At 53.3% G+C, this 68,908-nt stretch overlaps 3 protein-coding genes, 1 long non-coding RNA gene and 1 other non-coding gene across 11 annotated transcripts in view; 3 read left to right on the top strand and 2 right to left on the bottom strand.

Annotated features, from left to right (window-relative positions):
• Positions 1–11,899, bottom strand: part of ANKRD11 (ankyrin repeat domain 11) — a 186,799-nt gene extending 174,900 nt beyond the window's left edge. For all 7 annotated transcript variants that reach the window (XR_005835549.1, XM_040633154.1, XM_040633157.1 and 4 more), the window contains exon 1: positions 11,776–11,899. The gene's annotated coding sequence lies outside the window, so the exon portion shown is untranslated. The remainder of the gene's footprint in view (positions 1–11,775) is intronic.
• Positions 11,900–18,723: 6,824 nt separating this feature from the next.
• LOC103673854 lies at positions 18,724–20,960 on the bottom strand. Its single transcript, XR_571511.2, has 3 exons — positions 20,847–20,960; positions 19,597–19,688; positions 18,724–19,031 (listed from the first exon to the last, which is right to left on the bottom strand). It is a non-coding gene; the product is annotated as an uncharacterized LOC103673854 (long non-coding RNA).
• A 3,497-nt stretch (positions 20,961–24,457) lies between these two features.
• SPG7 (SPG7 matrix AAA peptidase subunit, paraplegin) lies at positions 24,458–54,405 on the top strand. The gene is made up of 18 exons (XM_040633076.1): positions 24,458–24,630; positions 24,856–25,150; positions 26,434–26,536; positions 27,684–27,773; positions 34,687–34,928; positions 37,227–37,366; positions 38,295–38,397; positions 40,035–40,160; positions 40,487–40,649; positions 40,991–41,164; positions 46,789–46,913; positions 47,562–47,664; positions 48,403–48,513; positions 50,068–50,183; positions 51,602–51,758; positions 52,112–52,278; positions 52,839–52,916; positions 54,045–54,405. The coding sequence occupies exons 1-18, from the start codon at positions 24,458–24,460 to the stop codon at positions 54,243–54,245; spliced, it is 2,667 nt and encodes an 888-aa protein (XP_040489010.1). The 3' UTR covers positions 54,246–54,405.
• Positions 54,406–59,515: 5,110 nt separating this feature from the next.
• RPL13 (ribosomal protein L13) lies at positions 59,516–61,773 on the top strand. Its single transcript, XM_040633144.1, has 6 exons — positions 59,516–59,630; positions 59,819–59,931; positions 60,011–60,152; positions 60,344–60,517; positions 61,024–61,080; positions 61,592–61,773. The coding sequence occupies exons 2-6, from the start codon at positions 59,828–59,830 to the stop codon at positions 61,748–61,750; spliced, it is 636 nt and encodes a 211-aa protein (XP_040489078.1). The 5' UTR covers positions 59,516–59,630; positions 59,819–59,827; the 3' UTR covers positions 61,751–61,773.
• On the top strand, positions 60,209–60,290 carry LOC121103592. Its single transcript, XR_005835839.1, has one exon. It is a non-coding gene; the product is annotated as a small nucleolar RNA MBII-202 (small nucleolar RNA).
• Positions 61,774–68,908: the final 7,135 nt, after the last annotated feature.

Here is a 68,908-nt window from a genome sequence, read left to right as displayed (position 1 = left end):
TTTTCATTTCCTTTGGATCTGTTCCTAGAAGTGGAATTGCTACATCGTATGGTAATTCTATTTTTATTTTTTGAGGATCCTTCACAGTGTTTTCCATAATGGCTGCACCAATTTACATTCCCACCAGCAGTGCACAAGGGTTCCCTTTTCCCCCATCCACACCAATATGTGTTATCTCTTATGTTTCTCATGAAGGCCATTTTAACAGGTGTGAGGTAGTATCTCACTGTTTTGATTTCCATTTCCCTGTTGTCTAGTGACGCTGAGCTCTTTTCATGTATCTGTGGCCTTTTATAGATCTTCTTTGGAGAAATGTCTATTCAGGTTCTTTGTCCATTTTTAAATTGCATTATTTGGGGTTGTTTTGTTTCCTTTTCTTTCACTATTCAGTTGTATGAGTTTTTTATATTTTTTTGGATATTAACCCCTCATCAAATATATGGTTTGCAAATATTTTCTCCCTTTCCATAAGCTGTCCTTTCGTTTTGCTGATGGTTTCCTTTGCTATGCATGAACTTCTTTATTAAAGAAAGCTCCACGAGACAAGGGAGAACACAAGTGATAACATGATGCTAACAATAAAACATTAACATAAACTCATTAACATCTGGAACAAACTTGACTCTTACATTTTACAATCCAGAGAGTAATTTTTATTGCTTAATTAGACTGTAACATTTGAGAAAGAGGCCCATACAGGAATGAAAACTTAAAACCACTCAGTTACACCATGCGTCCGAAATTATAGCCCTCAAAAGTATCCATGGACAGACAAACAACAACACGCCAGCCTCAGCTAGGGTGAGCAACGGCCATGACTGCTGAGAGACTTCCCATGAGTCCTCCACCCCATCCCCCATCCCTGCTGGGACTGGCACAGTCACCAAACACTGGAGCTCGGGACACCAGTCATTTGTAAATCCAGACTGCACTGTTCTGCAGCTTCTAAATGCAAAGACAGACAGAAGAAAAGAGGGAAGAGAAAGAAGAGAAAAAGAACCAGTGGCTGGATTAGCTCTAAGACAGTGTTAACAACTACAGAAATAATTTCTTTCCATCAAAGACAGCAGCTGTCAAAAGGTAAAGTGCAGTAATGTTATGGAGGGTTGGTAACAAGGGGATTTAGCACAAGTGCGGAGAGTTTAAGTACAAGTAAACAGAAAGAAGTTAGTATACCACACACAGGCAGGCCATCCTTGGCCCTGAGGCAACTCCCTTTAAGAGCACCCCTCCCTGGGCACCTGCAAGGGTCAGACTGTCCAAAACATCGACTTTTGCTCTCCATTTATTTCTGCGTCGGCAACTGAACTACCGTCAATTTAGAGTCCTGACAGAAACAGTGCAGCCAACAGAGACAGCCACCCAACAGAAGGCTGCCTAAACCAGAAGCCCAGAGTCTCACGACTGCCCCAACCACAGACAGACACCAGGACAAAGCCCTTGTAGGCCAGCACATGATAAATCGTGCTGTGCTCCAGCAGGATGAAGGCTATGCTCTGCTGACTTGAAGCAACTCAGGAATACGCTCACGCCAGGAAACATGCTCGGCACAGGCTGAACACAGTACATGCTTCTTACATGGAGTAGATGTCTTCACAAGTATTACTCCTTTTCCCAAGCCATAAGCCTGTTTTTTAAGTCCCTAACTTGAAATACTGATCTGTCACGCAAATATTGATCAGGCAGCTATTGATACGTGCGTTGATATGTGTAAGATACAGAACAAACCCAAGTCCAACCTAAGTGACAAAATACAGGTGCCTGCCTGGCTCGGTTGGTGGAGCATGTGACTCCTGATCTCGGGGTCGTAACCCCGTTAATGCTATGGTACAGGGCTGTTAACCCCTGTACACCATTTTGGGTGTAGAGATTACTTAAAAAATAAAATAAAATCGGGGTGCCTGGGAGGCTCAGTCGGTTAAGCGTCTGACTTCAGCTCAGGTCATAATCTCAGTGTCCTGGGATGGAGGTTGCTTCACCCTCTCCCTTTGCCCCTCCCCCTGCTCCTGCTCTCTTCTCAAATAATAAAACCTTTAAGAAATAATGAAAAATAAAATAAAATCTTAAATTAAAAAAAAAGCCTAACGAAGTATTTGAGCAAGTAACAAGATAGCAAATACCTTCCTTCCATGCTGCCTGCACCAGCAGGCTATTTATTTCTCCAGCCCCCAATGTCTAGCCCCTCCTATATGAACCCAAAACTATTATCCTTGGCCTATACTGTCTTGACCAGACTCTGTCTTGGACATGAGAAGTCCAGGCTCCTGGCCTCTGCCCCTCAGACCATGAGAACAGGAGCACGTGGGGGGTTTGTCACAGGTGCACAGGGCCCACGGCATTCAGGGTGGCATGCTGCAGGCACGAGAGCACGCCCAAGCCCACCCTCCGTCCCTCTTCCACCACCTCTGCTGTCCCTTCACAAGACTGCCCATCACTTGTTTGCCCCATTCCATCCACTCTGGATCAAGTCCTCTCATCTTCCAGCATTTCTATACAAACACCACCACTAAGTCTTCACACGGTGCTTGCACAGTCCACTGGAAGAGCCCCCCCCCCCCATTTCAAGGCTCTCCAGATCCTCTTAGGAGAGTCTTGGACCACACAACCCTCTCCGATGCCAGAGTCTCTTCCTCTTACCTAGGAGGCTGCCCCTCACGGACAAGCCTCCCCCCAGGCTCTGCTCCCTGCACTTCACTCCCCCGTGACTTTTCTGGCACGGGCACTTCTGCTACTCATTTTAATTCAAGCTTTATTCCTACAACAAATCTTAAACCCCATCATCCACTTCTAACTAGCTGTTTTACATTCTTCCCTGGAAAATGGTGTTCCTGCTTTCTACAATAGTGCCTGTGGTGAGAACTCTTTTAAACCTGATCATCTGTCCAGAAGCAGAGGGCGGTGGGGTAAAGGGCAAATGAGAAGACCCAAGAGTGACCTAGCATTCACCTGCCTCCAGAAGCAGCAGCCCACTCCTAGACACCATCCTTCCTTGGGTCATGACTTTCCGAGTCTAGGCACAGGAGCACAGCAAAGGCCTCTCCCGGAGCCACTCTGACCTGCCTTGGGCCCGTCCACCACCTTCACACTCGGACACACCACCTCCTGCCACAGGTCACGGAACACCTCCCCCCTCAGCAGGCCCAGTGTTACACAATTGGAGCCCATCCGTTTTCCCAGCTTTATCTGCTATTTTTTTCAAGGGCCACATGTTCCAACAGGCCTACGGACATTCCCACATTACAGCCTATCTCCTAGTGCTTCCCACAGTCTATGACGGCCTCGCCCTGCTTCCTGCACACTGATGTCTCACCGATTTTTAAATAACACTTCCTCCAGGACATCTCCCAGACTTCAGAGCCAGACACGTTTTCTCTCCCCTGCACTCCTACCTCGTGTCACGGCCCCCCAAGTGCCTCTCTTCCTCCCAACCTCGGGCAGGGCCACGTCTCAGTCCTCCTTATGCATCTCACCACACAACCTGGCAGGGTGAGCAATGAACAACAGTGACTAAATCAATGTAACGTGGGAAAAGCTAGGTTCATCTAGTCTTGGGAGTCCCCTCCAAAAAACCAGGTAATTCAGTCCAGATGCAAAAAGATACAAGACCGTTCTCCTACTATACAGCAGTCCACATTTGGAAAAGTAGTCTGATAAACCAGAAGTCAGAGATACAGTGCTTTGTAACTGTGCCAAATGGGTGAATGGTTACAAAGACATAAAACAAAGACTGTACTTTTCAAAACTGCCATGGTCATGAAAAACAAGGTACCTTTTCCCAAGCCATAAGTGAAAGCACTTATCATTTTTCTAAGCTTCATACTAAAAGACAAAGGACACAATTCAAAGACTACCTGAGAAACTCTTAGACAGGAAGAGACTAAAGAGACATAACTAAATGTAATGTGGGATCCTGGACCTCAGAGGAAAAATGGGTGAAATTCAAATGAAGTCTGGGGTTTAATTAACGGTAATACACAGGGGCGCCTGGACAGCTCAGTTGGTTGGGCATCTGCCTTCGGCTCAGGTCATGGTCTCAGGATCCTGGGATCGAGCCCCGCATGGGGCTCTGGGCTCAGCGGGGAGTCTGCTTCTCCCTTTCCCTCTGCCCCCACCCTTGTGCACGCACGCACGCTCTCTTTCTCTCTCCCAAATAAATCAATCTTCAAAACAAAAATAGTTATGTACCAATGTTGACTGTTAGCTCCGACAACCTCAGCAGTGTCATGTGAGATGTTGCCATTCAAGAGAAAAGGTAGAATGGAACTCCTCCCACTACTACTTCTGTGTGCAGTACTTCTGTAAATATAAAATTATTCCAAAATAAAAATTTACCAAAAAATAGCAAAACCTTGTGCAGGACATGTATTCCCACCACACTTAACTAACTCTCCATCAATGCCAGACTACATTGGCTGGACTGATGGTAGAGTCTTTCTAAAGCCAAGACAGTTCTGGTGAATCGAGGCGAAGCACCGGAGCCATCTGCACGATAACTTGATCCAAGCTCATCTGTTTTAACCACATCCACGGAAAACCTAGTGTGGCTGGCCAAACACTGCTCCCAAAGAGTCCCTATTCTAATCCCTGCAACTTGTGGGTATTTTAGGTCACACGGCAAAGGGGAATTAAGGTTGCAGATGGAATTAAGGTCTAATCAGCAGACAGGGAGTGTATCCTGGATTATCCAGGTGGGCCCAATGTAATCACAAGGGTCCTCAAAAGTGGAAAAGGGAGGCAGAAGGGAGAGCAGAAAGGAGAGGTCGCATTGGAAAGTCAGAGAGGTGCAACACAGCTGGCTTTAAGGATGGAGAAAGGGGTCAGAGGCCAAGGAGTGTGAACAGCCCCTACAAGATAAGAGAGGCAAGGAAACAGAGTCCCCCTGGAGCCCTCAGGAGGCACCGGCCCTGCCGACACCCTGATTTTAGCCCAGGGAGATTCATGTCAGGCTCCTAATCGACAGAACTGTAAAATAATCAAGCTGTATTGTTTGAAACTACTGTTTGTGGTCATTTGTTAAAGCAGCTATAGAAAGGAGCAGTGGCACCACTGAAATACAAATCCATAAGCGTTTCTCCAAATTCTGAGTGCACATGTCTGCCTTCGGCCCTTCACAGCCTCCTGTGTCACCTCTCCGATACGGCACACCCTCTGTCGCTCTGCCCCCACTTGAGCCAACACATTTGGTGGCTTCAGAGAAAACTATCAAGGAAAGGAAAAAGGGAGGTTATAGGTTAAAATCTAGGACAAAAATGTTCTCCCCAACTTTCTAACACTTCATTGTGCTATTGGCCCTTTTTCAAGACATTGAAATTGCTTCAGCCCCGTCATCTTTTACAAGTCAGTCATCTGATGAGAAGCCAAGCTCAGCAGAATCAGATCTAAGCACTTCACCGAAGAGAAACAAAGTTCCCAGGTAAATCCCATTAAGGTTGCATATGCCCAAAATCAAACTACGAGTGAAAGCACTTATCATTTTTCTAAGCTTCATACTAAAAAACAAAGGACACAATTCAAAGACTACCTTTCTCAGGTGCTGTCAGGTGCTGGAGAAAATTTTTCCTACAAGAAAGTTCTGAGTGTTAGCATATTTAATATATTAATCTCTAAACTAAAAAACTTCAAATCTCAGATAAACTATTGTCAAAGTAATGGAAATGCCCATGAAGGTAAGCCAGATCCTCTACCTCTAGCAAAGAAAACAATTCACAAAGTCTAAACACTCCTTGAAACCAGAACGACCTGAGGGGCTGAGGAGCACTTGGGACACTGCAGGTTCTCAGCAGTTTCAGACCCCATAAGGCTGGGCCTCCTTTTCATCATCCAAAAGGTGAGTTGTTGTGTTTGGGTTATTTTTAAGTGTTTTGAACAGCCTTTAAGTAGCCAGGCATTTTTGTAATTTAAAAAAAAATCCTTCAAGAGTGTTGCTTTGGGGGTTTGTGTGTGCATGTGTGTTTACATCCTGTTTTACAGGATGGAAAACCACATTTAGAAATGTGGTACATGCCAGCAAGGCCTCACCTCTCAAGAGTATTAAAGCTCTTCACTGCTGCTCTCACCGTCTCTGTTTTAGGTAAGTCTACACAGTACAGCCATAATGGTTTCAACTTGACATCACCACCCAGAATTAAGTGAAAGTCTTTTTAGTTTGCTAGGTATGAATGCAGTGGAAAATAAAACAATCACAACTCTGGCCAAAACCTTAAGAACCAAGCACCCTACGCAATTTCTAATTACTTAGAAATATTCACTATTCCAAGACACCAGCATTCTGGCTCTGGCGCCTGCCATCAGGAGGAAGGGGCACTTTCTATTAATGCCCTGAGAAAAGAACTCTATTTGCTACATTTTAGATGAAAACTAACCTCTGATATCACAAAGTTATTAAGCATTTACAAGTTAAATTTCAACTCCAGCCATTCTAAAAAGTCCCATTTTACAGAGCTAAACAAGTAACTGGAAGACAGAGGGATTTCATTAATTTTATTTAACCTTGACAGAAAAATTTGATCTAAGTGATCAAAAAATGTTTTATGTTGAGAAAGGGCCAACATTTTTATATAGTGAACCGATGCACACTGGTTTCTTTACAAGTGGAAAAAGAGTGCCTACAGATTTTCAGGATAATAAATAATTCACTGCACAGATGCCAAGGGCAGAGCTGGCAACCTGGGTCTTGCCCTCAGCCAGCCAGTAAGGACACTGGAACTCCCACAACCACCTCAACCTAGGCTGGGGGTGGGGGTGTCCAACAAGCCTCGGCCCAGCGACAGAATTTCCAGTCCTTTCAGTCCTTGAAAACCTCAGCCGTATTAATGGGACAGACTTCTTTTATTTTCACACTGAAAACCCACTTAACTCTTCAGTCACTGAACCAGCTTCAAAACTGTGGGATTTCTTAAGTTTTAGAATGGTGTCTCTAAATATTTTCAACCACAACTAATTCCCCTCACCCCTTATTACCTAAAACATTAAAACCACAAATTCAACAGTTATTCAAACCAAAAACTCAAGTCTCTATCACCCAAATTATACCCAAAGTCTTTTCAAAAGCAATTTTTTTTTTTTTGCCAATTACATAACATTACAAAACATAAGGGGGGGAATAACACACAACTCCATTTTGGTGTATTTCCCTCCAATGAGATTACTTTTTTTCTTCATTAAAATGCTACAACTGGGGGCACCTGGCTGGCTCAGTCGGTTAAGCAGCCGACTCTTGATTTCGGCTCAGGTCATGATCCAGCCGCTCTTTGGGCTCTGTATTCAGCAGGGAGTCCGCTTGAGATTCTTTCCCTCTCCCTCTGTCCCTCCCTGCGCTTGAGGTCCGTGACTCTCTCTCTCAAAACAAAATCTTTTTTTAAAAATGCTAAAACTGGGGTCCGAGGGATATTAAGGGGCCACCTCCATTCTGGAGTATTTATATTTGAACAGAAGCTGTGGTCTCAAAGCTCAGAAACTTTTTTATTACAATAGCTTGGGAGGTTTAAAAAAAAAAGTAAGATCAAATGCTCAAACTTCTTAAGTACCCCACTATCATACTAAACCACTACTTATGTTACAAGAGGCCAGAAGGTGCTCAAAGTTCTAAATGAAATACAGCAGCAGCAAACTACACGCAGTAAGCCTTGGCCTTGGCCCCAAAAGCAGCAGTCCCACTAAAACTGCGTCCAGAAGGCTTTCTTTTCCTTCCCACAAAGACAACTTTCCTGTTATTTATTTTCCTTTATCTCTTGTCTTGTGCCAACTGTAAAAGCCATGTCCCACACCTTACCTCAATTGTAAAGGAAAACGTCTGAGAACAAATGGGAAAGTGACTGAAATCACATAGCATTATTTCTAGTCAATCAAACAAATGAAAGTTCATGATCCCAAGTTTCTCCTTCCAAAATTACTCAAATACTTCTATATACAGTCTTTAAACAATTCAATAACTATTTCTTGAGCCAATTCCATGACTAACGTCATACCCTAGGCTGGGCCCTGAGTGATCAAAGAGGCCATCCCTATTGTCATTAAGCATCTTCTTTCACAGGGACGGACGAAAACCAATTGTTACACATCTGATCAGTTGCTTTAAGTTCTATGTGGTTCTAACAAAATGGGGTGCCACATTCCTTGGGAATGATGATTAAGAAAGCTAAGAGAAAGCATTATTTAAGACCCAAAGGCTGCGCGGGAGTTACCCTATAGATCTGGAGGGGGGAGGATTTGCAGGGAGGCAATGATGGACATGCAGCAGGACCTGGCCCAGACAGAGGATCAGCACGTGTCAAGGCCGTGAGAGAATAAGGCACATGTCCCCATCTAGGAAGTGGAAGGCCAATGTAGCCAGAGCATCAAGAGTTCCAGCAAGAGTGACAAGGAGTCACAGAGGGGGCTGGGGGGGGGGTGTCATACAACCAGGGTTAGGTTGTTAATAAGCACTTGGGACCTTACCATAAAAATAGCATCTGTAGTTCTATTGTGTATACATCAAACACTATTTAAAGAAAGTATTGAATGTGAGGAGGAGCAGAGTTAAGCCCAGAAAAATAAAAACAGACACTGACACATACAGCTCAGTCTGACTTAGCTTAAAAGATACCAAGAATAAGATCCATCAAACAGAAAAAGAGCCACTTCTCAATAGAAACGTCTTCATCAGAATTAACAAAGTAGTTGTTGAGTGGATCATTTCCTAAGCCTTTTAGGCTTTCTATGCTGATTAGCTCTAACTGCCCAAGTTCCAGGAGCTGAGGATTGACACCCTTTCATATATATATAGCTTTAAGATAAAACTGGAAAAGTTGAATTGCACAAAAACTTCATTTGAAATAAAATTAAGAGAACACATAGTGAAAAATTTCAAGATAATAACTTTTAGTTATTTGACTTCAATTTTTTAGGAAGTTCATGGAACGGGCCAAGCTCATCCTCCACAGAGCAATGACTAAACAGCAGTAATAAACTGACATGGCACGCAGTCAGACAAGCAATGCATCCTCATTTTCACCTATTAACTAACAAATATCTTGCTATTAAAGAAAGCTCATCCCTTACACTTACCACGTGAGGGATGAAGGGACTTACGCAGGGTAATGGGACAGATCAAAACACTTCTTTTGGCAACAAATGCAGATTACGCTCTGAACCAGCATTTACTGACACGGTCTAATTATGTTATTTAATTGATAATGGGCTCATTGCCCATATGCAAAATAACTTTCTTGTTATATTGGATAAAACATAACCTTACTACATTAAATATACTTAAAAACCCAAGGCACACAAAGCTTCTTGAAAAATATTCTCAAATACAAATAGCATGGTTTAACTCTCTGTGGAAAGTTCTACTTGTCACTGTATCAACACTGTAATTATAGCTAACATGACAGCCACTAGTCATAAGCAGCCCATCTGGTTTCAAGAGATGAAAGGCGCTGCCAGTGCAATGTGATTAGCATGGCTGGTCCACAGCGGGTCTAGAGAAGAACATCCCACAGGGCGATGCAAGTAAACGAGCAAAGTTAGAACTGCAAATGAGGAACTCAAGACTATGGGACACCTTTAAACACAAACTTCTGATAAATTTTATCTGTGTTTTGCCAAAATTTAAAAAAAATATTTAGAATTTAAAAACTTCTGCAAGTTTCAAATTTGGATCAAACTTAGCAATATTTGGGGGCAGCTTTTCACCTAACTCAAGAGGCATGCACAAAGAACACAGAAAAATGTTATAGTTACTTGGTCTTTGTTTCCTCCCATTCCATTCAAGAGGGCCAGCCTATCAAATAAGATCCTGCTCCTCCGCACAAAACTACAGAGAGAACAACAGCTGAATGGAGGGTGGGGGAGGGAACACCAAGATCGAGATCCAATTCAAGGGTCACAATCAAAGTTGAGCAAGATGTTTTTCCTATTTCTTTTTTTAACTACAGTTTCAAAGTAATATCACAGTACTTGTGCAATCAGTCTCAAAAAACACAAAGCAGAACAAGTCTTCCAGGACAGCAACATTTAGTAAGAGAAATCAAGGTCCCAAAGGCATCAAATAAACAGTCTCAGGGTCTCTGATTTAGAACTATTCAAGTTATGCCATTGACTGGGTTTGCACAAACCAAAAATAGCAACTGTGTCAATGGCACTTTTTCCACCAGCAATATCATGTTACATCGTTTTTGCTGAATGCCTCCCATCAATCCCCTATACGGACAAAAATATTCTAAGTTTTGTGATTCAACAACTGTGCACACTTTCACTCCTCTGTTGAAATGGAATGTTAAGGATACTGCTCAGATCACTTTAAAAACTCTCACCTTACAAGAAAGCCTGAAATCTGATTTTTCTACCGGGAAATCTGCAAAACCATCCTGTTCTTGCAAAGGAATATAAAACTTTCTATAACCTATAGGAATCACGAAACCTAGGCATGCTGCATCTTAACTGCTGGAGAGAAAATGGTTTTCAAAGCATAGGGCCCTCTTAGGCCAGCTTAATCTTCCAAAGCCTCTTCCAAAAATCCTTGGAAGCTGGGATACAAGACTGGCTTTCCAAAAGAACAACAGAAGCAGAAAACCTTGATGGGGCACGAAAAGAGCAGACCTCAAGAAAAACTAAGACTTCTCCACCACCACCCCCAAACACCAAAGACACAAGATTCAACAGCACAATCCCTCTTTGAGAGGGGACTGAATCCATGTGGCAAGGCCAACCCTACACACACTCTCTCTCTCTCTCTCTCTCTCTCTCTCTCACAGCTACCGCCCTGCCAGGGGATGATGAAATGAGGAACGGAAATTAACATTTCAGGCAACGTCTCACATTGTTCCTTGAGGCCAAGGACTGCTGTTGCAGCCGCCACCGCCACCGCTTCCCTCCCACCAGCCCCCCAGTCCCGCCTACCCTCCCCCCGAGACGACACCCCCGCGCCGCTGCCCGGCATTCCTGCCCCTCCGCGGGCCTACGCGCGCCTCCTGCACCCCCGTCGCCCCCACTCTCCCTTCACGACTCGGATTCGCCCGCCCCCTCCGGCTCGGAGCCCGAGAGCCGCCTGCTCCCATTTCAAAACAGTGATAATAATAGGGACGCTGGGAATAACAACTACAACCGACACCGCGAAGGCACCCCTCCCTCGGGTCAGAGGTCGCCGCACCCGCTCCCCAGGTGCCCGGGGCCCCCGCCGGGCCTTCCCGGCTGCCCTGAGCCCCCCAACTCCCCCAAGCCCACCCTCAACCCCTCACGGCTGCCCCGGGCCCCCCAGGCCCACCTGGAGCCCCTGTCGGCCCCTCGCCGCTGCCCTGGGGCCACGCAGGCCCACTCGGAGCCCACAGAACCCCTCACGGCTGTCGGGGCCCCCAAGCCCACCCAGAGTCCCCAGTCAGTCCCTTCACGGCTGTCCCTGGCCCCGCAGGCCCACCCAGAGCCCCACCCGAAGCCCCTCGAGGCTGCCCCTGGCCCCCCAGGCCCACCCGGAGCCCTTCGCGGCGGCCCCGGGCCCCCCAAGCCCGCCGGGAGCCCCCGTAGCCCCCTCACGGCTGCCCGGGCCTTCCAGGCCCACCCGGAGCCCCCCGTCGGGCCCTCACGGCTGCCCCGGAGCCCCCAGGCCCACCAGGAGCCCGCGTCAGCCGCTCACGGCTGCCCGGGCCCCCCGGAGCCCCATGTCGGCCCCTCAGGCCCCTGGGCCCACCGGCGCCCGTCGTGCTGCTCCGCCCGGAGGGGAGGCCTGCAGGCCGCAAGGAGGCCCCCACGCCCCGGTGCCCGCCCCGACCCCCCGCCCCGACCCGCGGCGGCTCTCACCGGCTCCCGGCTGCACGGCTCCACGGGCTCAGCGGCGGCGTGCGGGCGAGGCCATGCAGCCCCGGCCCGTCTCCCGGCCCAAGCGGGAAGGCGGCGGTGGCGGCGGCGGCGGCGGGCTCCGAGCGCCGGCGAAGCGGCGAGGCCGGCGGGAGGCGAGCCCGCCCCTCGGGCGCGGCCAGGCTCGGGCGGCGCCGCGGCGGCGCGGGCGCTCACTGAGGGGACGTCGGGCCGCGCGCTCGGCGGCGGCGCCTCCCCGCCTGGGGCCCTCGCTCCATCGCGCTCCGGCTCGGCGGCCTCTGGCTCCGGGACCCGGCGGCGGCTGCGGCGGGCGCCGGCCGCATGAGACGCCGCCGCCCATTGGCCCGCCGTATCCGCCTCCGCCATTGGCCCGCTGCGGCCGGGCACAGGGCTGCGCACGTCACGGCGTCGGGGAGGAAGTGCGCCGGCGGGGGTGAAGGGGCGGCGGCGAGAGGGACAGCTGCGGTGACAGGCCTGGGGCGGGACCAGAAAGACGTCCCGGGACGGATTGGTCAAGGTCGTGCGTCCGGACGCACGGCACGCTAGGGTAACGAGCAGCTGGATTGGCTACTTGCGGCGCGGAGGGGGCGGGTCTTTTGCTCTCAGACGGGACGATTGGTCTTTCCAAATGCCGGAAGCGCCGAGGGAGATGATCGAAATCCAGGGTCTGGCGTCGGCTGTGTGGGAAGACGAGGTGTCGGCCGTAGGGCCGCCTCGCCGACGCCGGGGTCCCGGAACCCAGTCCCCGGAGCTGGACCGCCGCCCGCGCCCTCCTGGAGCCGGCCTGAGGAGGACGGGCGCCGCGCCCTCGTGCGGGCGCACCGCGGCCGGGGCCCTCCCGCGCTGGGGTTCCGCCGGAGCGCCGCGGGCGGAGCGTTTTCGCGCTGGCGCACTCTCCGTCTCTTGCGGGGAGCGCGGGCAGCGGGGCCCGCACCGCAGCAGGCAGCCTTCCAGACTCCCCCAGGCAGCCAGACTGTGCTCTTCCCACCCACGCCAGTCCCTTCCCTGGGTGAGCGGGCACCTGATGGTGGGGCCAGCCCGTGGAGTGAGGACCCCAGGGTCCCCGTATCCACCTCCGCGTTAAGGATTGCCAGTAAAATGGATAAAACGCAGGCTCCAGACCCCACGCTTACTTACGTGAATCTACTTAGGAGGGGATGAGGAATCAGCACTTCCTGTTTGGGTCACTGACAATATTCATCCTTGGGAAATTTTGCAAAAACACTGACCTTAGCCACTCAAACACTCTTTGCAAGGAATTTGGCTTGGAAACAGTCTGACAAGGTAAAAGCAAAGATGTTTAACAAAAACCTGTAAGTAAAAACTACGGTAGAGAAAAGAAATGCAGAGTAGAGGGGAAGAATTAAGCCATTTAAGACATCCATTCAGAGATGTTTGTTGCTACGGGCCCAACCCTAGCTACGAGCCCCGGGAATTCAGTGGGAACAGAGCCGGTCTGTCTCTGCCAGCATGGGATTTAGCATCAGGCAGGGAACACGCATGTTTATCAAATAGCCACACAAGGACCTAATTACAAGCTGTTGATAAGCACTTTGAAAGAGACGAGTAAGGAGTTAGGAAAGAATATTGAGTAAAAACCAGGTCTGGTCTGGGGAGTGGCTTGCGAGAGATTTCCATAAGGTATTACACTTGAGCTGCTGTCAGAAGATTAAGGAAGAGGTGAGTAAGATGTGGGGAGAATATTCTAGGTCTGCTGCCCAATCAGATAGCTTCTAGTCACCTATGACTGGTAAGCACTGGAAATGTGGCGGGTCCAAAAATGATATGTGCTGTGATTATAAAATACACACCAGATTTCAGAGACTTAACATGAAGAAGAAAACGTAAAATATCTCATAGGTATTTTTCTTGCATTTATTACACATGGATAGTATTTTGGATGGTGGCATTAAATAAAATATAGTGTGGGAACTAGTTTTATCTCATTTTCTAATTATTGCTACTAGGAATTTTTTTTTTTTTTTTTCAGATTTACTTACCAAAGAGGGAGAAGCAGGCTCCCCACCAAGCAGGAAGCCCCATGCAGGACTCAATCCCAAGACCCTGCAATCATGACCTGGGCTGAAGGCAGACGCTTAACCGACAGAGCCACCCAGGCACCCCACTACTAGGAAATTTTAAAGGACACCCTGACTGCTTGCAGTTTCTGTTTGACAGCCCTGGGCAAAGGGGCAACCTAACTGGTGTCCTTAAGGCGGAGAGAGGTATGGTGGCTCAAAGAGCAGCATTCAACACATATTTAAGGCTTTTAAGTGCCCACTGTGTTTTCAGCACTGTCCAAATACCTGTATGAAATACTGGGTGATGGGGGCGCCTGGGTGGTGCAGTCGTTGGGCGTCTGCCTTCGGCTCGGGGCGTGATCCCGGCGTTGTGGGATCGAGCCCCACGTCAGGCTCCTCTGCTGTGAGCCTGCTTCTTCCTCTCCCACTCCCCCTGCTTGTGTTCCCTCTCTCGCTGGCTGTCTCTCTCTGTTAAGTAAATAAATAAAATCTTAAAAATAAATAAATAAATAAATACTGGGTGATGGGGGCAGAGGAGGGGTGCTGTTTTATGTAAGTTAATTGGTGAAGGACTCAGGTAAGATGACCTTTGAGGAGAACGACAGAGTGGAGAAACAAGGCATGATTTGGGGAAGAGCACCCTGGACGGGGAGGGAAGGAGCCCCACAGGCAGAGAGCAAAGTCCAAGCAAACAAGATGAAGGAGGTGGCTGGGCAAGGGTCCTGACTTGGAGTTGGGATTTCACCCTGAGTGCAAAGGTCAGCCACTGTATGGTTGCAGGGAGATGAACCATGCATGACCTGACCTACCGTTCAAGGATCACTCTGGAGATGGCCAGATAGACCTGTGAGACCGTTGGATCTGGGATGTGTTTTGAAGATAGAATTGGCAAGATTTTGTGAGCTGTAAGAGAGATAGTTCCAGGATGAAGTCAACACTGGCTGGACGGACTCCAGGAGAGGTAGAGGTTTGGGCTGAAAGACTGGGAGTTTAGTTTTGTACAGTTAAGTCCAAGATACTTGGGCCTCCCTGTGGGTAACAGGCGAATGGGGGTGAGGTGTCAACAACAGAGAGCAGGAGGTAGCTGGGGCAGGTGAGGCCTGTCAGGAACACAGTAAATCATCTTTAGCCTGCAAGCAGCACCTGCCAGTGAAGGGCTTTAATCGGGAGGCACAGGAGCATAGTCCTGTTCTGTTTTGTTTTGAAGATTTTATGTATTTGTATGGGGCTCCTTGCTCAGCAGGGAGCCTCTTCCCCCTCTGCCTGCCACTCCAGCTCCCCCTGGTTGTGCTCCCTCCCTCTCTCTGACAAATATTTTATTTTAAAAAATCTATGTGTTTATTTGAGAGCGAGTGAGAGAGAGCACACGAGCAGGGCAGAGGGCGAGGGAGAAGCAGGCTCCCTGCTAAGCAGGGAGCTGGACTCGGACTCGGGACTCAATCCCAGGACCCTGGGACCATGACCTAAGCCCAAGGCAGACGCTTCACCAACAGAGCCACCCAGGTGCCCCCAGAGTCCTGCCATGAGGGTGAGCCCGTGATGAGAGTGCAGGTGGGAAGCAGTTGCAATAGTTGCAGAGAAAAGAGAAACAGAAGGGGGCTGGGGAGGTGGTGAAGACAGCCAAATAGGAGAGCAGGGGCGGGTGGCAAACAGCATCTATGAGCCTGGGGGGCCTGAAGGAGGGGGCTGGCAAACAGCCAGCCGTGCCACACCTTCCAGTGTTTCCATGGAGACTGGAATTTAAATTTTTATGAGACGTTTCAGTAAAAACAATTTGTCAAACATGTGGCCAAAGACAACACATCAGGTCTACAAATTCTTCATCTTGATCCCCACAGGGTTCTCCAGTGCTTTCCAGGGAAGCCTGTTTTCTTTAATGCAGTTACCTGGACCCACCGGGAGATTCTGATTCAGGAAACCAAGTTCCTGCCAAAAGCAGTTACGTTGCAGTATGTCTGTGTTCCCCTAGAACCAAAAGCAGCTAATTGTTGATTAAACATAAGCCATACGCGGCTTCAGAAAACTCTAGGGCCCAGGTGATGCTGGATGCCCTCCCAGAGAATCAATGTGCCCTACTTTGTTTTGCTCCTAAGCCAAAGTCCTCGAAGGGACTCTCCACACTTGCCTGGACACCACCCCTCTGTTGTGGCCTGGGAGAGTGATGGGGCACGGGTGGAGCTCTCCCTTGCAGAATTGCCAGAGGTCACTGCTGAAAGGCAGACGGCCCAGCCACCTTGCTTTCTTTCTACTTCCTTTTCTATACAAGTGGCCCAACTGGCCAGAGCAGGCACACGTTCTGACACCTTCCCTTCTGTCTCTTTCCCCATGTTCATGGGGTAAGAACTGTCATCCGGGTTTGGGCCAATGCAGCCCACCCTCAGCCTTGTGGTCAACCCCAGCTCACCAGCATTCTTAGCATTAGAATTTGGAACCCAAGCTGGCTTCACAATCAATTATTACATGCTTTGCTGTGCAGTTACCATAGCTTTGTGATGCATTGCCCTCCCAAACCTCAAGGGAAGGAGGAACTGTGGTGTAAAGCAAGATTCAGATGTTCCTGGGACCCCTCACCCCAGGACCACCAAAACCACCCCATAATTTTTAAAACTGCCCCCAGTACTTTTTCTGTAGCCTACCAGGTTGTTTTGTTTTGTTTCCTAAAGATTTTATTTATTTCTTTTATAAAGCATGCACACACTCATGTGGGTGGGGAGAGGGGCAGAGGGAGAGACTCCCCAGGCGGACTCCCCACTGAGCGCAGAGCCCACCTGGGCTGATCCCACCACCTGTGAAGTCATGACCTGAGTGGAAACCAAGAGTCCGTCGCTCACCCGACTGAGCCACCCAGGTACCGCTAGCCTATCAGTTTTTATGTAATTTAAAAATCTAAATATATGAACTATTCTTCAATCAATTTCTCATAAATCCAACTAGAAAGATTGAGAGTAAAAAATAAGTCTTCCTAGGACTTTTTTTTTTTCCTACTGAGAGTGTCATAATATTGCATAATGTGTTTTATGTAATGAATGTCAGCTTGCAGAGAGCAAGGAGCTTACTCAGCTGGGAGACGGATTGTGTTCTCGCTCAACAGATGCTGGGGTCCCTGCTGGGTGCCGGACAGTGTCCCAGCAGGGACAGAACACAAATCTCCCAAACTCTTTCATGGCCCGGACAGGGCTTAGAAGGCCGTCCTGTGGCTCTGCAGCTGGCAGAGGACATTCCAGAAGCTTTGGTGGGTGGCCATGGTCCATCAGGGACCGATACCCATCTGCAGTCCCTCTCTTGGGTTTGTGAAGGAGTCACCTATTCACCGCCACATTCACTGCCCTTTGCGGTCCCTGCAGAGGAGCTCCTGGGAATACAGTTGAGCTCTTCCGGGATGGCAGGGCTCTGGCCTGTGCCTGCCCCGGGAGTAACCACAATGCTTACCATCCAGGATGCTCCATTCAGAGTCTTTCACGAATGCTGGATCCAGTGAAAATTTAATAACGAATTCCCCAAATTGTCCTCAGAGACTTCAAGATATCTTTAGCCAATGAGAGGTTCACAAAGGATAATCGTGAATCTAATCTGAATTCCTTTTTTTAGGTTTGGGTTTTTTTTTTAGTAATTTCTATACCCAAGGTGGGGTTCGAACTCACGACCCTGATATCAAGAGTCACACGTTCTTTCGACTGAGCCAGCCAGGTGCCCCTATATTCCCTTTTTAAATTAATAAAACTCACATAGCTTTTTTTTTTTAAGATTTATTTATTTATTTATTTATTTCAGAGAGGGAGAGAGAGAGTACACCAGCAGGGGGAGGGAAGGAGGGAAAGAGAGAATCCTCAGGCCGACTCCCCACTGAGCTGGGAGCCCTACGCCCTTAGGGCTCCATCCCAGGACCCAAGATCAGGACCTGAGCTGAAATCAAAAGTCGGACGCTGAACTGACTGAGCCACCCCATTGCCCCAAACTCACATATCTTTGATACAAATAATTCTAATGACATTAGAATTGGCATGATTGAGACCATGGTTTCACCAAGTGTGGTCCAGGAACCCCGGGGGTCCCCCAAGACCCTTTGTGGGGGTCAGCAAAGGTCTGGCAGTTTGGAGGGCATGGCTGCAGGCTACTGACGAAAGTTAACTGTTCTCAAGAAGGCGATACAGGGCCCTGGAGTCTGGGAGATTGAGCTAGAAATCCCTAGAGTGGTTGGAAGGTGTACAACAAGTTAAGAGAGAGAGAAGTGGTCCCATTTAGTAGGAGTGCACAGAGTATTAGGGAAATGGTGAAAGGCAGTGTGCCAAGACAGAGAGGCACCTGGCCTTAGCAGCTTGGGAGCTCATGGACGGCCCCTGGAGCTGTCCTGCGTGTCATTTACGCACCTGCCTGGTGGTGAAAAGCAGAGAGGTTTGGGATGGGTTTGCTGTAGGGGATGCCCTGGCCCAGGCCCAGGCTGCAGAAACCCGGAGGTCAGTCCCTCAGCACTTTCCTGGAGCAGGCGGCCTAGGAATGCACACTCACGCTCCCTGCTTCACACGTCTGGGCAGAGACCCCTGCTATGTGGGTACACATACCTTTCAAAAACACGATTTCACAGCACTGGGGACAGCAGAGATGTTCAGTATTGTAGGAATTAGTAAATTGTGCCACTGAAACTCAGCTTTGCAACTTAAAAAGTATTCAGAAAATAAAAGGGTAGATGTCATCTGAGTTAAATGAAGGAATGCTACCAGGCTGCTCTTCTGTTTCAGTGTTGAATATCGTGGATCAGCTTCCAGTGACCCTGACCCAGACTCCCAGACAAACTCTTTAGTCCCTCCCTTCTGCCCAGAGATGGATTGTAAACATAGTCTATGGGCTCTGTTTCATTTTGTTTATTCTGTTTATGAAACTGTAACCCTCACGTAGGATTGCCTTAGGGCCCAAGTCACAAATAAACATAAACATAAAACATTATTTTGCCTCTGTCAGGCAAAATAAACATAAAACAGCAGCGACAGAGACGTGGCCAAGTTGCATGCTTCGGTTTGAGGCTAGTATAAAGCCAAAGGACCCTCCTCCCTCCAGATAGTCTCCCAACTGAACCTGATCAGCTCCGATGCCTCCTCCCACCAGGGCTGGCCGTGAATTCCAGAAACACAGGATCCTCTGGGGAAGACTGTTAAGTGTACCATGGGGAGGTCCTGGCACCTCGCCTCCATCTGCTGGTGTGTGTCTCCATGCCAGTGATCTCTGTGGGGAGGGGGCTTCCGTGAGCCCCGGCTCAAATTCTTTATAGAAGCGGCCACTTTGTCCTCTGTCAAATCAACATGTACTTTACAGTGGAAAGTACCAGTGCCTGAAACGTTCCTTTCACACCCGCACCTGGTGTCTGTGGCCCCAGCTGGCCTGTCACCCCACGGGGCCTGTCGGGGAGCTCAGCCCTCATCTGAGCGAGGGCACTCGTGTGCTGCTGACCCCGCCATCAGCCAGCCACCAAGACAGACACAAAGCCACCCCTGGCTCCCACAGCGCGTCCGAGGCACCCAAGCACACCTTCCTGCTTGGGCTGTCGCGAGCCCTGCCCTCCCCCGCCCCTCCTCTGGCCAAAAGGATGCTTGTAACACAGAGGAATCCGTCTTTAGCTCAAAATCCTCCCTCCAAAGGCTCCTCCACCTTGAGCGCAAAGGCAGCGTCCTCACAGTGGCGGTGGAGCCCAGCCCCAGGGGGTGCTTCAGCCCCGCCCGCACACTGGCTTCCCTCCACCCCAGCTCAGGCCTTCCTTGCCTCTGCAGCCACTTAGAATCTTCTCACATACCATGTGCGTGGCTGCTTTGGTGGACTCCAGTTTCTCACTGGAAAGGAAGCTCATTGAGGACAAGTGTCTGTTCACTGCTGTGCCCCCAGCACCTAGGACATGGCCACAGAGAAAGTGTCTGTTAAGGGAAATGCCATTTTATCCCATAAAAATCTACTTTTTTCTCCAGTGCTTTCATTTCCTGCAGCTGTTTGAGGGCCTCTCACCAATCCCCCCAAAAACTCACCCTCAGAAACTATGCCCACCTGCCCCTTTCGCCCCTCCTCCTGTCTTTCCATCATCTTTACTTTGGGACCAGTAACAGCTCTGGGGGTCTTTCCCCATCCTTCTGCATCTCTCTTCCTTTCTTTTGACCTCTTTTTGTCCTTTCTCTTTTTGTTCTGCATTACAAAACATCCGGGAATGAGCTAGCAATCTCTGAGAACACGGAGTTGGAAGTTCCAGTGAACAAAAGCAAGGTTTTCTTTAGCAAGCTGGCAGAGAAGGCAGGGATGTCTGGGAACACTTGCTTCTCTCCGTGTCTCATTCCTATTATGCTGTGGCTGTCCAAATTCAGTGTAGCTCATGGAATTTCTACAGAAGTACGTCCACCATCGATTTGCTGAAAAGCCATAATAGCCATTGACCCCTAGGATCTAGGACCAGCCAGCTGGTGAATACTCTGTGCCTTCATTGAAGGACACGGGGACCTTTGGGGGGACAGCGTGCCCTGTCCGACCCTGAGAAATGGAGCCACTCTGCTGATGACTGCTGGCTGTGGATATGGAGTGGAGATATAGCTGATCTGATCACTGCCTACATCCCAGAAACAAGCAAGCAAATGTCCTGTTGGCTACCTGGCACATTCAGTTGAAAGTAGACAAAAAGTGAACACCTTCTTCCTTCAAATATCTTATCGTTCACCGAACAAGTAACCCCTGGGGCCAGGGAGATAGCAAGCTAGTAACTTCCAGGAATAGGCTGTAAACTGGACATCCAGATACGGTCCCTCTTTTCCAGTAGCTGAACCCAGACAATGCTTCTGAACCCACACTGAGGGGTTCAGGAGGGAGCCCAGGGCTCTGGCCAGGGACCACTCGCCAGTACCTACCAATCCTGGACAGGCGAACCCCAGCTCGGACCAACAAAAACCCAAAAACCCGATGTAAACTTGCATCTAAAGAAAGGGGCTGGCTCATGATGAGGAATGAAGTGGGGGATTCCACCTGCCGTGACGGGATCTAGGGACACCAGGTTGTCCCAAGCCTCACCTGCAGCCTTTGCTTCTCTATGTGTGGGCCAACTTCTCTGCAGCCATGGTTGGCTTTCTCCACGCAGTGGGAAAGGGCCTAAGAGCATACTCAGTCCATCCTTCTACTCCATGACCCCAAGGGCGAAGTCCCTTCTTCACCTTCAAATAGAAGCTCTAAGGAGGGACCTCATAGGCTGACTTTCTGTTCCTGGACCAATCATTGTTGGGATGAATGCAGCACCCGGAAAGTCTGGGGTCATGCGACCAGGGGGTCAGGATCCAAGGGTTGGGTTTTGCTGAGCAGATGTGAACAACAGACATCTTCCGTAATCATCACTGTGGTCAGCAGCCTCCAAGGAGATACTCGATGACCCCTGGCCGGTGGAATTCACACTCTTGGGCCGTCCCTGCCAAATGGGACCATGTCATGTGAGCAGCCCCACGGAGATGCCATGTGGTGAGAAGCTGAGCTCCTGCCAACAGCCAGGCAAAGGCATCACCTTGGAAACCCAGCCTCTAGCACCAGGAAAGCTTCAAATGACCGCTGCCCTGGCCATCAACTGGACTGCACCCTTGTGGCACACTGAGCCTGAGCCACCTGGTCAACCACACCCAGCTTCCCGACCCTCAGAAACCTGTGTGACACAATGAATACCGTTTTAACTTGCCAAGTTGTTCCACATCAATGGACCGCTGGTACGATCCACAGAACAGATTAGATGAATGAACTTGCTGTGTGCTCTCCAGAGCTCTGGGAGTTAATGGTAGATGGACAGGAAGCACCCCTGCACTTTCGGAGTGCCCCCTGGACATCAGTCCAAAATCTCACGCCCAGCTGTCTTGAGAAACACTGCGGACACAGACAGTCACACACACATTTCTGTACAGCTTTTTTTTCTAGTAGAAATGGACTTTTTATCCTTTCAAGAACAAAATCTGTGACTACAAAATCTCATACATATGATGACTAAAGCCCAGCTAATAAGCAATATGAGAAGAAATCATTTCCTAAGAAAGGTCTCTAGTTCAGAAACAAAATTTACCAAAACTCAAAGAAACGAATGAGTTTATTCAGACATTCTACAAGGGAGTGTATCTTATGGAAGACATCCTAATATTAGCCAAATACATCATTGTGGAACAGGCCATTCCAAGCTGTGTGACTTAGCCTGCAAGGATGAGCTCACCGGTATGATTATGGGGGCAGCAATTACGGTGATCAACTGCCCAAGGGCTTCAAAGGCCAGGGTAAGTGTGGAAGCAACTGCTTAAAAAGAGAAAAAAAGTTTAAAAGTTTAGTTGCTGCCAACCTGCCCAACTTGGGAAGAAGCAAATAATTATTTGCTCTGAGATTAATAAGGAAACCTAAATATTAAAACCAAAAGTGACCCAAAAGATGAACTCCTGTCTCAAATGCTAACGTGTCATTCCTATTTACAGACAAGGAGGACTTATCAGGAGCATGCCTGAAGCAGGAACTTGAGCATCCAGGACCCCACCACCCAAGGAACAAGGGAGGAGTTCCGGTGGGCAGATGTCCTCTCTGCTCCCCTCCTTCCTGCAGGCAGGCTCCTGAGGATATCTTAGTTCACACACACACACCTGCTATCAGGGTGTGAATGCAGAGACCTAGGGTGTGCCCGGACTCAGCTGGAATTCACCGGGAGATTGCCTCACATGGTTAAAGGAAGCCATCCCGAACCGTCCTGCTGTACGCAGAGTTCAGAGAGCTGAGGAAGGACAAATGAGTACACAGAAGTTAAGAAGTACAGAAAGATTAAAGCTGGCCGCTGATGGAAGGCCTGAGGGCCAAGGAAGGTCCAGTGAGCCAGCTTTCCTAGGCCTCATCTTTCTAGGGTCCAGGTCATGGGCACCTGAATGCTTAAACTAGAGCCCTATTGTCCAGGGAGGACTGAAGCCCGGCGGGGTTCAGAGTCACCTGAGGCCCTGGACACAGCCAACCTCCAGAGCAGCTGTTAAATGCATTTGAATAAATGCGTCAGTAATCTGTGCTCCCCCAATCTCATTTGCCTTGACATCCCAGGAATAAACTCCTGGGTATAAATGACTTCCGGCTTCATGGGCTGTTCTCACGTACTTTTATTGTATTTTATCGTCACAACAACCCCATGGGAAACCCTGCTATTAGCCTCACTTTGCAGATAATTATTATCCCCATTTTAATGATGAGAAAATTAAGGCTTGGAGAAGGCAGTAACTTGCTCAAGGTCTTATGCTGAGGACAGAAGCCAGTGTTCTCCCGCCAGAGGCTGGCCCTTTGCCATCACCCTGCACTGCTTCCAACTGAATCCCCAAAGAAGCCAGACCACAGTAACGATCTTACTTCAAGCATAGTAGGAGCGTATCTAACACTCTTCCAAACACATTCAAATTTCTTAGAGGCTTTGAGTCACAGATCCTCTGGACTGGATGATGAGGGAACAGGGATGGGTGGGGAGCTCGGTCACTTCCCATCAGGGCACATTGCACAAGCCTCGATCAGGTGCAAGAAACGGCTCCGTCGGAAGTTACAGTCACGGGACGGGTCTGGGCAGAGTGCGGGCACGATAGAGCAAGCTGGGAGGCAGTAAGTGGGTGGGACGATTTAACCAGCAAAAGAAGGAACAGTGGCGGGTGGGGAGGAAGGACTGATGAAGGAAGGTGGTGAGAGGACAGGAGAAGCAAAGGAAGGGCAGTGAGCCCAGCTGTGTGAACCTCGGGCAGCCCTGGGCCTAGGGGCTGCTCGCTCCCAAAACCAACCACGAATCAGAGGCCCTGCAGAAGTGCCAGGTGCCAGAGACCTGAGCACCCGTCATCAGGACAGCAAACTTAAAATGTCCCACACTTTCCCTGTTTCAGCAGTGAGGAAGGGGAAGGACACACAAATCAGGTTACTTTGTAATACCGAAGGCGTAATGGTGAAGAGTGCAGGCCCAGAAACCAGTCCGACCAGCTCTGAGACTGCACCGTCCCTTCCTGGCTGCGACCTTAGACGGTTACTTTTAATTTTGAGTCCGCCTCCTCACCTGTGAAATAGGTATTAAGTGCTTCACAGTTGTGAATATAAGGGTATCTGATACACGGGGCACCTGGGTGGCTTAGTGCCTTACTTGTCTGTCTTCCGCTTGGGGCCTCATCTCAGGGTCTGCGATGGAGCCTGTCAGGCTTCCTGCTCCGCAGGGAGTCCGCTTCTCCCTCTCTGCCCCCCACCCCCTGCTCATGCTCTCTCTCAAATACATAAAATCTTTAAAAATAATAATCAAAAAGAGTGTCTGACATGGACCGGCACCAGTTAGCGCTAAGACCGCTTGCAAGAATTTGTGGAAGACAGAAAGACACGTGTTATCATAATAGACCCACCTAGTCTGATTTTTCTACAAAGCTGGAGGATTCAGCAGTCTCAAAGCTGAGCACTCAGGCGCTGGCAGAGAGGTGAACGGGTGGGAGCAGAGGCGGCCAGGGGCGGGGTCTGCCTGGGCCCAGGGACAAACCGTTGCCTGGGCCATGATCCCCACGGCTGGCCCTGGGGACGACTTCGGACATCTGCACCCAGCAGAAAATAACCAGGTAAGAGAATTATCTATTCGAAATGAAACACCCGCAGGACAAGGATTCGGCCTCCGCTGACCCATGAACCAAGTGCGAGGCCCTGCGGCCAGGAGATGGGCAGACGGGCCAGCGTCCCTGGTGGGGGTCGAGGGGTCCGGGTCCCGGGTGGAGATTGAAGCCGTGGGGTCGGGGTTCAAGCCCAGGTCCGGGTTCGGGGTGGAGGGTGAGGCCGTGGGGTCGGGGTTCGAGTCCAGGTCAGGGTCCTGGGTGGGGGTCGGGGTCCGAGCGCCCGCTCTCTGGGCACGGTTCCCTCGGGCTCCCTCGCTCCGCCCCGTGACCCCGGGACCGGACGACCCTCTCAAGCAGCGACGCCCCCGAACGGCGTGGCCGCAGCACGCAGCCCGGCGCGGGGTCACGATACCCTCCGTCCCGGGTGTACTCGGGCCCTCCGCACCGACTGGCACCTAATAAACCGCTAGGGAACGGCAGCACGGTCGAGGGTGCAGCCGGGCGCGGGGCAACTGGCACCGGCAGCCCTCACCCAGCCGTGGCCCCAGGCGCGACCCGAAGCCGCGCTGCCTTTCCAGGCCTGTGGCGGCCGTGTTGCTGCTGCTGCGCGCCCTCCGCCCGGGCCCGGCCGCGGGGTCCGGGCGACTGCGGGGCTCCTGCTCGGGCTGGAGCCCAGGCCTCTCCACCGGGGCCGGAAGGAGGTGCCGCCACTTCGTCCACAGGCCTCCGACCCGACTCGTAGGGGCCGGAGGCCACACCAAGCAGGTACCCGCGAACCCCGGGCCGGGCCCCGCCCATTCCTCCCCGACCCCACCCCCCGGCCGGCACCACCCCCGCCCCATCCCAGGGTACCCCCATTCCTCCCCTGACCCCCTGCCCGACCGACCCCGAGCGAGAGTGACGCCTTCGGGTGCAGGGGCCCCCGGTCGTGCGGAGAGGCCCCCCGGGCCTCCCTGGAAGAAACTCCGCACAGGCCCCAGCCTGCATTTTTCCAGCCCTTTTTCCGTGTATTGGTATTTTCTGCCTGTTTGCTTGTCTTCCTGGCGTCTTAAAATTGAATCCACGGGTGTCTGGCCAGTCGGTGTAACTAACATGCGACTAGATCCTCGGTTGTGAGTTCGAGCCCCACCTCCGTGGGCTGTAGAGATTACTTAAAAATAAAATCCTAAAAAAATATATTTTGAGTGGCACCTGGGTGGCTCAGTCGGTGAAGCGTCTGCCTTCGGCTCCGTTCATGATCTCAGGGCCCTGGGATTGAGTCCCGCATCGGGCTCCCTGTTCGGTGGGGAGCCTGCTTCTTTCTCTGCCTGCTGCCCCCCTCCTCCCGTTCGTGCGTGCTCTCTCCATCTCTCTCAAAGAAGTAAATAAAAATCTTAAAAGGTTTTGGTTGGTTTTTTGTGTGTGTGTTTTTTTTTAGATTTTGTTATTTTTTTATTTGTTTGAGAGAGAGCATGAGAAATCACAGAGGCAGAGGCAGAAAGAGAAGCAGATCCATAGCCGAGCAGGGAGCCCAGGGCGGGGCTCAAGCCCAGGACCCTGAGATCATGACCCCAGCCGAAGGCTTCACCGACTGAGCCATCCAGGTGCTCCCCCCAAAATGTTTTAAAAATTGAACTCAGTAAGAGTTTCACTGAGAAGTGTTTTCACAGTTGGCCCGTGTGGATCAGCCCTCATGAGGGTGAATTCCACGTGGGACTTGGCGGTTGCTCCAAGGGGGCTGATGGTTTTGTGTGAGCAAAGCACCACGTAGCTATATCTTACATGTGTCTTGTAGCTGCAGGTGTTTCGGACCTGAATTAATTGAGCACTCTGGTGAAGGTGTGCTCCTGGCTCTGCTCAGGGTAACTCTCGATCCAGGAAACAGAGACCCCAAGTCCTGCTGCCATTTTGGCTGGTGTTTCCCTCCAGTCCTCTCTTAGGAGCTCAACACTTACGTTTTAGATCATAATTTGTTATTGTTGTTCTATTTTACCATAAAGTGAGGACCAGTTTGAAAAGTGACTGTTATGGATCACTGGCCGTCGTCTGTATTTTCTGTTTCTTTTCAGCATTTGCAGCTGTGCCTGCTAACCCCAACCTTTGAAGGGTTCGGTGGATTGTTGTTGAAACAGCATCTAGTCCAGAATCCAGTCAGACTCTGGAAACTCTTAGGTGTGTATCTTCTGAAACACAGGTGATAGGCACATCCTGTGACATGTGTAAGTAACTCAGGATAAAGCTGCTGGTTTGATACCGACAGAGAAAGGAAATCACTCAGGGGACTTTGACTTCTGTTTATTGTGAACCCTTAGATGCTCTAAAGTGCAGTTTACAGACTGACTAAGGTCTGAACAGGCCGCATGTACTTATCTGAGTCGTTCCCCTCTTTTTGAAAAGTTCTGGTGTATGGCAACAATTGTGCTGCTTACAATGTTTTCCATATTCTCTAGCCAGCTGCAAGAACATCTAGTAAGGATCTTCAGAGGGGCTCTGTGCGTTTTACATCCAGAAGATAACTACAAATAGCCCACAAGTAATTTGTTTTTAACAATAGTTTTATCATTTAGTGAGACGGCATGACATCCTCAAGAGAGATCTTAGGTCAGAGGACTTAGAACCTTCAGGATGACAGTGTGGTCTTACGTCCCCCTTCTATCCAGTTGGAACGGGGAAGAGTGAAATCTCCTAACTCCTAAAGGACGTTACGTGGCTTTGTGCCCACATGTGGTCAGCCTCGTGCTCACCTCCTGTGTGTGTTTCACCCCTAAGTGCACACATGCGCCCGGTGGCACACACCTCACTCTCCAGACAGCCTGATCCCGTGTCCAGGGCCCATCCAGGTAGTCTCATTTGTGGTTCCATTAACCTCGTGAAGAAAGGTACAGCTGTCATGGTTGGTGAGACTCTCTTTCCTCTCAGTTAGACGGTGGACAAGATGGAGCCTTTCATGGGAGGAGTGTTGTGTCTTGGTGGTGGTGGCCACCGTGTTGCTCATTTGTCTAAATCCGTTTAGAGTGACTGTGATTATTGAAGGGGTTGTTCTCCAACAAACTCATGAGACTTCCTCTGTATTCATTCATAAGGAAGTTTTATCCCCTTTCATTGCTAATTTGAATTACCAGGATACTCCGTAAGTTAAAGTAGTTTATTATTCTAGAATTAGCAGCTACTGTACTAAGAACGATCACCCCAAACTTGTAAATCTTACGCATGTAGGTTTCAGATGGCTTCTGTTTTGGGCTGGTTACTGAAGAACATACTCTTCTGAGCACTTCCCTGTGGGGCAGATCTTGTCAAACACGCTCCCTACTCCTTGCAGGTGGTACCCACTATTTTAACACCTCCGAGATGAAGCAGAAGACTAAGGACAATGATAAATCTAAGGGGAGGACCCCTGAAGATGATGAAGGTATATCTATTTGACTTTTTAAAATAATGGCCACCTTGGTTGTCTTCACATGTGTGTTCTGGTCTCAGCAACAGGAACCGGGCCTTTTTTTTTTTTTTTTTTTTTTAAGATTTTATTTATTTATTTGACAGAGACACAGCAAGAGAGGGAACACAGCAGGGGGGTGGGAGAGGGAGAAGCAGGCTCCCTACTGTGAGGGAGCCTGACATGGGGCTCGATCCCAGGACCCTGCGACCATGACCTGAGCTGACAGCAGATGCTTAACCAACTGAGCCACCCAGGCGCCCCAGGAAACTGGTCTTAAAAGTAGGGTGAGCTCAGGGGTAGCCAGGTGGTTCAGTCTGTTAAGAGTCTGGCTCTTGGTTTCAGCTCAGGTCATGATCTCAGGGTCGTGAGATCGAGCCCCACGTTGGGCTCCACATCAGCTGGGAGTCTGCTTGAGATTCTCTCTGCCTCTGTGCCCCCAGTTTTTCAAATAAAATAAATAAGTCTTTAAAAAAAAAAAAGAAAGTTAAAAACAAATGTAGGGTGTGCCCAGGCCCCTGTGTCTCCCTTAACTCTGAGCACACCTACCCCCAGTCTTTAATATGATTGCTGGATCTTTTCCTGTCTGTCCTTTAGAGGTGCTTCCGCCGGCACCTGTTTCCCTTGTCCTGTCCAGACATCTGAAGACAGGCAGAATTACTGTCCTCTGCGTGGAAAGGGTGACTCTCCAATCTGCCTTGAACTCAGGTGTTCTCGGGTGGGGAGGAAGGCACCAGGACATCTTGGGTCAGACACGTTCCTGATGATGTGTAGACTTGAGAAGCAGCCCCCAGAGGAGAGGTTGGTACAGTGCGTGGCCTCGAGGAAGGAGTGGGACACATCACTGTCCCACGTGAGTGACCACTGTGTGCCCCAGTTCACAACAACCTCACTTGCAAACCTCGAGTCTCATCTGTAGGATTAGGACTCTGATCGGGCAACGGGGTGAAGGCAATGAAAAGGTCAGTTTAAACTGAATTGACCCTAAGGTGAAAGCTGGCTGCTGGAGCTAGTGACAGTGGAACTTGCTAACCCAGCAATGACAGGAGAGTGCTGTAGGAAGTGATTCATATGTCTTCCCCACTAATTCTCTCCTGATCACCCTGTTACTGTCCCCTTCCTGTGCCGAGTCTCCGGAAGGACACCCAGGTAGAGAAATAGTTGTCAAGGAACTTCCTCATACTTAGGTGCTGATTTTGTTTTACTTCATTATTTTTATTTATTTATTATTCATATAGTTATTAGAGAGAGACAGAGCATGAGCTCAAGGGAAGGGGGTGCAGGGGGAGAGGGAGAAGCAGACTCCACACTGAGCAGGGAGCCTGACAACTCGGGGCTAGATCCCAGGACCCTGGGATCATGACCTGAGCCGAAGGCAGATGTGCAATTGACTGAGCCACCCAGGCGCCCCTGTTTATTATGATTATTTTTAAAGTAATCTCTATGCCCAACGTGGGGCTCAAACGCACGACGCCGAGAGTTGCACACTCCACCAACTGAGCCAGCCAGACGCCCTCCAACTTCAAGCTCTTTAGGAACAGGTCTTAACTCCTGGACACCTGTGGCCATTGGTCGGGTTCGATTTAGATGTTCCTTGTTTCAGGCTTTGTGGAGCGTCCCTTCTGGTCATCACTAGATTCTTGTGCTCACAGAGCTCCTGGGGAACTTGGCTCTTCCTCAGAGGGCTTCTGAGTTCCAAGGTTTTCAGGGGTGGAGGATGAGGGTTTGGCTCATCAGAAAATCTACAGGTTTTTGAAAAACAAATGCCAGTGAGGCTGATAGTGGCAGACGTTAAAATTTTTTTCTCCCCAAAAAGTAACATTTTGGTCCAGTAGTAGGTAGGAAGCTTAATGGAACAAAAGAGAAAATGTGGAAGCAGAGTCTGGTTTACCTGAGAATTCGTGGCGTTTCACGTAGTAGCAGAGGGGAGGATCGTGTATGAAGTGGTTTGAAATAGTTGCTGTTACTTGGAGAGAGACTATATTACATGTACCAAAATAAATTCTGGATGGATTAAGTCGTTAAATCTAAAAGCAAAACTATAGAAGAACTAGGAAAAAACACGGAGGGATATTTCATATCTCAAAATGGCAAAGGTCTTCGGCCATGAAAGCAGAGGTGATGATAAGGGTCTCCTATGAAGGGAGAGGTGGTGGGCGGCGTGCTTGCGGAGTGCTGATGGCGGCGGCCTGCCACGCGCATGGGTTCCACGCGCATGGGTTCCAGTTCCTCAGGCACGGGCGTGGTAGATGCCGGACTCCGTGCTTCGCCCATGTGCTCCTCGTCACAGCGCCGTCGCCAGTGTCGTGGCGCAAGGGACAACAGAGGCAGAAGCAAGCATTGAGTAGGGTTCTCCCGACTCCTTCACTCGCTCCCGGTAGCGCAGCACACGTCTAGAGTGTCTGCACCTCCTGTGCGTCCCGCGTGCGGTGGTTTTGTAGTCCGTAGTTTCAGATGGAGCTGTAGCTTGTGTTGAGAAAATGGGGTGAAGCTCCGGTCTGCTGCATTTTCGTTAGAGGTTAATGATTGCTTGACCGGAAGGTTTTTCTTTCTGTGACGATCTGTCGTGGATCTTCCCTGGCTCTGTGGCTGCACGGGTGATGGTCTGGCTCGCCGGGAAGCTTCCACAGGAGGCATACGGCAGGCGCAGCCCAGTGTCTCGTCCTCAGACCTGCTGACAGTACGAATGAAAGAGCCAATCCCGGAAGACTGTATACTACGTCGTTCCCATGTATGGCACATTCTCCAGAGACACCGTTACAGAGTGGCGAGCAGAGGAGTGTCCGCAGGGCCTTGGAGCCGGGCAGCCCCTGCGGGGAGGAAGTCATGTGTGTCTTCGCCGGTGGTAACGTGCACAAAACTAAGACACACTCAAGAGCACAGGTCAGCCGGGCAGTCTGAATAAGGCCAGCGGGCTGTGTCGCTGTCCAGCAGCTGGGCAGACAGGGGCTAGTTCTGTGTTACTACCTACGATTATGCAGGAGTCTATGGTATCACGTAATAGAAAGCATAGAGGGCAGTTGCTGGAATTTCCACTCTGGCGTTCGTGCCTCTTGTCCCTGAGAACTGAGGATACTCGGTGAGTGATCTCTGCTATTGCCGTCCCCATCTGGGGCAGGCCCAGCACCAAGTGACTGCTGGAAAGAACTGGACTGTCACGGCAATCCTCCGAAGCTTCTCACCACAGGCCCACGTTCAGGGTTACTGGGAACAAGTTCTTCCAGAAGGATCCCTAGACTGAAACCTGGGGCAGCTCTCCCTGTCCTCTCGCTGTCTCCCTGAAACTCAGCCGTGGGGGTCACTGGCCCATGTGCGGTGGCTGACACAGGGTGCCTGGCAGTGATGGACGCCACCTCCCACCAAAGAGGGATTTGGGCACCGGAGCTTTCGGGGGGTCTGTCCAGTGGGTGGACAGTCGGGTGGCCAGGAGGCAGCAGTGTTTCCTGGGCTTAGCCCTCGGCTCTCCACGAGCCTGTCGTTGGTATCAGGAGCCAGAGTAGATGCGCGAGCCATAGGGAGCCAAGTGCCCGAGTGTGGCCTTCAGCCTTCACAGATGCAGTTGGGTGCAGCCATGGCAAGGGGCAGCGGAGGAAGGGGGTCCTCGAGGGACAGAGTGATGAAAGGCCATTTTCCAGTTAGAACCTCAGGGTCAGATTTTGTTTCATGTCTCGGATCTCACACGTCTTACTTTCATGGACCCAGTCCTCTGTCTCACACCCACATCGCCCTGTCCTGCTCCCCTTTTGTCTTTCTCAGACTGGCCCTCATAATTTCATACCTGACCAACACTACAGATATGTGGGGGTTTCCTTTGTTTGTTTGTTTGTTTTTTAAGATTTTATTTATTTATGTGACAGAGAGACAGCCAGCGAGAGAGGGAACACAAGCAGGGAGAGTGGGAGAGGAAGAAGCAGGCTCCCAGAGGAGGAGCCCAATGTGGGGCTCAATCCCAGAACGCCGGGATCACGCCCTGAGCTGAAGGCAGACGCTTAACGACTGAGCCACCCAGGCGCCCCTCCTTTGTTTGTTTTTAAAAGGTTTTATTTTTAGTAACCGCTGCAAGCCTGAGATCAAGGGTTGCACGCTCTGCTGACTGGGCCTGCCAGGTGCCCCCAGAAACGTGTTTTACGTTGAGGTCCTTGGGCTGAGTTTCAGAAGTACAATTAGTGAGTTAAGGAAACACAGTGTTTTCTGTGGCTCTTGAGACACCCAGCTAAGTGGCTTTTAGGAGGGCTTCCTCATGTGTACCCCTGGACAGCGTGTGCTGGGCCGGCTCACTGCACCTCGTGGGCCTGGGTTAGCGCGAATGGACAGAGCGCGTGTTTGCACACCCTTGTCACTGGATGGGTCCTGTCTGGGGGCGGGTACGTGCTGTATCCATCTCCTTAGTGCCCAGGGAGGAGGACTCGATGACTCCGGCTCAGAAGCCAGAGTAGGAATTCTGTGGAGACGTGCAAACGATTTTCACCAGACCTGCGTGAACTGTCTGGAGCTTGAGAGCAGTGACCGCCCTGGGTTGGGGCCTCCCTGCTCCTGAGCCTGGAGAGCCCTCCAGTAATGGGGTCTGCGGCCTCCAGGTCTGGCCAGGCTCATCCTTCTCCCTAACACAGACCGATGGGGGCAGCTCCACACGTGTGACAGAATGCCTGGCTGGTTTTTACCTGAAAAGGGTTGGGTTTTCGTGAAGAAAGAGGAGGCGTTTACTGGAGCCTAAATCCAAGCTGTCTTCTTATTGTTTAGAAATTCTTACAAAAACGTACAAAGCTGTTACTTAAAACCAAGCCATATCTGGGGCACCCGGCTGACTCCGTCAGTGTAACGTGTGACTCTTGATCTCAGGGTTGTGGGTTTGAGCCCCACGTTGGGTATAGAGATGACTTAAAAAAAGAAATGGAATCTTTTTTAAAATAAATAAGTGAAACCAAGCCATATCTTTTAAACATTATAGGGCTGGTTTGCCTTCTGCAAACAGACGTGTGAGTTGTAGAGTTGCCGTAAGCCCTTCTCTGCCAGAGGCGTGACGTGTGGTGGGCAGAGCAGGCACGGCCTGGGCCGATTTGTAAGTCCTCCCAGTGGCTCGTGCAGCTCAGTCACCGGCCAGTCTCAGGGTCTCAGGTCGGTCGTACGGAGCTTGCCAAGTTGGATGACAACATGGTCAATTCTAACACAAGACTGGGAATTAAATAGACTGATTAAATAGAAAATTAAATGAGGGGCGCCTGGGTGGCACAGCGGTTAAGCGTCTGCCTTCGGCTCAGGGCGTGATCCCGGCGTTATGGGATCGAGCCCCACATCAGGCTCCTCTGCTATGAGCCTGCTTCTTCCTCTCCCACTCCCCCTGCTTGTGTTCCCTCTCTCGCTGGCTGTCTCTATCTCTGTCAAATAAATAAAATCTTAAAAAAAAAAAAAAGAAAGAAAAAAAAAATTAAATGAAATACCTGGTCTCTAAATCATTACCTACTCACCTGCGCACATGAGTTTGCTTTCCAAGACGAGTGGTACCTGTATTTCGTTGCCTGTTGTGACTCTGAGCTTTAAATACTGAATTTGCTATTACAGTCCGTTCTCGGATAACATCTGATATGTACTTTCATGTTTTCAGAATGATTGCTGACACAGCCTTCCCCGTAAGATTCGTTTTGCGTTTTTAAGCTGATTAAAAATGCCTTTCAGTTCCTCTGAACTGATGGCCAGAGAGGAGGGCAGTGTGTTCGTGGATGGTACGCCTGCAGACAGAGCAGAGGGAAGCGGGTGGACACTGAGGTCCAGCTGTGCTCTTGTCCCTGGAGAAATGACCACACAAGCAGGGCGGGCTGAGTCCCGTGTCTGTGTGGGCCCTCCCTCCTCTTCTCCCGAGTGGATGCTGTGTCTGTGCAGGCAGAGGTAAATGGTGGAAGGGTTGGTTGCTGAGATTGGTCAGGGCCATCTTGGGCAGCACTGGTGAAGGACGGTACATGACCTTCTCAAAGGGCATCGTTAATGACAGGTAGGTAAAGTCTGGATGGAGTGTCGGGAGGATGGGCCGTACTGTACAGGTGAGGGCCGCACCGTGGTCCAGGCCTTCTGGTGTGGAGATGGAGGTGCCAGAAGCTTCTAAGGACCGGGTTGGGTGGGCCAGCGAGGAGATACAGAGCAGCATGTCAGTGAGGTCCAGAGACTGCATCCCCAGCGGAGGAGGGGCTTATCTGACCAGCCGGTTTGGGAGGGAGACTGTGGCCTGGCCTTGGGGGGCTATAAGCAGGACTCTCCTGTCTGTTCCCTGGGCCTGAGGGCGGCGACTCCTGCTGTCCTCCCGGTTCTCCCGGTCCGCGTACTCTTCCCTCCCTCCTGGAACCTCCCTGTGGTGGCCGTGCTGGGAGCTGCTTCTCCCAGTTCCTCATGCTGTGTACCGTCTGGAGCCTCCCGCATCAGCCGCCACCTCCCGTGTCAGCCTCCCCAGGTGTCCATGTGCCCCAAGGTCAGGGGCTGAGTCTTGTGTCTTTGTCCCCCTCTAAGAACTGGTATCCTAATAATATGACTGTTTATCTGATGGTTTGGATAAGAGTTGGTCACTGGGAACGTTGTTGAATTAAGTGGTCCTCCCATATATGCAGGGTAGGTGGCTGTTGGGGAGGGGAGGGCAGATGGGGGTAAAAGGTGTTTTGTTGTTACTAATCACTTGCACGTGTGCCACACGCATCACGGGTGATGGTTTGAGGTCAGGGGTCGCTTGTGCCTCTGGCGGAGGGCTCACTGCCGAGCTACAGTACACGCTGGTCCCAGGAAGCTGCTCTTGTAACACTGGCTTTGTGGTCTGACGGGACCGCAGTGATGCAGTGTCGGTGGCCTTGAGTGGCGTGGGATTAGTGTCCCTCCCGTGTCTGACGCCCCCCGGTCGCCCTGCTTGCAGAGGAGAGGAGACGCAAGGAGAGAGAGGACCAGATGTACCGTGAGCGGCTGCGCACCTTGTTTGTCATCGCCGTGATCATGAGCCTGCTGAATGCACTCAGCACCAGCGGCGGCAACATCTCCTGGAGCGACTTCGTGCACGAGATGCTGGCCAAGGGCGAGGTGCAGCGCGTGCAGGTGGTGCCAGAGAGCGACGTGGTGGAGGTCTATCTGCACCCCGGAGCTGTGGTGTTCGGGCGGCCTGTGAGTCAGGGCGGAACCCCTTTCCCTCGGTCCCCCCGCCCTGAGCCGCAGGCGCATCCGGGAGGGGAGCGGGGGGCCTGCGGCTACGGCCCCGAGGTCCCGCCCCGTGGGTCTGGTCTCAGCGGCAGGTCAGCACCCAGGGCAGCTTTGGCAGCTGCTGGCGAGTTTAGGTGCGGGGACGGGGGGGTGGTGTGAAGGGGAATCGCTGGGAGCCCGGGACAGTAAACTACGCGCACTGGGAGGGTGGCTGAGAGCTGGGGTCGGGCAAGGGCCGGCCCGGGAGAGGAGGGAGGAAAGACCACGCAGGGCCTGCTCGCTTCCCCACCCCCGGGAGGGAGCCCAGCGCGCTCACCAGCGGAGGGGTCAGGAGGGTGGGATTTGGTCCCGGGGAGAGGGCTGGGCCCCAGAAGCTGACTGTTATTACCGTCCTGTGGAAGGAGTCACCGTCCTCCTCACCCTGTCACCACAGCACCGGCAGGCCCAGGAGAGGTAGCGACGTGAGAATATTTTCCAAAGCACTTTCCTGACCCTGTTCGCTGGTCATCTCTATATTGATGTTAGAGCTGTTTTATTAGTATTTTATTTTATTTTATTATTATTATTTTTTAAGAAGGCTCTACCAGCCTGGGGCCCAATGCAGGGCTTGAACTCATGACTCTGAGTTCAAGACCTGAGCTGAGATCAAGAATTGGACGCTTAACCCACCGAGCCACCCAGGTGCCCCTTATTAGTACTTTTAATCCAGGGACCCATCGAGGACCATGAATTGTATTTCGTTGTCGTGTTTCTTCAGTCTCCTTTCCATTTTTTTTTTTTTAAAGATTTTATTTATTTATTCGACAGAGATAGAGACAGCCAGCGAGAGAGGGAACACAAGCAGGGGGAGTGGGAGAGGAAGAAGCAGGCTCATAGCGGAGGATCCTGATGTGGGGCTCGATCCCACAACGCCGGGATCACGCCCTGAGCCGAAGTCAGACGCTTAACCGCTGTGCCACCCAGGCGCCCCCTCCTTTCCATTTTTTGTTGAAGGTTTGGGTGGTGGAGAAACTAGACCAGGGAAAATGCTGGGAGACAGGTGTCCCACATGGACTCACTCTGCTCTCGGGGAGCACTGGTGGACTCTGGGGCGTAGTCTGGGCCCTGCACGATAGCCCTACCTGGGTCCTGGATAGGGCTGAGTGCCAAGCACTGTGTTTACAGCTGGGTGTCAGTTTATAAGAGCTTGTAATTTAGTTGGGGGTGACAGGCTCCTCCTGGCCCGGTGTGACCTGGGCGACCCTGCAGAAGTGAGTGGATGGTTCAGGCCCAGGTGGTCCGAGATGTGGGACCTGAACTGGCTTCTGGAATCACATTTTGCTCTTGGCTTCTGGTAAAGAAAGAAGGGCATTGCCGCATGTTTCCATTCTATTCACCTGGCTGGGCAGGTGTTTGAGTGACAGGCGTGGATGAAGTCCAGATCAGACGTTTGGGGTCTGTTAGGTAATCCAGCAACTGAGGCCACTGGGCGTTCCAGCGCAGACGACGCTCAGTGTGTCGTGGCTGGTGGGTGCTCCCATCCGCATCTCCTGTCCGGCCCTGTGACCCCTGACATGCAGCCTGGCCAGCCCCTCATTCTGCATGGAATCTTCTGAGGCTCTCGTGTGGATTCCACAGTGCATTTGGAAGCTGTGCTTGGAACAGCTTCGTTCCAGAAAGCATTTGGACCAGGCCCTTAGCAGAATGCTGCAGGACGGGCATGAAGCTGTCCAGACCGGTGGAGATAGTCAGGATGGCCCCTTGGTGGGTGGCTCAGGTCAGCTTACAGAGAAGGGATTTGGGGGCCCAGTGTGGACTTGGCTTGCGGTGGAGTCTTCTCTGTACCCTGGAGGACACTCCCCCTGCTCACTCTCCCCGAGCGTCTTCTCGTCCTGGGAAAGGCCTACAGAGGAGAGAGATCCAGTTCGCCAAATTTCAGAGTCAGCCGGTGGTGAAGCACCAAACCTGTGTTTCTTGCCTTAGTGCGTGGCCTGCATCCCAGCCAAGACCTCGTGTCTATCGTGTGTCTCTGTGCTCTGCACGCACAGTTGAGGCTGGGTGGTGAGTTTAAAGCATAAAGCGCACTGTCCGTTTTCTTAAAATGTTCCTGTTAGTGAAAACAGAGCAAGCACACATACGGGAAGTGTTGTGGTTGTGACGTGGACGCAGTTTCTGAGTGGCAGCGAGAGCCCTGCGTCCGGGGCGTTGCGGTGCGTAGACGCTGTGTGTCGCGGCTGCCGCAGCCCGTCCGTCACCTGCGCTGCCTCTGCTCCCTGCCCCCAGCGGCTGGCCTTGATGTACCGGATGCAGGTGGCAAACATCGACAGGTTTGAGGAGAAGCTCCGAGCCGCTGAAGACGCCCTGGGGATTGAAGGCAAGGACAGGATCCCGGTTTCCTACAAGCGAACAGGATTCTTTGGAAAGTATGTTGGTCATTTTTTTGGCTCCTGAACTAAACCAGGCTTGGCTTTGTAATATGATAACAAACTACCAACATCTCACACTGGCCTTGCCTCCAGTAAAGCAGCCCCCGTGTGGGAGGTTAAGTATGTGTGCGAGCCGGTGACCACGCGTGGGGAGGGGCATCGTGGGCCTGCTGGGGTGTCTTTCTTTAGTTCTGGTGGAGCACATTGTGGGGCTGCCGTCTTGTACAAACGGGAAAACGGAACAGAAAGGGAGAAGCAGGGGCGTCTGGTAGAAATTCTTGCTTCTGTGGCAGATGAACTAGGGACCCTTTTGGGCCTGTGGGACCTGCGTCTCCTTACCGGGAGCACGTTAATGCGCATTGTCCTGGGGCGGCATAACGGCGTGCTGGGACTGCCGGGGGCTGCAGCTCGTGTGCAGAGAGGTTCACGTGGACACGTGCCCACACACTGAGAAGACGTGGGATGCCAGTGACTGGCAGCACTCCAGAGAAGTGGCGGTTCTCTCCTGAGGGCGCAGGCCTCCGAGGCTGGGGGGGCGTAGGGAATGGCGGGCGGTATTGCTGGCGCCCTAGGGTTTACTCTCTGCTGCTCTGCTTACTGTGCCTTCCAACCAAACTGGTGGCCTGCTTTTGAAAACAAAGTATATCACACGTGAAAATCTGTTCCTGTTGGGCATTATCGAGAGGCTGTAGATGACAGTTAGTGCGCGATGTCCGCATTCTGGCTTCACACCCTGGTAAGCTGCAGTATCTGCCGTTTACGTGCTCCCGGGGACGGCCTGGGGGAGGGTCACGAAAGAGGAGCACTGGACAAGGAAACCCACTTCCACAACATTCGCTCCGCACGCTGGTCTCAGAGTGGGGGGGGCCCGACGTGAGGCGTGTGTGCGTGCTGCCTGCCCGTAACCGCGTCTCTCTCCCGCTAGTGCCCTCTATGCCTTGGGGATGACCGCAGTGGGCCTGGCCATCCTGTGGTACGTGTTCCGTCTGGCTGGAATGACGGGAAGGGAAGGAGGACTCAGTGCTTTTGTAAGTGATGAAAATCCCCTCTCATCGAATCTGTGCTCTGGGGTTTGTCTGTGCTTGTGCTCGCGGAACACACTTTACGTAACTCACAGAGTGAGTGTCCCCTGAAGAGTCACCTGTCACGAAGGCCTGGCTGGAGCCGTGGCCGGGGGCTCCTCGTTCCCTCTGCGTGGCCCCTCTCTCGCTGACTCGTGGGACAGCTGAGCCAAGCAAGTGTGTTGGCCAGTTTGCTCTGCAGGCAGTAGCTGGGCCTGACTCTTTGGTCTCTCCTACCGGCTAAGACACTGAGACAGTTTTAAAGGTCGCCTTTGTGTTTTTATTTTACTTCTAATTTTTTTTAAGATTTTTTTTTTTTTAAGTCGTCTCTACACCCGATGGAAGGCTTGAACTCAGGACCCCAAGATCAAGCATCACATGCTCTACTGACTGAGCCAGCCAGGTGCCCCAGACCCTAACACACTTTACAGGCATTCTCCTGGGGCACCTGGCTGGCTCAGTCAGTAGAGCATGTGATGCTTGATCTCAGGGTCTTGAGTTCAGGTCCCAAGTTGGACATAAAGATGACTTCAAAAAAAAAAAGTTCTGTTGTGGTGGCCTTCGTTGTAGCACGAACTTTCCGTCCCAGGCAGGTTGCACATGGCCAGTTAGCCCCATCAGCAGAGGAGCTGGGGAGAGGCCCAAGGCCTGCTTGGAGCAGGTCTGCAGAGGGTACCTTCTGGTCACCTCCCTGGGAACCAAGACAGGCTTCCACTGACCCCAGGAGTGTGTTCCTCTCTGTAGCTAAAAACCCACGTCCTTTTAATGGGGTCTTGTTGTGGGTTGTGTTGTATTTTACTCAGCCAGTTTCACCAGTCTTGCATATTTGGGGTTGTTTATAAAAAAATTTTTTTTAAGATTTTATTTATTTATATTAACAGAGCAGGCACAAGCAGGGGGAGTGGCAGGCAGAGGGAGAGGGAGAAGCAGACTCCCCGCTGAGCAGGGAGCCCGACGTGGGGCTCGATCCCAGGACCCCGGGATCATGACCTGAGCTGAAGGGAGACGCTTCACATGAGCCTCCCCGGTGCCCCAGGGGCTGCGTATTTTCCTTGTTGTATTTAGATCGTGCTGTGATCATATGACGCACGCGTATCTTTGGAGTACCCGATTGTCCGTCTGCTGGGCCTCCAGTTTGCAGCCCTCACCGAGAGCTTTGTCTTGCCTGATGGCGCTCCAGAAATTTACCAGCTGACATTTCTACCAAACCTTCCTAGAGCCGAGTGTTACTACTTTTATAATCAGAGAGCTCCACAGTAGTGGGAAAAATCATATGCAAAATACAGCTTATGTGCAATAGATATTAAATTCCTTTGGGTGGGGGGTCGTTTGTGTTTTTTTTTTTTTAAATGTAAATTGCTAGATGCTAGATAAGTTTCTCTTAATGATGCACAATGAACATTTCCCCTTGATGCCTGGAAGGTGACTCTGAATCCCATCTGTCCGAAGAAGTAGAGAGGATGTGGGACATGAGAGCCGGCCGAGGGGAGGCGAGGCCCCAGGGACGCGGGGCTCCCTCGTACAGGCAGGCCCAGCCCAGAGGTGCTTATCTTCCCTGTTGTGCTCGGAGTCACAGCACCCTGCCCTTTGTTCTTTCTGCCCAGAATCAGCTTAAAATGGCTCGTTTCACGATTGTGGACGGGAAGATGGGGAAGGGAGTCAGCTTCAGAGATGTGGCAGGAATGCACGAAGCCAAACTGGAAGTCAAAGAGTTTGTGGACTATCTGAAGGTGGGTGTGCGTGCAAGCAGGAGGCAGACAGGAGTGCCCTCCTGGGCGAGACGCTGCCCCGGTCAGGCGGTGTGTGCTGTGCCTGCTGAGTCGGCCCTGCAGGCTGAGTGCACAGCCGGGAACCAGCAGGAGGGCACCGAGCCCGTTGCTGGCTGTGCCCTGGGCTGTCTGGGATGCCTGGTCACTGCCTGAGCTCCTTGCTTTTCCCAGAACCACCTGCACCATAACTGATTCATGCCGGTACACGAGCTGATCTCTGTGTGAGCCCTGTTTTGGAATTCTCTCTCAAACACCTGTGACTAGTGTGGCATGATCTGCTTTTCCAGAGCCCAGAGCGCTTCCTTCAGCTTGGCGCCAAAGTCCCAAAAGGCGCGCTGTTGCTCGGGCCCCCCGGCTGTGGGAAGACACTTCTGGCCAAGGCGGTGGCGACAGAGGCCCAGGTGCCCTTCTTGGCGATGGCTGGCCCAGAGTTCGTGGAGGTCATTGGAGGTCCGTATTCCCGGGGGGCTGTGGACAAGTTTGCCTGACCATCTGTGCGGGATGGCTCTGCCATCACACACCCTTCCTCAGGCGGCGAAGGGATGGGGACATGGAGGCACAGGGAAGGACATGGGAAACCTGTGTTACTGGACACGTTTATGGAGGGAACCGGGTAGTGATGTTCTTTGAAGCTACTTCCGTGTGCGGCCTGGGGAGTCCAGGAGGGTGAGTGTCCACCGGGGTGACTCCGTGAGACCTCGACATCCTCAGTGGGCAGCTCTGGTCCCGGCACAAGAGTTGGGCTCATCTCCCATCCCCTGTCCAACTCCTGGTCCTCTGTGTCACCTCAGGCCTTGGCGCTGCCCGCGTACGGAGCCTGTTCAAGGAAGCCCGGGCCCGGGCTCCCTGCATCGTCTACATCGACGAGATCGACGCCGTGGGCAAGAAGCGCTCCACCACCATGTCTGGTTTCTCCAACACGGAGGAAGAGCAGACGCTCAACCAGCTTTTGGTGGAAATGGACGGTGGGTGCCCCATACCCCCCGCCTGCTCTGGGGCAGGGACAGGTTTCTTCTTGAGATCCACATTATAGATGGACCACGTGGCTGATGTGTATTGTTCCGGAACCGTGCCCTGATGCTCACTGGCATTTCATTTTCCTGCAGTGACCGGTCTGTCTCTCCACCATCGCACCTGCCCCAGGTGTGAGTGTGCCTAGCGCTGTCCGGCAGGCGATAAGGAGACAAGGCCAGTGTCAGAGGTATTCGTCAGGTTTTAATTGTAAAGAGGGTAATAGTAGAAAAGACAGGGAAAAAACCTGGGAGCACAAAGGGCAGGGCAGGTCATGACACTGTTCACAGTCTTGGATAAACCCAGGGGATTGCGCGGTCTCTGCTGCCCAGCGTGGTAAAGGTGACACGGGGCGCCCGGCTGCCTCAGTCGGTGGAGCATGTGACTCTTGATCTCAGAGTTGTGAGTGACATGGAATGGTTTCTTTCTTTCTTTCAAGATTTTATTTATCTTAGAGAGAGAGCATGAGTGTGGAGGGGGAGCAGAGTGAGAGAATCTCCAACAGACTCCAAGCTGAGCGCGGAGCCCGACGTGGGGCTTGATCTCAGGACTCTGACATCACGACCTGAGCTGAAACCAAGACTCGGACGCTTAACTGACTGAGCCACCCAGGCGCCCCTATACATTTTTTAAATATTTTACCTTTAAGTAATGTCTACACCCAACATGGGGCTTGAACTCACAACCCTGAGATCAAGAGTCACACACTTCACTGACTGAGCCGGCCGGGTGCCCCTGTTTAATTTTACTGTGGTAAAATACACATAACATTTACCATTTTGACCATTCGTAAGTGTCCACTTCAGTGATACTAAGTATGTTCTCATAATGCAGCCACCACCACTGTCCGTCTCTAGAACCTTCTCTTCCCATGAAACCCTAACTCCCCAGCTCCTGGCAGCCGCAGCCCTGCTGTCTGTCTCCACGGGTCTGAGTCTTCTGGGGCCCTCGTGTGGGACAGAGGGTCTGTGACTCAGCAGCATAACGTCCTGCATGCGGTGCACGTGTCAGGACTTCCTTTCTAAGGCTGAGTAACACTCCGCTGTGTGGACATTCCCCTGCCGACGGACGCCTCTGGCTCTTGGAATAAGGCGGCTGTGACTGTGGGCCCACGGATGTGCCCGCCGGCCCCAGGGTGTCAGGACGCCGGCTCTGTTTTCAGTATCGCAGAGGAGGGGACACTTTGCTCGGAGAGAACCATGTTTGTGTACGTTAGTGCTCTTTCTTGAAGTGCTCCTGCCGTGTGGGGCGGCGCGTCTGCCCAGTGTGTGGACGTGGAGCTGGACTGTGTGTGACTCAGGACAAACTCTATTTGGACGTCTCATTTGGAAATAATCTCAGATGTAGGAAAGCACTGCGGTACCAGAGCAAACGTCTCCCAGGCCTCCCCCGAGGCCGGGACGTGGGCGGCGTCCTGTCACGACACACGGCGTGGGCGCACCTCATCCCTGGTGCTGGGCTTTGCATGGCGTGGCTGCAGGCGGCAGGGCGAGGCCTTTCTTCAGACGCTGACGTGCAGGTCAGACGCACGGGTGCACTTTGCAAGCTCTGCAAGCTCAGCAGATCTAAAACCCAAGTGTCTAACCAGTCTGCACAACAGGCTACGTGGTTATGTTGTAAGGGGAACACTGTGGATCCGGAGCTGCCCTGCAGACCCCTGACGCCTGACACCACTTGCTCAGGGACTGTTTCCAGGGAGGGAAGCTTCCGCAGACTCCACGTCCTTGGACACGTGGTAGAGTGAGGCCCTGGTTCTGAACGCAGCTGTCGAGACACCGTCACAGAGGGGCCTCCAGGAGCACCTTCCAGGCCAGATTGCGGGGAGCCCCCAACCCCACACGCCACTTCTGGGGGCAGTTACCCTCTGGAGTCTCTGACGTGTAAGAAACCCCACTCACTGCTTCTTGTTTGAACGGCTTTACACGATCCCTTCATGGGGTGCCACGTGTACTCAGTGTGGCTCCGGTGACGGTCTTAGAGTCCTGCCGAGATCTCTAAGAGGCCCTCGGGTTCTGGGCACGAGGTCTCACGGCTGAGCCTGTGGGTGCCCGAGCCTGAGGTCCGTCCGTCCTGAGACCCAGGACTGTGTGTTCAATGAGTCTCCACTGTCAAAAGTACCAGATTTTAACGATGGCGTCTGGTTGTTTCTTTGAAAGAACGGCTAGCCTCTGTGCTACTGAGTGGACAGGGGAGAGCCGACTATCTGAAGCCATCAGATGACTCAGGTTCATGTCTGTGCCTCGGCTTCTGGACTGGAAGGAGCCATGGGGTTCACGCTGGGCCCCGTTCCTCCAAGCTCTGGGTTTTTTGACATCATTGGTGTGCGACCTCACCTGCACCCCTGTGGCCTTCTGTGTGCGAGCGCATTCCAGGTGATGTGAAGTCACTCGAGGGGGTCCCACACGACCCCCACTCTGGACACGCATGTACTGGTTGTTTGCACTTGAAGATGGAGCCCGCCAGGAAGCACTGACTAAATGGCATCTTCCTCTGAGGCAGACCTCTCTGTGCTGCCATGAATAGGGGTGCTTCCGCCCCAGAACCCCGGACTGAAGGCCCTTGTTGGGCTGGGCCAGCAGTGAACAGGTCCCTTTGTGTGCAGACACAGCCGGGTGCTCTCAGCCCTTCGGATGCGTCTGAGGAGTCTCTGTTAGTCCCTGGAGAAGGGCAGTGCTGGTTCATTGACGTGCGGAGCACGGAGCAGACGCTGTGCCAGTCGTGGGAAAAGCTCACCAGGAAGAGAAACCCCCACTCACGGGTCAGGACAGGGCTTCACCATGGGACGGCCAGGCCACATGGACGGGCACGTGTGCAGGGCGCTGGGGTCCTGCCAGGCCACTTACCTGTTAACAGTCACCTTTCTACATCTTTAGCAGCAGAAAGAGGGCTCTGCACCGAGCGCCCCTTGCGACGGATGCCTTCCCCAAGCCTCTGTGTTAGCAAGAGCATATGGGGTCAGGAGCTCCGGCCTCACACGGAGTCACTAGAAAGCCCTAGATCCCATCCACGTGGCCTTCTCCATTTTAATCTGTGGTCTGTCTTTAGTTACTTCTGTAAGGACGTGAGGGTTTGGTCGTGGCTCCTTTCTGTGCCTGTGGATGTCCAGGGCTCCCACTCCATTTGTTGAAAAGGCTGTTGCTTCCTGCACTGAATGGCTTTTGTGCCTCTGCCAGCACTTGGCTGGGCATGTCTGACAGTCTCTGGGCCTCCCGGTCTGCTGCGCTGGCCGACAAGTCTGCCCCTCTGCCACAGCACGGCCCTCCTCGCGTGGCCCAGTCTGGAGGAAGGCAGGCTGGCTCCTTGCACTTTGCTCCCTGAAGGGAAGCTGTTGCAGCGGGTGTGCTTTGCTTGCTCCATGATTTTTATTTTTTTTATTATTATTTTTTAATATATTTTTTATTATATTATGTTAGTCACCATACAGTACATCCCTGGTTTCTGATGTAAAGTTCGATGATCCATGATTTTTAGAACAAGCTTGTCCACATCTCCCAAAAGATCTTGCTGAGGTTGTGATAGGAACACACACGTCACAGGAGAGCTAGGAGGAGGCATGGCGGCAGCACCAGAAGCTGGTGGGGGCATGGGGAGGTCGGACCCAGGTCCCCACGTGAACCTCTATGACCCTGATTTGAACAAAGCACCCAGGAAACAGGAGCGGACACAGTGCCGGTGGGAGCGTGCGGTGGAGCAGCCTCTCAGGGAGACACACACCTCCCATCTGACCGGCCACTAGCGCTCCTGCGTGCTCACCCTAGAGAAGCGTCTAGATGTCCACGTACTTGTGGGAGCTGAAGACTGGAAACAACCCACATGTCCACCGACGCGTGCAGCTTGTCGATTCGGCGTCCTTGTCGTGGTTCCTGTGAAGCGAGGGAAAGAGACGGACCTCTCACCCAGAGCTGTCTGCACGGGTCTCGGGATCACGGCTCCAAGGTTTACGGTGCTGTTTACACGGGACGTCAGAGACGGAGAGCGGACCGCTGTTCTCCCGCTGTCCAGTGTTCGTGACTCAGCATCCCGCGTTCACAGCCTTGGCCTGTGGAAGGAGGACATGTCGGAGTCTGGGCAGGGAGTCCCAGCAGGTCCCGCAACCAGGGCTCTGGCTCCCCTCCTTGTCCGAGCAGCGAAGCCCTCCCTCCAGTCAGCCTCCCGTTTTTGCGTCAGAGTGACGTTTCCTCCAAGCGCTGGCGCAGCACAGGGTCGGAAGGTTGCATCTGCTGCGTGGTGCTTGCCCTTGCGCCGGGTTATTTCAGAAGTCAGGGTCATCTGCTCTACTCTCAGCTCGACACACGTGGGACTGGATCTCTCCTGGTGTCCTGGCTTACCGCATTCCAGCAAGAATGCACGCGCACAGGGCTGGGCTGTGGTTTGGTGTCCTGGCAGCTGCGTCTCAGTGACTCGGGTGTCAGGTCCTCGGGGAGGTGGGTGCCCCCCACCCCTGGCCCGTGCGCTCAGCCAGGACCCTCACTGTCGTTGTGGGGTCCTGGGGTGGAGTTAATGACAGTCTGCTGGGAGGTGACAGTGCCTCACACACTCCGAGGGCCTCGTTCTGTAACACTTCTAAGTTTCACTTAACACTTCACAGGTAGTTTTAAATTGCACTTGTCAATGTCAACTTATTAGGGATTTTTTTATTAGCAAAAGATAGATCATGGCATTTTTCTTTGTTTAATTAAGTGGGCTCCACACCCAGTGTGGGGCTTTGAACTCAAGACCCTGAGATCAAGGGTCGCACGGTCCATTGGCCGCGCCAGCCCGGTGCCCCTAAAATCTTTATTTTTCTGACTTTGTATTCTGGAACTTGTCACACATACATAAGCACAGAGAGAGATGTGCAGTAAACCTCCACGTCACAGGCCAGCCCCATTCCATCCACGCCTCCTGCTCCGATCCTCTTCCCCGGTGGGTGATTTTAAAGCCAGTCCAAAGTTACGAATCTTACACGTTCTCAGTCTTACGCTCTGGACGTGCTTGTCTAGATTCAGAAGCACCACGATCTCACTGTAATGCGTACACTGAAGATGTACGTAAGACCCTCTGATGTCCAGTCAGGCCCAGCTCACCCAGTTGCTTCTTGGATACATTTCTGCAGCTGTTGCTTTACTCAGATGGGGGTCCAGGCTAGGTTCTCCCAAAGATCTTGGCCACCAGTGGTACTTTCTGCACTTGCTTTTAAATTCCTGTGAGAAACCTGGAGCCCCCGAACCCAGGCCACAGACCAGTGTTCAGAAACATCTGCTTCGGCCCATGGCTTTGCACCGAAGGAACGTGGACACAGGGCCCCCCACTCCCCAGGTCTGCTGGGCAGTTGCCAAGGAGAAACGCGACCCCCCAGGATGCCGTCTGGATGGCAGTGAAGCCCCCGCCAAGAACCATCTGTGGTTCTGCCCCTGGGCTGGCAGCCTGGGGAAGACAGGCGAATTCTTGCTCTTGCAGGGAGCTTGATCCTGGGTCAGTCCACGTGGCCTCATTCAGAGCGACGTGTGTCTTCCTGTCTCACGGACCCCAGTGGGAAATCAGTCCCACCTGTGTCCTGAAAGGGGCGCTCTGCCCAAACGGCTGTCTTTCCCTCTAGGAATGGGCACCACCGACCATGTCATTGTCCTGGCATCTACCAATCGAGCTGACATTTTGGACAATGCTCTGCTGAGGCCCGGCCGACTGGATCGACACGTCTTCATCGACCTTCCCACACTGCAGGTCAGTGCGGCCGGGGGCTGGCCCTTGTCTGTCCGGACTATCTTTGGTTTACTGCTCGGCCTATGGTTTTGCAGCTTGTTTTGTCCACCGACATTTTCTCTTTATTCCGAAGCGCTGGGGCTGAGTTTTGTAGCAGAATGTTTGGAGAGCCTCAGAATTCTCGTCTTGACCCCCTCGAGTCTGTAGGTCTCTGAGCCCCACCCGCCTCCTTGGTGCCCCAAGGCAGCAGGAACCAGCAAGCGGTGATGAGGACCCCCACGCAGGTGGGGAAGGGGTTCGGAGCATGAGCGTGACAGTTCGTGTTCCCGTGCCCCAGCCAGCGGCCCTCCTTGGTCCGACACTCAGACCATTACTGCTGTCTCAGAAGCAGAGCGGTCCCCTCTGACGCTCACTGGGGAGCAGCCTTCCATTGTCCTGACTCGGGGTCTGGGAAATTCAGATGTGTATGAACCAAACGTCCCACCAGATAACCCGTGCATGTGACGCGTGAAGTCACTTCCTTCTTCGACCTTCCTTTTTGAAATGCTGCTTGAGGTCTAACGGTCTCACATTCGTAGGTCAGGAGTAGCAACACAGAAAGGGATCTAACAGCCAGTGCTCCTGTGCGTGGGGCAGGGGTGAGCCCACACTTGGGTCCTTTCTCTCCAGGAAAGGCGGGAGATCTTCGAGCAGCACCTCAAGAGCCTGAAGCTGACCCAGGCCAGCAGCTTTTACTCACAGCGTCTGGCAGAGCTCACGCCGGGGTTCAGCGGTATGGAAGCTGGTTCCCGCTAGTCCTGAGGGTGCAGGGCACTCCCCGGGGCCCTATACCCCCTGCTCTGGGCCCCACAGTCAGCACAGCCTGTGCCGGAGTGAGGTTGTGCACAGACAGGCGGTAGAAGAAAAAAGAGCTGCACAGCACTTTGCTTTTCCTGTGCGAGCAGTGCCGGACCCACCAGGGGTCTGCTGCAGCACATGGGGCGCACTGTGCACGGGCCCCCACGGGCACTCCGGGCACTTCTGCCTGCGGGACTCTGCACACTGGCCCTTCAGTGCCTGTCCACGCTCTCCCTGCCAGGGAATGCCATCCGAGGCCTCGTGGCTGCCCGAGTGTGGCACGGCCCTCCTCCCGGTCTGTTCTCACTGAGCAGAGACAGATCACAAGCCCAGATGTTTTCTGTACGGCTCTCATTTTAAAGGGTAATATAAACAAAATCCCTTTATCATAATTTCTTCCCTTTGGCTTTTTCTGATGCCCTAAACTAGAATTTTGTGGGTCCTGGAGTGGGAATTCCTAGGGAGAATGCGACATGCTCAGGACCGATGGGACTCGAGCAGGACAGAGCTCGGAGGTGGCAGAAAGGTGGGACGGCACGAGGCAGATGTGCTCCGGGTCCGTTAGCGGTGTGAGTGGCTTCAGCATAGGGCAGAAGCGCCGCCTGCCTGCTCTCAGCCTCCTGCCCACGCTCCCCTCCCCTGCCCTTCTCTCTCACCCCTACTGTGCGGACAGGTGCTGACATCGCCAACATCTGTAACGAGGCCGCGCTGCACGCCGCACGGGAAGGGCACACGTCCGTCCACACATTTAACTTCGAGTACGCTGTGGAACGGGTCATTGCCGGTACGAGGGGCGTGTTCTCAGCAGGGCTGGATCCCCAAAACCGCCCAGATGGAAGGGGGGGTGGAGGGAGCCGGGTCAGGCTGACGCGTGACGGAAGTGACCAGCGAAGAATTACTGGACAAAAGAATAGGGAAAGTATTTCTGTTTTTATAATTCGGTTGTTCCATTGTGACTGACTTCTCCTTATTTAAAATACCAGGAATGTGCTGAAGAGCAGACACACTCTTCAAGCAGAAACACGAGGGTCTTGCACACCCAAGTGTGAGTGGTGCTTGGCCCCTCAGCCGGCGACTGTGCCTCGGAGCAGAGCACACGGGGCACCATCCATGTTGTGGGGCCAAGGCCGCCACTGCCTGGGGACACAGGGTCTCCGGAGAGCTATGCCCTGCCGCCTGCCCTGTCTCTGCTCAGGGTAGCAACAGGAGGGGTCTTGGCAGCAGGGTGGGGAGGGGGCCTTCTGGCAGAGCTTAATGGTCACTACTCAAAGTGGGGTCCCTGGGTTTCTGTCAGGAGAGTGGGACTGAAACTGAGAGTCTCCAGAAGTTTCCACGACCCCACGTGTCTTGTCCTTGAGTAGGGTTCAGTCCAAGACACTGGAAGTTTTTTAAAGAGGGACACTGTTCTTCCCACAGAAGAGTGAGAAGCACCGGCCTTGCATGTGGGTGGGGAGCGCTCAGTCCCTGCCGTCCCTGCGAGGGGCTCATGCCCGTCACTCTCCGGCTGAGCTGAGGTCGGGTACGGAGGCCCCCAGGTGTCCAGGCTGCAGCTTCAGAATCTGTGTGGACAGAAAGAACTGAAAAGAGACTGTTTCTTACTGCAAACTTGGCTTCATATAAGCCACTTAGTTTTACATGAAAATTGATAAACACCCTAATAGTGTCAAAGCGAGAAAGACAGAAGGACTGACCGCGCTGATGTGGCCTGCTGGAGCTAGAGCGTGTGGGTTCAGGTCAAGCCCACCCTGCGGGGCTGTGGCCTCCATCCAGATGCTTACAGACCCTGCAGTAAATGGGGGTGGGTGACCCCCATAGCACACAGCCAGACCCAGAGCTGATGCAGGCTGTATAAAACAGGAATGTGGGGAGGTGTGCAGAACCCGGGGTGCTAAGTGAAGCCTCCCTAGTAGCACAGACAAGGTAGATGGACTTCAGAGTCCCGGGGTGGGAAGCGGTCAGCTAGCAAGGGGCTGCAGCTTCCAGCAAGTCTGGGGGAAGAGCCGCTGCAAAGCCTGGACCTCGGTGGGGACCCCATCTAATCACAGCAGCCCTGTGCCCCGTGGGCTTCTGACGGCATTAGTCAAGCCTGCAGGAGCTGGTCTGCTCCCCCCAGCATTCACAGAAGTAGAAACAAACAGGCCCTCCAGCATCGCTCCCCCCTCATGAGGGACAGTTCTGGGTGCTGGCTTGGGGTGGAGGTCCAGGAGGTGAACGTCAGGGACCACACTGTTTTCATGGCACGGGGTGGAGCTCTGTGAGGCCAAGGGGAGTGCCTGGCACGCTTACCCAGGATCACCCATGTGCCCAAACTAACTCAGATCCTTGCGCATCCTTTCAGGGACTGCCAAAAAGAGCAAGATCCTGTCAAAGGAGGAACAGAAGGTGGTGGCGTTTCATGAGTCTGGCCATGCCCTGGTCGGCTGGCTGCTGGAGCATACCGAGGCTGTCATGAAGGTAGGGTGTCCGCATCGGGAGGGCGGCCCTTGGACAGAGCTGACTTTGGAGGCACTGCGTGTTTTTGCTTGAAGAAAGTGCAGTGTGAGCTGGGCGTAGGCACAGGGCAGGAGGTGACGGTGCGGGATCCCTCATCCCCAGAAGTAAAGGGCAGGAGATCCTAAGTGGGCTCTGGTTTGGGGCGTGACCATCACGGTCACATGATGACCCGGGGTCTCCCTCTGCCGTCTGCACAGTTACTCTTGGAATTAAGAATTGCCATGTTTACTAAAAGTGTTGACGTAGTGACTCCTAACCTTAAAAATAGGTGAGTTTGGTTCACATTAAAAAAATACCACTCTTGTAGGCATTTGGGAACTTCGTGAAAATTTATTTGTATCCGCTGCTTATGTGAAAAACAGCTGCCCCACAGTGTGGGTGCAGATTTAACATGTGGCGTCCAACGTACGGTCGGAGAGCCGTGCAGGTGCTCTGGTCCCGTGGTGCCGGGCGGAGCCGCAGCACCAACAGGGGGACGTGTGGCAGTCGTGTCAGTGTGTACTGTCCTTAACTTTCCAGAAGGGTTCGCTGCAGCCATGGAGACACGTATCAGGCCAGCTCCTCTTGCACACTCAGCAGCGGGCGGGGAGTCTAGCGTCTGGTGACAGACGGGGGGATGCCGCCATCACTGAGGTGATGTGGGTCAGGCTGAGGGTGAGGAAGGCAGGGTTCAAGGTAAACACTTTCATGCAGTATCTCAAAAACTAAAGTAAAAATTAATGCAGAAAAATCCTGAGTGAAGTGAGTACCATAATTTAAAATTTCCTGTTCTCAGAATTTTCACTTCACGTCATGTCTAAAAGATACGTGTGTCCTAATAAGAAACCCCGCTCCTGAGGCGTCTCAGCCAGGGCAAGGTGGTGACGTTCCAGCTACTGACCCGGTCATTCTTTACAGCCGCTTACGCTGTGATTCACTTCAGCGCTGGGTTTAAGTTTCCTCTTCAGATTCTCCAGACACCGGGAGCTGGTCATCCTCCTGTCCGGGGCCCCACTGGTTCCTCGTGCGGCAGCCCCTGCTCTGCCAGGGCGTCCCCTGCCACGTCCGCGTGCGCACCTGGTGCCGGGCTGCTGGGGACGCAGAGCTACAAGGACGGTCTCCGTCGTCCTTGGTGTCCCCAGGCCGGCGTCTCCAAGGGTTTGTGTGGTACCGTGCGCCCACAGCGGCCCCGTCGGCGTGTGTAGGGAAGACACAGCCCAAGCGGGTGTGAGCCATTCTCCTGCAACAACAGGTTCTCCTTTGCTATAAAAATGGGGCCAGTACAGATTTGCTTTAACTGCTTTGAAACCCTCCAATTAAAGGTCTGTCGTACCTTTCCCCACCTTCATTTTTGAAGTCTGAATCCTGCCCGCTCACTCGGGCCGCGTGACGTTCTGCAGGTCTCCATTGCGCCACGGACCAACGCAGCGCTGGGCTTTGCACAGATGCTTCCGAGAGACCAGCACCTCTTCACCAAGGAGCAGCTGTTTGAGCGCATGTGCATGGCCTTGGGCGGCCGCGTGTCAGAGACCATTTCCTTCAACAAAGTCACTTCTGGTGAGAAGCCGGCCCACGCGGTTCTGGACCCTCAAAGTGCTGTCACACCCACTGTGTCTCCCGCGTGGGAGTGGGGGGGAGGGTGTCTGAGGGAGGAATTTGAACCACGGGACAGTTTCCGTCAGTGGGATGTCCAGACAGGAAGTCGACATGTTCCTCACTCGTCCCCGGTGACACTGGGTTCACTGTTCACAGCTGGGCCTGTGCAGAGCTGGACGTGTGCATCCCAGGTAGTTAGAGTTCTAAGACTCTTAAGGAGGCGTGACAGGATACACTTGTCTCCTGGGCCCTCTGCCTGTGCCCTGACGTGGCACAGCCAGGAAAGAAACCTCTTGGTTGACCCCACACTCCAGGGGCTCAGGACGACCTGAGGAAGGTCACGCGCATCGCCTACTCCATGGTGAAGCAGTTCGGGATGGCACCGAGCGTCGGGCCCGTCTCCTTCCCCGAGGCGCAGGAGGGCCTCACCGGCGTTGGACGGCGCCCCTTCAGCCAGGGCCTGCAGCAGATGATGGACCATGTGAGTTTGCACAGCATGCTCGCCATTGGCCTCGCCCCATGGGGGCGATGGGCTCAGGAGGCAGGTCTCTCTTGGGTGCTGGCGCCGTGCCCTCTGCCACACCGAGCTGAGTGTGCCGTCGTGCGGTCCACATTGAAGGCGTTCCAAGTCGGATGTGCTGTAGCTCTCACTCACCGAGCGTCTGTTCTTGGGTGAGGACTTGCGTGGCTTCTGGTGAAACTGTCCGCGATGTGAGACCAGGAAGGAGATGGAACAGACGCGCCGATGATACCACCGGTGCCCCATAGCCGCCACACCTGCAGGACACGCTGCGTGCTTGGCCTGGTGCTCGTGCCACGTGGCAGCGGGCCTGGAGGAGAGCGCTGGGGGGCAGGCATCTTGTGTGGTGGCACTCCCCGGGATGGGGTAGGGCAGCCGAGCTCTCCTGGCCACGGTGAGAGAAAAGCTGCGTTCCTGTGCCTGCGGCTCCCTCGTGAGCTCTGGCGCCAGGGTCAGGCTACACAGGACACAGTGTGGTCGGCCTCCCTGCGAGTCACACAGCTGTTGTCTTTGATTGGCAGGAAGCGAAGCTGCTGGTGGCCCAGGCCTACAGGCACACGGAGAAGGTGCTGCTGGAAAACCTGGACAAGCTGCAGGCGGTAAGGTTCTGGATGCCCAGCCTGTCCCCACACGCTCCTGCGGGAGTCCTCCCAGCACACACAGCCGCAGAGAACGTATCCACTGCACACTCCAACCAGCTCAGCTGCAGTCTCCCACTTCTTATACCTCCTCCTTCGCTACTTACTGTGAACACGTCAAGCCAGTCCCTTGAAGCAGGCAGAAGAACGTCGAGTTTCAGGGGTTAGCACCGTGTGGTTGGCCTCGCTTAGTCTTTCCTAGATCTTTAGTTTTTCTTGGAAAAAAATTATATATATATATTTTTTTTTTTTTCCTTATTTCTTTTCTTACTAATTTATTATCTCTATGTCAGACACGGGGCACGAACTCTCAACCCCGACACCAAGAGTTGCACGCTCAGGGGCACCTGGGTGGCTTTCTCGGTTAAGTATCTGACTCTTGATTTCGGCTCAGGTCATGATCTCACGCGTGTCGTGCCTTCAGAGGGTTGCTCACAGACCAGCAGCAGCTGCCTCCCCGGGGGTGGGGGTGGGGGTGGGGGTGGGGTGAGCAGTGCAGGGGGGGGACTGAGCCAGAGTCTGCTGTTCACAAGGTCCCAGTGCCACACGTGTGCAGGACTCAGGCTTCCTGTGCAGGGCCCGGATGTCCTGCTTCTGCCCCGTTGGTGGGTGACAGGGCTGAGCAGTGGACCAGCCCTGCGGAGGGAGCGGCCATGCCTGTCAGAGGTGCCTGGACCGGTGTCCTGGTGGCCGTGCCTGAGCCTTCAGCCACAGGCTGCTGGTTGTGGGGTGCACACACAACTCATTGAGCGTGTTCTCCACGACCCCTTCCCACACCAGCACCCTCTCCCCACGTGCAGACACACACACACCTTGTTTGGTAAAGGAAACTGAAGTTGCTCCAGAAAACAGATTTGGAAGGGAAGCAGAAAAATTAATGAGGCCGGCAGCTGGGAGACCATCTCCAGGGTTGAGACAGGGAGGGATTCTTCGCTTGAGCTGCCTGCTTAAGACGCTGCTTCCCTGGGAAAGTGGCCTGCCCGGGGCGTCCTGCTCACAGACACCCCCTCCCTCCTGGAAGCTCTGCTCTCAAAAGGCCCTTCTGTGTCCTTGTCTGGGGCTCACACACTGCCCTGCTTGTTCCCTTAGCTGGCGAATGCCCTGTTGGAGAAGGAAGTGATCAACTACGAGGATATTGAGGCCCTCATCGGTCCACCACCCCACGGGCCTAAGAAGATGATTGCGCCTCAGAGGTGGAGCGAGGCCGAGAGGGAGAAGCAAGACGCGGGGGAGGAGGAGGCACCTCAGCAGCCCCCGCTTCGAGGGGAGGAGCCGTCTTGGCCCAAATAGTTGGGCTCCTTGACTGTGCCTGTGGGGACGTGGCATTCCTGCCAGACCCAGACCCACTGAGACTCAGACGTCCTACCAGCCCTCACTGGTCTCTGAAAAGGCTTCTGACATCTATTTATTGACTTTCCTCCTTGTGAGTAGTAAATGTCTCTGCAGACGATTTAGCTGTTTGTAGATTATTTCCCCCACGGGGAGGGTTATCCGTGCTGCGTACAGGTGCGCCTGTGGGTCTCAAGCTCCCAGGTTTGTGACGCTGTCGTCTTGTGGGTGCTGGGTAGATCCGGGGCAGCGCGGCACCGGGGCCCCGAGCCGCTTGTTCCCGCCTGGGGTCTGTGCAGGGGCTGTGTCTTCAGAATGCTAACAGATCTGCGATGAAAGGCCCCTCTGAGCTGACTGCTGCTCCCCCCCCTCGCTGGGCCCTGTCCTTGTGCTCATGCACCCACAGGGTCAGCATCGGGGACAGGGACCGGGCTCTGGAGCATTAAAACACTGCCACCTGCTGCTGTGTGGAGCCTGAGAGCCTCTCCTTGCTGGTCTGGCCACTGCATGTGGTGGTGGGGAGGGGACCTATGCCCTGAGACCTGCTGCGGTACTTTCTAGTAAATTCTGTGGGTGGAAATTCCATCACTGCACTACATGACCAGCTGTAACCCGAGAAAGGGTCGTGTGTTTCAGTTTATAATTTCAGCCACATGATAAGCTGTTGAAGAGCCCCTTTTGTAGGAATCTGGGGTGAAGGCCCTAGGACACCCTCTCACTGCAGGAAGTGGGGTGCACTCGGCTCCTTGTCCCCAGGGGTGTGCAGCACGCACTCAGTGTTCGTACCTGCTGCTCTCACTGCTTCTGCCTTCCCTGCAATGGTGCTGGGAGCCAGGGATGATAGGTACGTCCCGACAGACGGGTTGTCCTGCCCATCCCACACCTGAGGAAATGGCAGCACGTGGGCAGGGGCAGGTGACACCTGAGGGAGGGCACTCTGGCCTTGACCCCCAGTTCCCCAAATTCATTTCCAAAGATGGGCATGTGGTTAGGAGGGCTCTGGTCCCTGTGCCCCAGGGTGGCACCGTCTATACCCTAACAGTGGTTGTGGCCATTAAAGTGGCCTTTGGAAAATCGTTTGCTGTGCACCAGAAGACACTTAGGAATCGAATGTCAGTGGCGTGAAGAGCGGCCCCCTCCCCCTGGTGGAGACAGTGCAGCCTGACTCCCCCGCACTCACTGGTGTGCGAAGGCTCACAGCCACACGGTGACGGAATGTCCCTAGGGTGACTGACAGAAGCCAGCTGTGTGCAAACTTCTCCAGTTGTCCTAAGTGATGGCACCTGCAGGTCATCGGCCATCTGGTACTCAAGAAGAGCACCAGAAGTTATACCTCCTCGCGGACTGAGCCTTCTCCAACGGCACGTGCATCCCCAGAGCAGCCAGGCCACACCGGGCTGCCTGTGTGCTCAACGCTGGAGCTGGCGCCCTGACCCTCGCCCTCCACCCAGCACAGTGGGTATAACAATGCCTAACGGTAGCTTCTGGAACGCACTGAGAAAGACACATTTCTGTTTGTTAGTAATCTCTACACCCAACATGGGGCTCGAACTCATGACCCGGAGATCAAAAGTCACATGCTCGGGGCACCTGGGTGGCACAGCGGTTAAGTGTCTGCCTTCGGCTCAGGGCGTGATCCCGGTGTTGTGGGATCGAGCCCCACATCAGGCTCCTCCGCTATGAGCCTGCTTCTTCCTCTCCCACTCCCCCTGACTGTGTTCCCTCCTCGCTGGCTGTCTCTGTCTCTGTCGAATAAATAAATAAAATCTTAAAAAAAAAAAAAAAAAGTCACATGCTCTTCTGATTGAGCCAGCCGGGTGCCCCAAGAAAGACATGGTTTTTAAGTAAACACATATATTTAACACAGACATCCTCAGAAAACTGAAAAGTATTAAGAGAAATTAACATGGTCTGAAATAATACAAACTGTTCTCCACTGTAATGTATACTCGTGAACAAACAGGAGTGTTTTGTTATGCTCACTCGAAACTTACTTTGGTTTTGGCGTAAATGACACACCGTACTGGTTTCAGGTATGCGACCCGGCATTCATGCGTTCAGGTGCAGACTGCTGAGTGAGCCTGCTTAGTATCTGTCATCACGCAGACATTTATCACATTCTAAGCAAGTCTTAAATAAAACACTGATGATTCTAACACTGATATTCTTTCTGCCGCCTCTCCCTGACATCAAGTGCTCCGTCAGGTTTTGGGACTCTGAGTGAGCCTATGGCTGATCTCTGCGCAGGCCACGGTTCTGGAAAACAGAGATGCTGGCTAGTTAGGAGTTCTGTGATTATGCAGCAAACATTATCCTGTCCTAGCTGTTATTGGGCTATGCTTTTCTTTTAATTATTTATTTGACAGAGAGACAGCCAGTGAGAGAGGGAACACGGCAGGGGGAGTGAGAGAGGGAGAAGCAGGCTCCCAGCGGAGCATGGAGCCCGATGTGGGGCTCGATCCCAGGACCCTGGGATCGCGCCCTGAGCCGAAGGCGGACGCTTAACAACTGAGCAACCCAGCTGCCCCTGGGCTATGCTTTTCCTAACTCAACAACCAGCCCATACTTATAGGACCTAGCATGCTAATTTTTACAAAGTGTTTTGGGACATAACTTTTAGCCCAAAACACTATAAAATCAATTTGCTGCTGATACTAATTTAAAAAATAAGGCTGTGTGTCTGAGAGGGCTCCAAACACTACTGTTGACTGTTGTAAGTGGGATTTCTTTGAAGCCAACACCCACGGCACCAGCTGGAGGACACCAGTCAGGTATAGGTACTGAATGAGCAGGCTCTGCTGTAACGGGCTGTCTTGCAAGGAAGTTCTGGGAGGCTGTGCAGAGCACCCTCCCACAACTTCGAGGTGTCCATCCAGGAACTGCTGGCCACCTTGAGTGCAGCTCCCAGGGGCATTGGGCATTAGCTAGCGCTTTCAGTGGCCCTTGCAGGCCCAAGTCTGGGACAAAAGCCCTGGAGCAAAGCTGTGGCTGTGGAATTCTGTGCCCAGGATAAGGCCTGTCCCTATAGCTACTGGTTTTTAAAATGCCCGAGCCACCCAAGTCTTTGTATCAGGGCCCCTGCTTAATAGTTGACACCGTTCATTCTCCTGTCTTTCCCAACAAGAAAGCTGAGCCTGTCCCCAGCGGGATTTCACATCAGAACCACTCTGACCTCACTATTCTGCACCCTCTTCAGAAGCTGTAAGTGTGTGGAGTATTCAAGCACGGGATACTGGAGTCTGCGCCTGGCATGGTGTGCACTGGAGACCAAGATTCTCCCATTACAGCCTCACTCTCTTACCGCTAACTTGATTCTGATCAGTGTTTCTATTTTCAGACCTCTGTCCCCCAACCAGTGACCCATGGCCACATCTTAACTATGAGTGGCTAGAGCTCAGGTGGAGATGTGGGTCAGGGCAGATGGAACTGCAGGAGTCTGGCGGGGGGGAGGCTGTCTGTCCAGAAAGAGAAATTGGGGGGTAGGGATAGGTGTGTGTTTGAGATTAGTACGAGCAATGATCCACTGAAAGGCGTCTGAGAAAGACATGGGAGGTGCAGGCTCACATTCGATAGATTACATTCAAAGAAAAAGGTCATGGGCCAAGGCAAGTGTTTATTCCAGTGTTTTCTCCAGCATCGCTCTGCTGCAGTGACGCTGCCACAAGAGACTGTGGGTTCACGCTCCAGTGCCACTCGCAGACAGTGACACGAGACGGAGGAGAATCCCTCTCCAGGTTTTCGTGAGGACTGAATAAGGAACCACCCCTCTTCCCTCTACTGCACTGCCTTCGCCACACGCGCTCCTAGCGCATCACAGGGAAGCAGAGCTGTGTGTCGTTCTCACCTTGTGCTGGGCGCTGGCGCTGTGTTCTGTGACCTTAACAGTGAGTCCTCCCACCTCTCAGAAGGGAAAAGTTCAAACAACGTGCCAACGCCTCGAAACCTGTACTAACGTGGAACCCAAGCCAACTCCACGGCCACCTTCTCCGTGACTTGTCACTGACCCTCCAGTTCGTGAAAGTGGCAGACCACAGAGACTTTAAACTCCACCTTCACTTCACAGACAGATACCACTTCCAAGTTTGTGAGAAGTGCTTTCACTAACAGCCTTGCATGTGCTAACAGCTGTTGCTAAAGCGGGGCTGATCTGGCCCTTGTTTCCTCACCGGGCAGACAGGGCCAGGCTTGGAACTTTCCATGTAGGCTCAGTGCGTTTGTCTGAACGGACTGCAAGGGCCCTGTATATCACACCGGTTCTGTGTCCCTGCCCAAACCCGTAATCCCTCAGAGCACCTCACCCCGACTTTCCTAACACGCACGGGTGACTCAACAGGCCAAAATCTGTATCAGCAGCCTATTTACTTAGGGACGCACACAGGCCTCCAAATGTCTCATTTTGTGTCATGACTTCGAATGTTGACTACGTTTTATTAGGAAGAAGCCTGGTGTTTGGGGCGACGGTGGGAAAGAAGGGTTCCTGGGACGTAAAGGCGGTTTCCTAGACTCGCCCTGGAGAACAGGAGACGCGGGGGCACGGGTCATGGAGCTGCCTCTGGCTACTTGGCATCTTTGTATGCCGCTCGTCTTGTGCAGGCGGCAGTCTGCAACCGGACCCGCATTCTCAGCCCCAGCTGCCCGCCCTCAGGGAAGGTAGCTGACCCCTCCGCCAAGGAGAGGCGGTTGTGCGGCACTGCGTGAAAACGCCCGTGAAGTACTTATGCCCCGCTGAGAGCAAACGCGCAGTGTCAATTCTGTGTAAAGAAAGAAGCACAAGAGGCGCTGGGTGGCTGGGCGGGGGGGAAGCGTCTGCCTTCGGCTCAGGTCATGATCCCGGGGTCGTGGGATAGAGCCCCCCGTCCCTCTCCCTCGGCTGCTCCCCCTTCTTCTGCTCTCTCGCTCTCTTTTCAAATAAGTAAATTTAAAAAAAAATTTTTTTTTTAAAGAAAGCAGCACAAATGTTTGAAAAGGATGGAAAGCACGAAGACCGGCACGCGGAGGCGACCTTTTAGAGTCAGGGGCACGTACCGAGTCCCGTGACGTGCGGACGCAGGAAAGACTCCGCACCTAAAGCGCCACTGCTCTCCCCTGGCCTGGGCGTTCCTCTTTCGGAGCCGCGGAGTCCCGCAGCAGCCCGCCGTGGACCCAATACGGCCCCGCGTCCGGAACGCGGCGGGCGAGACGCGCCATATTCGCCCAGGGCGAGGAGGACGAGCATCCGTCACTTCCGGGACCCCCGGCTCTGATTGGCCAGAACGCTTCGGCGCTTTTGATTGGCTGAGCCCAGTACCATCCCAGGGTGCCTTGCGGCGCCCGTTCTTTTCCGCTGGCCGTTCTCCCCCGGAGGAGGTGAGTGTGCTGGATCCGGGCGTCTTTGCCGGCGTGGCGTCGCGTCGCATCCGCTGCCATCCGCGGCCATTCGTGGCCATCCGCGGCCATCGGCGGCCATCGGTGTAGGGCTGCTCCGGGCGCGGCCGCAGACGGAAGAGGGCCGTGGCCCGGGCCCTGACTCGCTCCCCGCGCCCCCACGCCCGTAGGCAGCAGCCATGGCGCCCAGCCGGAATGGCATGATCCTGAAGCCCCACTTCCACAAGGACTGGCAGCGGCGCGTGGCCACGTGGTTCAACCAGCCGGCGCGGAAGATCCGCAGGTGAGCCGCGGTGCGGGCTGCTGGGGGGGGCCGCACCCTCCCCTGCTCGATGAGCGAGCCGACCGCTGTGTGTGCGCAGGCGCAAGGCCCGGCAGGCCAAGGCCCGGCGCATCGCCCCGCGGCCGGCGTCGGGGCCCATCCGGCCGATCGTGCGCTGCCCCACGGTGAGGTACCACACCCGAGTGCGCGCCGGCAGGGGCTTCAGCCTGGAGGAGCTCCGGGTGAGTGCGGGCGCGGGGCGGGGCGGGGCGCGGGGCGGGGCGGGGCGCGCAGTCCGTGATGACAGTCTCCGGAATCGCTGTACTCCGTGATGAAAGTACGCGCGAACCCTTTTCCATCTGACGGCTGAGCGGCCCGGCCGCCGCCCGGCGCCGCGGGCCCCGCGGGGGCTTCATCCGTGTGTGTCGGGCAGGTGGCGGGCATCCACAAGAAGGTGGCCCGCACCATCGGGATCTCGGTGGACCCGAGACGGCGGAACAAGTCCACGGAGTCCCTGCAGGCCAACGTGCAGCGGCTGAAGGAGTACCGCTCCAAGCTCATCCTCTTCCCCAGGAAGCCCTCGGCGCCCAAGAAGGGCGACAGCTCTGTGAGTGCCCGCGTCCTGGCGGCCCGCCTCTCCTCGCCCCCCAGCGGGAGCCGCGGGGCGGGAGGGGGAGGAGGCCCCCGGAGGTCGCGGTAGCTGTGCCGGCGCCGGAGCACGTGGGGCTCTGTCTCAGTGATGGCCGGCTGTCAGCCACGAGCCGGGGTTTTCCGTGTTTACCCGGAGTGTTCTGTTGTCTAAAGTGCCTCAGATAGGGAGGACGTTCCTCCAAAACGTTGCCGAATGAAGTCGAGGGTGCCCAGCGGTGCCGGCTTCCTAGGAGGTGGGGTGCGGCGTGGCCTCCCGCCGGCGGCTGTTGCTCTGCCTTCCTCCTGCGTTCCCACGTGGGGGCTCTGGCCTGTGCTGCTGCTGTCAGCGTGGGGGGACGGGGACCCAGGCCCACCGCGTGCGTGCAGGAGTAGGCGGGGGCGCCCGGTCAGAAGGGAGGCTGTAAGCTGCAGCCCTTGGGTGTTGGAGCTGAGCCCAGGTGACTCCCTTCTCCCTACAAACAGGCAGAAGAGCTCAAATTGGCTACCCAGCTGACAGGACCAGTCATGCCCATACGGAATGTAAGTGGGGTGTCTGGAGGATCGGCAAGTCAATGTTTTTGGGGTGGAATTTGGGTTGAAGTGTGGCAGCCAGGCCCCGTGTGACGTTTTCTGGGTTTGTGAAAAAGAAGCCTTTAACTCTGGGAGGAACATTCTCCTGCATTCTTAGCACGTGGGCTCCTTGAGGGAGGGCCTTGCCCTCATCTTTGGGGCCTCCCTTGTCACGTACACTCAATTCCCAGCATTTGAAAAGGCCAGACCAGGTCACTCTGGACACGTTGGTGACCTTGCAAATGACTGGGCCCTTGAGGTTCTTCTGGCAGGAGAGGTGGGCCCAGGACTGCACACATCTGAGGTGGCTGCTTCTGCCGTGTGTTTGGGGTGACATTCCAGGGAGGGTCATTATAAACTTTCCTTGGCGGTTTCAGTGTGGCCTTTCAGTGGTGGGCGGGCAGACCTGCTACCTCCTCCAAGGCTTCTGCTGACATTAGATCCTAGGTAAGGGTTTGACACCCCATGTGCTCTGTTCCAGGTCTATAAGAAGGAGAAAGCCAGAGTCATCACAGAGGAGGAGAAGAACTTTAAGGCGTTCGCCAGTCTTCGCATGGCCCGTGCCAATGCCCGGCTCTTTGGCATCCGGGCAAAAAGGGCCAAGGAAGCTGCAGAACAGGATGTTGAAAAGAAAAAATAAAGTGCCATTGGCAACTTGTGATACCTGCAGTGTCCATGTGATGGCGGTCTCCTCTGAGGGCTTGGGGGCAAGAACTTGGGGAACGTGTGTCCTTCCTGAGGGGACCTGGGACCTGGCAGGAGTGATGCCATCTTTGCAGGGCAGCCCCAAGACTGTTGCATCTTACTTTCTATGCTTTAGGACTGTTGATTGAGTAACACGAGTACTCTTCTTGTGGAGGTGTTGCAAAGAGTGATTGTTAACCAGAGTAGTTTCCGGGTACTTGAGCATGTTGGGGTTTGGGGCCAGGTCTTCCTGGGCCTGTCTGCACTTGTGCGTGCAAGCTCTGGTGTGGACGGCTGGGGTTTGGCTGCCGCGAACCCATCTGCAGGCTACTGTGCCTGTGTGGCAGCTAGGCAGAGCCGGGGCAGCCTCGGTGCCTACGCCAGGCCTTTACCTGGATCCCTTGTGGCAGCGTGGCACCCAAGTTCCTTTGAAACCACAGCTTGGATTCTCTCCGAGTGAGATGCTGAGATGGGGCCCCAGCAGGGCCTGCTGTGAGGAACCGCTTTGGGGCGGTTTGGGTTGGACCCCCAGCCCTGCAGGTGTAGGTCTTTACTAACCGTGAATGCCTTCTGCTGCGCTGCTGGTGTCCTGCACCTGGTTCCTGTTTGGAACCAAATCCCAAGTATGTTTTCGTCTAATAGATGATTTGGAAGGCTTATTTACTTTTCTCACAATGCGGTTTATGAGATACCAATTTCCATGCTCCTTTTTTGCGTTTGGAAATGGAGGGGTGGGAGCCTAAGCTGCCTCCATGACGATCCCGGGCAGAAGGAATGAGGTGGAGCTGCCTGTGGAAGGCCCTGTGGCCGTGGTTCCCACTGGTTTGTGCTAAAGAGCTTTTAAGGAGCTGGATTTAACTTACCCGATGGCAGGTGGCCAGACCCCTGGATGCAGTCTTCACTGGTTGAGCCCAGGCCTCAATAGGGCAGGGCAGGGGTCCCCGTGCTCCAGCCTCCGGTGTGAGCGGAAGAATCAGTCACGTGCCTTTAGACATTGCTTCACCTTCATCACCTGCATGCCCCGTTTCCCTTCTGATGTTGTGTTACCAGAGCGAAGGGTCCTTCCGGATGCAAGGAGCACCTGGAACAGGTCGGCACCCACTGGTGAGTGAGTGTGCTGCAGAAAGGCTTGGGGATGTGCTTTAGGACTCTGCTCACTGGGTTGTCCACGCTTCTTGGTGGCTGCCCTTCTCACCATGTCCACTGGTGGCAGCACCTCTCCTGGGTCACCTTGACCAAGCCGCTTCCCGGAGTCCCTTCTACTCCATCACTCAGCTCAGTGCCATGGATGTTGGTAAGCCGGACGGGCCATCTGCTGAAGCCAGGCAGGAGGGAAGTCTGGTCTTGTGCACCTGGGGCCTGTGAGCCAACAGGAGGTTCAAGGGGGCTGTGCAAGGTGCCAGGGCCCAACCACAGGGGTCCACTAGAAGCCCTGGCCTGAGGCTGAGGAATGACTCCCCCCTGCGGTCCAGAGTGCTCTTGGGGGAGGTCTGTAGGTGTTTGCATCAACCGGGACTGAGCTAGGGTCCCTTATGCGAGTCATGCAGGACGGGATTATGGATGGAGGGCTCAGCTGGCATCCCCTGTGAGCTGTGGCGCTGTCTGGGAAGCAGCGAGTGTCGGCCCTACCCGTCCTAAGGCTGAGTAAGTCTTCCAGCGAGGTGTTGCTGACCAGCGTCCAAACCCTAAGTTCATGCTGGTGCCCTGGTGAAGCCCTGGCTTGTGACCAAGACCTTGTATCTGGAGAGACGCTGAACTCACACTTGGTAGGGATGCGGGGGCTGGGGGGCTGCTTCCTCTGTGTCTGTGTGTCTGCTCCAACTCACCAACGCCAGGGTGACGGGGTCCTCTGTCCACTGGGGTAGCAGGATTCCAGGGTGGCCTTGGGATCCCGGCTTCTGGAGGATTTCCCCTTGAGCATGGGCAGAACTGTGCCTGAGAGAGGTGGCTCCTGACCCTGCCATGTGTCTGGCAGGGCCAGCCTTGAGGGAGCAGCCACTGGTGAGGGCCACAAAGCAACGAGAAAATGGGGCCTCCGTCCTCTCTGGGTGAGGAACTGGATTCCACCAACCGAGGCCTTTGCTGAGATGCGCCTGAGCAGGGAACCCAGCTGTGGTCTGCCTTCATCTGTGTGCGTGGTTAATTGGAAAGCCAACCCAAGTACAGGCACTGTTTCCTTTATCCCTCTCTGCCTCTGGGTGGAATCCCATCAGCGGGCGTGGGCTCCTTATGTGGCCACCGCCCCTTTGAGAAGTGGGCGGGGGTCAGGACGGTCATCTGTGGATTGCAGGTGCGCTTTGGGGTCAGATTCCCAAAGTAGCTGCAGGTGTGTTTGTTAGCAATGCCCACGGCGGCCAGTGGGGGTGCTCGGGCTGGAGCTGCCCACAAGATGGCCCACGGGACACTTTTAAGTCTTTGCCCGTTTTCAGGTCAGCCTTGCTCTGATAGGAGTTGCAAATATTATTTCTCAATTTCGTGTTTATTTTTCTTCTTTCTACTGTGATATTAAGGTTTTTCTGTAACCTTCCCGAGCTGTCTTTTCGTTTTTTGATTATCTTAAAGTTACCATATGGTATTTTTTACTCTGGAGAGAACATGTACGGAGGGTGCCACCTTCCCAGGACAAGTTGCGTTTCACATCTGTATCCTATAGTTGCTTTGCTAAAATATCTACAATTGTGGTATTTTTATTTATTTTTTTAAAAGATTTTATTTATTTATTTATTTATTTATTTGAGAGACAGAGAGAGACATGGTGAGAGAGGGAACACAAGCAGGGGAAGTGGGAGAGGGAGAAGCAGGCTTCCCGCCGAGCAGGGAGCCCGATGCGGGGCTGGATCCCGGGACTCTGGGATCGTGATGTGGGCGGAAGGCAGATGGTAACGACTGAGCCACCCAGGCGCCCCGGCAACTGTGGTATTTTTAAAAGGAAGAATTAAGATTAACACTAATTTCCACTTACTTGAAACTGTTGTGATTTAGAGGAAAACTTCCGTTGTTTTAGATTACATAGGCTTTCCCCCACTTAACTGAACTCAGCTCGAGCCAGGGAGTGGAAGGGGGTACGGGTACGTGCAAAGGGCTAAGGGCTCTTCTTTTCTGGTGTCTCACACATTTGTTTTTTCATTTGTAGGAAGTTGTACCCATTATATTTTCTGTTATGGTTTCTGGGTTTATTCATTTTCTTTTTTTAAGTTATAGAAGAAAAGTATGCTCTTTGTTTTAAAAAAAAAGGGGGGGGGAGAGAGAAAAGCATGAAGAGAAAAGTGTCTCTTTTCCATCTCCGCCCTCCAAGCCCCAGAACGACTTATGGTTTATGAGTTGTTCTTGTAGAAACACCTGGGCCTTGGGGCCCCCAGGTGGCGCTGTTGACGAAGCGTTTCCGCTCGGGCCAAGCGCTCAGGCTTGTGAGACCGAGCCCCGTGGCAGGCTTGGGACTCTCTCCCTCTCCTTCCCCTCCTGCTTGTGCTCTTGCTCTCTCTCTCTCAAATAAGTAAACAGATCTTTAAGGAAGAAACAAATCATTTGGGCCTTTCGTTGTGTTGTGGGGGCTTTTGTTTTTATGCTGGCTCCGTCAGAAGAGTACGTGGCTCTTGATCTCAGGGTTGTGGGTTCAGGCCCCACATGGGGTGTAGACATGACATAAATAATAATAAAAAGCACACAGAATCTCACTGTGTTAGCTGTACCGTATTGTATCGTGCCTGCCCACCCAGGTCTCCCTCATTTCTCTCCCATGTCTACAGAGGACCCCGTGAAGGATGGGTGACATTTGATTTAAATAGTCCTCTGTGGGTGGGGAACACTGGAATGCTGCTGTTTTTGTTTTTAAGATTTTTACTTTATTTGAGAGAGAGAGAACATGAGCAGTGGGGCAGGCAGGGTGGGGGGAGCAGAGGGAGAGGGAGAAGCAGACCCGCCACTGAGTAGGGAGCCCGACACGAGGCTCCATTCCAGGATCCCTAGATCGTGACCTGAGCCGAAGTCAGACAACTGAGTCACGTAGGCGCCCCTGGAATGCTGCTGTTTTAACTTGTATTTTTTATTTGTTTATGAAGCTGAACCTCTCTTCTCATATTTGCTGGCAAATTATCTTTTTTTGTGGTTCATCTGTCACAACCTTTGTCCATTTTTCTATTGTGTTGTTTGTCATTTTCTTGAATTGTAGTAGCTCTTTGCATATTAAGGAAATTTGCCTTCTGTCATATGTTGACAGATATTTTCCCAGTTTATTCTTTTCCTTTTGAGTCTTACTTATATCTTTTTTAAAAAATCTTTTTCAAGTAATCTCTACCCCCAACATGGGGCTTGAACTGATGACCTTGCGATCAAGAGTCAGATACTCTGCCAACCGAGACTCGCTGAGTCTTGCTTCTATCTTGAGGGTATGGGCTGGAGAGGGGATGGGGTGCTGTCTTTTAGGAGACAGTGTGGTAGGAAGTACCACAACTGGCCTCTGCAGTGGTTATTCTTTTTGGCTCTTCAGCCTCAGAATTCACATTGGGAGTTTGTTTTTGGGTCTTGTGAGAAGCAGAGCTCACCTCTTTTGTAGGAGCCGAAGGCACTTTATTTCCTGCCCCACCTCCTTGCAGCACCCTGGCCACGTTGCAGGGCCCGTCCCCTGTCCCAGACGGGGTCTCATCCCTGGTGACGCAGCCTCGGCACCCTTGCCAAGGGCTTGGGGTATCACCCCCACCAGTTCTAGGGGTTTCTCAGTGTTTGGTCCTTTGTGGCTCCCTCAGCCAGAATCAGTACCCTGTTGCTTAGCACAAGACCAGACGTACCGAGTTCACTGACCCGAGTCTGGCTCTGGGCAGGCCTGGCACTGGCCATCCAGGGGACGTCCCTTCAGCAAGCACCAAGTACCAACGAGGCACTAAGAACAACAGTTGGGCGACAGTTCTGGGTCACGGGAAGCAAGCAGAGCCCGATGATGGGCAGACAGACGGGCAGGTGGGCCAGGGACAGTAGAAAGTGTTGTGGAAGGAGTTACGTAAGGACAATAGATGAGGGGAGAACAGACATTCGTTCACGTATGTACTCGGCGCCTACTGTGTGCCAAGCGCGGTCCCAGGCTGCAGGGCAAGCGGTCAACAGGCTGAACAAACTACATCCACCCTGGCCTTCCCAGGGTTTTCTGTCTTAAGGGTCTCCAGAAACAGGCTCTGGCGGACCCCCTCCCCGCTCTCCGTCGTGTCCTGGGCACATGTCTGCCTCACAGGTCACTGAGAGGGGACGTCAATAATGAAAATAAGGGGGGGGGCACCTGGGGGGCTCAGTGGGTGAAGCGTCTGCCTCTGGCTCAGGTCATGATCCCAGGGTCGTGGGATCAAGCCCCGCATCGGGCTCCATGCTCAGCAGGGGGTCTGCTTCTCCCTCTGCCCCTCCCCCCACTGTGGTCTCTCTCTCTCTCTCTCTCTCTCTCTCTCTAATAAATAAAATAAAAAGAAGGGGCAGGCTCAGAGTCCCCTGACAGCGGGTGCCAGCCCCTCTTCTTTCTCCCTTAAATGTGTCTTCTCCATGTGGTCTGGGATAGGATGGAGCAGGGGTGCAGAATACATATCGAGCACCTACTGCATGCTTGGCCCTAGGGGGTGCCCTCAGGATGGAGCTGAATGACTCCTCCTCACGGGTAAACTAGAACCCAGAACGCAGCAGCTCCGAAGGCCCGGGCATTGGGAAGGGCTGACCCAGACAGCCATGCAGGGCCCTGCCCGGGGCTGCCGGCGAGGGCCAGCTACCTGTGGCCAGGCTATAGGAGGACTGGTCCGGGGCCTGGAGAAGGGCCGTCGGCATAGGAAGAGAGGACTGGCCTTCCAGAGTCTTCTCCAGACCCCCCTCCTGGGAAAGGCTCCAAGTGCGGGCCCCACTTCTGCGTCCACCTTCTCAGGGCCGCACTTCCACAACGCTGAGGTCCAGGGCACTTGGTTGCTGCTGGAGAGCCGTGTGGGGCAGGGAGAAGGTGTGTGTTAGACCCGGCTCCCCACTCCCCAGCTGTGGGGCCTTAGCTGGGCCCCCTCCTTTTCACACCTGTTTCCACAGCAGCAGAGGGACCCCGAATCCAGAGTGCTGGGGGCACAGAGTACAGCACAGCACCTCGTTAGCTCCTGCCCTTCTGAAAATTTCCCCAGAGAGGGGGCTGCTTTCTGGGGAGGAGGAGACAAAACTGGGTCAGTGATGAAAGGGACAGGAGACGGCGGCAGTGTCAAAGCACCATCCAGGCGGCTCGTACCGAGAATATCATCAAAAGCCCCCGGAAGAGTCAGGCGGGAAGAAAACCAGGACGTCCAGCCATTGGAGATGCCAGCCCTGTGGACCCTGCTCCTGCCTGCGCCCTGACCCACACTGCTGTCACCCCCACAGGGACCCTGCGGGCAGCTGTGTCCTCATGGTCTCCCTGCTCCTGCTCTGGCCCTGCGGTCCCCACCAGCTGATGTCCATGCCCTGGTCTAATGCCGTCCCTTACATGTGTGCTGGACCCAGCAGCTTCTACCTGAAAAGAGCAAAAGCGAACGTCAGGCTGAGGTTAGGTCCCCCAGACATTGGGTTGCCGTGGCTCCCTGTGGGTTATCTCTCTCTCCCAACCTCCTTCCTGCCCCACAGATCACCTGCCCTGAGGAAGCAGGCTGCTGGGGTCCCCGGGGCCAGGTGGTCAAGTGCTCCGTGCCGTCACAGTTGACTGACTTTTCAGAGGTGGGGGGGACAGCAAAGCCACTGAGACACACTGAGGGGCCAGGATGGGCCAAGGAAGACTTGAGTACTGCATTCTGAGCAGAGTCGCAGGGTCCAAGTAGAATCCTAGCTCTGTCTCTGCTGTGTGACCTCCTGCAAGGCATCAGCCTCTCTGAGCACGCATGGTCTTGTCGTTGATAAAACAGATGACGTCACCTGCCTGGCAGGCCTCAGGGACTGAATGTGGGAAGGCACCAAGATAAGGGACACAGTTCCCTTGGAGGAGCAGGGGTCCTATCAGGGATCCTTGTGTCTGACTGTGTTTGTGTTCAGGGATGTCTGCGTGTGTGTCCATGTCATGTGTGTGTCTGTGTGTGATATAGGCAGGTTTGTGGGGAGAGGGAGGAAAGTCCCATCAACCCGCCTCAGTCCCAGCTCTCTG

The sequence above is a fragment of the Ursus maritimus genome, unplaced genomic scaffold (assembly GCF_017311325.1).
Source record: "Ursus maritimus isolate PB19 unplaced genomic scaffold, ASM1731132v1 scaffold_19, whole genome shotgun sequence".
Classification (NCBI taxonomy): Eukaryota; Metazoa; Chordata; class Mammalia; order Carnivora; family Ursidae; genus Ursus; species Ursus maritimus.
The sequence above is the reverse complement of the archived record's forward strand: the minus strand, read 5'-3'. Positions and strand labels throughout refer to the sequence as shown.

Bases quoted from the DNA above. Each gene is read 5' to 3' on its own strand.
- SPG7 (XM_040633076.1), top strand. From the start codon at position 24,458: ATGAACCAAGTGCGAGGCCCTGCGGCCAGGAGATGGGCAGACGGGCCA. The intron at 38,398-40,034 runs GTAAGTGATGAA...CTTTCTGCCCAG, and splicing joins AAGGAGGACTCAGTGCTTTT to AATCAGCTTAAAATGGCTCG. The intron at 52,279-52,838 runs GTGAGTTTGCAC...TTTGATTGGCAG, and splicing joins TGCAGCAGATGATGGACCAT to GAAGCGAAGCTGCTGGTGGC.
- RPL13 (XM_040633144.1), top strand. From the start codon at position 59,828: ATGGCGCCCAGCCGGAATGGCATGATCCTGAAGCCCCACTTCCACAAG. The intron at 59,932-60,010 runs GTGAGCCGCGGT...GTGTGTGCGCAG, and splicing joins CCGGCGCGGAAGATCCGCAG to GCGCAAGGCCCGGCAGGCCA. The intron at 60,518-61,023 runs GTGAGTGCCCGC...CCCTACAAACAG, and splicing joins CCAAGAAGGGCGACAGCTCT to GCAGAAGAGCTCAAATTGGC.